Source organism: Arvicola amphibius, chromosome 6, assembly GCF_903992535.2.
Source record: "Arvicola amphibius chromosome 6, mArvAmp1.2, whole genome shotgun sequence".
Classification (NCBI taxonomy): domain Eukaryota; kingdom Metazoa; phylum Chordata; class Mammalia; order Rodentia; family Cricetidae; genus Arvicola; species Arvicola amphibius.
In genome coordinates this window covers 22,303,378-22,371,307 of record NC_052052.2, presented here as the reverse complement: position 1 = coordinate 22,371,307, position 67,930 = coordinate 22,303,378, and the positions used below count along the sequence as shown (strand labels likewise).

At 52.7% G+C, this 67,930-nt stretch overlaps 1 protein-coding gene across 1 annotated transcript; it reads left to right on the top strand.

Annotated features, from left to right (window-relative positions):
• The first annotated feature begins 8,929 nt into the window (after positions 1 to 8,929).
• On the top strand, positions 8,930 to 61,790 carry Col16a1 (collagen type XVI alpha 1 chain). Its single transcript, XM_038333206.1, has 72 exons — positions 8,930 to 9,076; positions 10,575 to 10,681; positions 12,662 to 12,736; positions 12,820 to 12,937; positions 13,905 to 14,028; positions 14,291 to 14,557; positions 15,087 to 15,167; positions 15,335 to 15,460; positions 16,161 to 16,214; positions 16,488 to 16,514; positions 17,055 to 17,090; positions 17,963 to 17,989; positions 18,929 to 18,991; positions 19,355 to 19,396; positions 19,476 to 19,520; positions 19,605 to 19,640; positions 20,020 to 20,082; positions 20,389 to 20,433; positions 20,509 to 20,604; positions 20,779 to 20,817; positions 21,247 to 21,291; positions 21,462 to 21,497; positions 21,928 to 22,038; positions 22,397 to 22,432; positions 22,634 to 22,669; positions 22,744 to 22,854; positions 23,102 to 23,146; positions 25,671 to 25,706; positions 25,850 to 25,894; positions 26,183 to 26,314; positions 26,859 to 26,894; positions 27,322 to 27,429; positions 27,723 to 27,845; positions 27,940 to 27,993; positions 28,177 to 28,218; positions 28,661 to 28,696; positions 28,781 to 28,834; positions 29,001 to 29,069; positions 34,051 to 34,104; positions 34,194 to 34,220; positions 34,862 to 34,921; positions 35,117 to 35,164; positions 35,281 to 35,334; positions 39,545 to 39,598; positions 39,778 to 39,810; positions 41,836 to 41,952; positions 42,136 to 42,177; positions 42,304 to 42,390; positions 43,324 to 43,368; positions 44,193 to 44,237; positions 45,917 to 45,970; positions 46,492 to 46,545; positions 47,064 to 47,117; positions 48,450 to 48,494; positions 48,610 to 48,663; positions 48,915 to 48,950; positions 49,233 to 49,295; positions 50,800 to 50,871; positions 51,104 to 51,157; positions 51,779 to 51,823; positions 51,996 to 52,040; positions 52,339 to 52,392; positions 52,771 to 52,824; positions 54,967 to 55,017; positions 55,321 to 55,410; positions 56,838 to 56,873; positions 57,830 to 57,874; positions 58,988 to 59,176; positions 59,509 to 59,575; positions 60,249 to 60,425; positions 60,617 to 60,694; positions 61,429 to 61,790. Exons 2-72 carry the CDS (start codon positions 10,609 to 10,611, stop codon positions 61,629 to 61,631), a joined length of 4,878 nt encoding a protein of 1,625 aa, XP_038189134.1. The 5' UTR covers positions 8,930 to 9,076; positions 10,575 to 10,608; the 3' UTR covers positions 61,632 to 61,790.
• The last annotated feature ends 6,140 nt before the right edge of the window (positions 61,791 to 67,930 follow it).

Here is a 67,930-nt window from a genome sequence, read left to right as displayed (position 1 = left end):
TCAGACCCTCTCTGATCTTTTATTTTCTATCTTGGTAGAGAAGCTGGACGCCGGCCTGCCTCACTGCGGCAGCTTGTCTTGCTAGCCAAGCTGTCAGACCTCCACAGCCTCCCCGTGGGCACCGTTGGGAGGAAGCAAAGGCCAGCATCAGTCAGAGCTTCTCCCTACCCAGAAGTTCCAGGATTCTACGAATTTGTGACGCTGTGAGTCCAAACGTCTGAGGTTATTGCATGTGAGCAAAGAATGTGGGAGGAGCCTCTGGCTACTCCCATCCTCCCATGCCTCACCAGGCACTGGCTCTGCTCCTCAGAAGGAGGTGGGGTGCCTCTGTCACACTTTTTTTTAATCAAGAGCAAAAAACCACTTAGGCTCTGCCACTGACTTTAGGGAAATGGTACTCAAACCAGGTCCTTCTAAGCCTGGTGCCCAGAAGGGCACTAGATGCTCTAACCAATCAGTGGCTGCTGCTTATTGGTTACCAAGCATCTCTCTCAGATCTCCTCTCTCCTCTGAGCATGTGCCCAAATGTACCCATCTGGGAGACTGGTCCCAACTGCCATCCCCACCCCCAAGAGGGAAGGAATGGAAAACAATCTAAAGCTAGAGGGAAGGGGGAAGGCTGCCAAGAGTATGTGTGTTCTGTGGTGCTGAGGTTGCATACACTCATTGTATGTCTGGAGTAGCTAATGTTTATTGGGTTCCAGGAACTATGCTCAGGACTTTACAGGCACCGTCTTAGCCACCCTCCTTGTGAGGTATGGACAATTCTATTTTGCCAACAAAAAGAGGACACCCACTTTCTGAGGGGGAGTAACTTGACAAAACTCCATACTAAATAGATGGTAGAAGCAAGAGTCAACCTCATGTATCCCAGGGACAATTCTTACTTGTTTTTATAGGTGAATAAACTTTTTTTTTTTTTTAGTCTCACTGTATAGCCCAAGCTAGCCTTGAACCTGTGACTCACTTCACCTCCTGAGTGTCTGGGAGTCCAGGCCCTTGCCACCAGGCCCAACCTTAGCACTTCCTTTAATTCTTTCAGTGACCAGATGAGGCAGGGCTTTGAGAGGAAGAGGTAAGTGATAGCCCCAAGTTACAGTCAGAAAAAGCCAGAGCAGGGTGTGAAGCCCAGGCTCAGACTCTGGTATGGTGCCTGCCCAGGTTTCTCAGTGGTTCTCTGGGTCCCGGGAACTTGATGGACTTAGAAGCCTGACACTGTATACCAAGCCCTTCCCAGGTGTCAACAGCCCCTACTTAACAGGGGCTGCCACAGCCTGACTGACAGAAGTCGCAAACAGAGCTGAGAGTTAAATCTCTGAATCCCTACTGTCCCAGGGCACCAGCAGCGGTAGTGCTATACTGCCTAGAACTGTCGCAGGGCTTAATGGCACAGCTCATTCCTTTTGACAGAGGAGTAAAAAGAAAAAGGAACTTGCTGGGACTCCTGTCAGGTGGGCTCTTTCTTGGATAGCGCTCTGTCCTGTGGACTTGTCCCCAAATGACTAGTTCAAATCTATGTTCCATCTGTGTCCTCCGAGAGACCTTGTGCTGATTATTCTCCTTCCCTCTGCCTGATTCCTTACCCTTAGAACAGAGCTGGTAATAGGCCTGGGGCCTCCCGTGGTGTGGTGAGACGAAATTGAGTTTGCCGTAGACAGTACCAGCCAGTGCTTGATATGGGCTCAATAAATGTTAGCAGAGGTTATTAAAGGCAGGAGTAGGGTCAAACTCTGGAGTCTTGGGTCTTCTAATGACTCCCATCCCTCGTCAGAGTTTAAAAGAGGTCATGGGATTCTGCAGAGCTGTACTGGCGCTGAGAGGCAGGGGAGATTTCTTAGCTTTCCACTCTTGACTTTGGGATCAGCTGCTTCTTTATTGGGAGGAATGTCCTGGACCCTGGAGGGTGTTTAGCAACATCTCTGGCCCCTATTCTAGATGCCAGTGGCACTTTTTTCTGTTAAGACAATGCCTTCATACATTGTCCATGTGTGTCTGGAGAGGCGGGGCAGAATCACTCCACTGCCAAGACTCACTGGGTTAGAGCAGTCAGGTAAAGTCCTTTTAGTTCCTGTAATGCCAGGCACAGTGGGTCAGGCTAGGGTTGACAGTTTAACCTTATGTTACAATGGAACTGAGGACTAGGGTTGCAGAATAAGCAGAGGTGAGATTTTTTTTTTTTTTTTTTTGCTGTTGTTGTTGTTTTGAGATAGGGTTTCTCTATGTAAGCCTAGCTATCCTGGAATTCACCCTGTAGACCAGGCTGGCCTTGAACTCACAGAGATCCCCCTGCCTCTGCCTCCCAAGTGTTGGGATTAAAGGCATGCGCCACCACCACTCAGCTACAGGTGAGGTTTTTGCACCTGACATTTTCTCCATGGTTCATTCCAAAGAAGTAGGAAGAGCCCAAAAAGCCAGCAGTGCTGAAGTTTGGGAAATCTCAAGGGTCTCCCTCTCCCAGCATCCATTTGGTCTGGCCATCAGCATGCCTACAGTTTAGCCTCCTGGGATCTGTGCTCACACTTCTAGAGCATCAAAGGCAGCCATATTGAGCAAAAGTCTGGTAACATGAACAACCTGAAGTAAAATGCCCTAGCCAGACCTGAGTGGCAGGTGACCACTGCCAGTCCTTAGTCTGCTGTGGCTCTGCAGGGCAGGTGGGCTTTAGCAGAGTGGAGCACGGGCCCTCCCAACAGGACCCTAGAGCTGACAGTCGGTGGTAAAAGACAGGCCTCCCTGCCACAGGAACGCAGGCAGCTGTGGGGATGTGGTGCTGTTGCTGATTTAGGGCAGGGAGGAGCGTGGAGAATGAAAGTCAGAAACAGTAAGATAGAAAGTCAGACTTAGAAACATGTGGCTGCACATGGTGGTAGGCAGACTGAGGCAGGAGGATCACGCGCTCAAGAATAGCCTTGACTGCAGAGTAGGACCTTGGTGAGGGAGGGAAGAAGGTTGTAGGCAGAGATATGGGAGCTAGAGAGAGGTGTATAGGGACAGAGACAGGAGGACGTGAGAGAGACCAAGAGGCAGAGACACCAGCTTGAAAGTCAGCGACAGGGACAGGAGGTGGGGACACAGACCCAGAGGGAACACAAGAAAAAGACAGAGAGAAAACGGGAAACATGAGAGAAATGCAGACTTAAGAGACTCAGATCTCAAGAGAAACATGGGAGGGTTCGAAACCGAGGTGACGGTGAAAGGGAGACAGGGACAAAGTCACAGTGAAGGAGGACAGAGACCAGAGACAAGGCAGGATGAAGAAGAGTCCTGTCTGGTTCACAGTGTCTTTTCCCAGATTCAGAAGCTGAGCTGTGTGTGTGTCTGCACGTGGGCACCTTCCCCGCTTGTGTGTGTGTGTGTGTGTGTATGTATGTGTCTGCACGTGGGCACCTTCCCTGCTTTTGTGTGTGTGTGTGTGTGTGTGTATGTGTCTGCACGTGGGCACCATCACCCCTTGTGTGTGTGTATGTGTGTGTGTCTGCATGTGGGCACCTTCCCCCCTTGTGTGTATGTATGTATGTGTCTGCACGTGGGCACCTTCCCCCCTTGTGTGTGTGTGTGTGTGTGTGTATGTATGTGTGTGTGTCTGCATGTGGGCACCTTCCCCCCTTGTGTGTGTGTGTGTGTGTGTGTATGTATCTGCACGTGGGCACCTTCCCTCTTTGTGTGTGTGTGTATGTGTGTGTGTCTGCACGTGGGCACCTTCCCCCCTTGTGTGTGTGTGTGTATGTGTCTGCATGTGGGCACCTTCCCTCCTGTGTGTGTGTGTCCCATAAAAGTACAGTTTCAGTCTATCTGGGTGCAGGGTGGACAGGATATAACCTACTGAGTTGCTACTGAATACCTGCAAGATGCCAGGTTCAACCACAATGTCCTAGGAATGGCCAACAGGGCCAGTCAGAAAGCTAACATGCAGACACACACCAAAGCCTTGCAGCGTTTCCCACTTCCATGTGATGAAGACCCAGTGGGACTCTTCCACACTGGGAAGTCAGGAAGGCACTCAGCAGAGACCTGGGTATCAAAGAGCCAGTCTGCAAAGACTAGGGGCAGGCCCCTCTGGAAAGAGAGGGGCATAGGTACAAAATCCCTGTGCCAAGCCAATAGCAGTTCATGGTTTAGACAGAGGGTGGGAGGAAGCTTGCTGGGTAAGGGTGAGGGCCAGCAATAGAGGTTAGTTAGATCGTGAAGGACATGGTTAGGCTGGAGGGAAACAAACTGGGGTTTTACTTTTTTAAAAACTATTTACTTTATCTGTGAGAGTGTTTTGTCTGCATGTATGTCTGTGTACCTGGTTCTCATGGAGGTGTGAAAAGGACATTTGATCCCCTGGAACTATAATTACTGATAGTCCCGAGCCACCATGTGGGTGCCAGGAATTAAACCCAGGTCCTCTGGGAGGGCAGCCAGTGCTCTTAACTGCTGAGCCATCTCTGCAGCCCTCTGTCCTGGGCTTTCACTCTAGGTGTAATGAGAGCTGAACAGCAGCAGACAGGTTGGGAAGCAGCCTCCTGTCTGCAGGGCTAGGGCCCAGGGTGGGGTTAGTGGGCTGTGAGAAGCAGGCAGCTCGCTCAAAAGCCTTTGCTGCGGTTCTGGTAAAAGGTGCTGTCAGCGTGGGCAAAGGTGGGAACCGTGGAAGTGGATGGATGCGGCCTGTACTGTGGGGCTAGAGGTGACAGGCATGGGGGTGGGGAAAAGGCAGGAGCAAAGTGTCATTTTCAGCCTGAGCATCAGGATGAATTATGGTGGCATTTACTGGGAGGAAGAAGCAGAAGCTGATCTCTGATGAGCAATCCATCAGGTGTGATATGTCTCAGGGTGGGTATGCATCTATGCCAAAACCTAGGTGTGCATGTGGGATCCAGGATCCCTGAGCAAACCTATGACATCTGGGTCACTTTTGCTTGGATATGTGCCCCCCCCCCCAGGTCTGTCCTGGGACCAGGTTCTATCTTGGTTCTTAATGCTCTCCCAGCCCCAAGGGTTGCCCCTGCCATGTGGGGAGTCCCAGTGGCAAGCTGGGGTAATAGAGAGGCCCTTGAGCTTTGCCAACATCTGTGCACATTACCCCAGGCCCAGGAGGCTTTGGTAGCCCCACCCAGCAGCGGCAAGCGGGCTCCAGGGCAGCTGGTGGCGATTAGCAGCGTTGATTACCTCGTGGCGATGCCATCTGGGGCGAGGGCACTGAGCCCAGTCCCATGGGATACCCTACTTGCTGATGTGTGGGGCTTTCTGGGACTGAATGCATATAAATGTGTCGGCGTAGCTGCATACACACCTGAGTGTAAGTGTGGTAGTGTGTGCATATCTGTGTGTGCCAAGATTCTGCAGGTATCTCTGCTTGCATAGTGGACTCATCTGAGTTTTTATGTGTATGTCTGTGTGCATACATGTACGCACATCTACGTGTATACATGCCTGTGTGAGCACACTCAAATCGATACGGGTTTCTTTTGTTTCATTTTTGTTTTAAGCCCTGGGGAGTGAGTCTAGTCTTGTGTATGAAACTGTTCTACCACTGGCCCAGCATTCCCAGTCCTTTAAAAACCTTTGCTTTGAGACCAGGTCTGGCCTTACACTTTACAGGTGTACACTACCCCCACTAGATGTCATATATATTCGGAGAAGATGTACCTGTCTGCGTCTGGATCGATCCAGGAATCTAGTTCCGTGTGGGGGTCACATCCGTCCCACAAAGAGGTGTGTTGTGTGTATGCTCCTGTCTGTAGGAACATGAGTGCCTACAGATGCATGCGGAGTGAGTACACACAGGGACTGTGTGTCTATGTGTCAGAGTGAAGCAGGGACTTGAGTACATCTCTTGACTGTGATGATGGACCCGGGCAGAGGGTGTTCCCTAGGTTTGGTGGGGAAGGTCTCAGGGCATCACCTTCTCAGGTTCCTTTATCTCCAACTCTGAGAGCTCTGGCGTGGGGGCACGAGTGAGTGAAGAGTGGATGTGACCAGAATGGCACAGGGTGTGATTGCTTCTGCTGTTTAGGCTTGCCGGCCATGGTCTCCACTCTGCCACCCACGTGTTTGTGATGCTAGGCAATGCGTGTTGTTGCTGTACTCTGGGTTTCCCTGCAGTAAGATGAGGTTAGGCGTAGAACACTGCCCTCTCCGTGGCTGTGGAGATTGCAAGAGTTAGCTTAGGTGGAGTTCTTGTGACAGAACCTGCTGACCTGCCTGTGTTCCTTCCTTTTCCTGCCTGCCCCAGAGCTGGGCAGAACTCCATTAGCAACCCGACTATGCCTGCCCACCCCTCCTGACAGAGCTTCCGAAAGCCCCACCTCCTGCACTTCCTGCCTGCTGAGCTCAGCGCTTCCCAGGCCCCACCACTGCCACCACACATCTGGGCCCAGGCTCAGTGGGGACCACAGTGGGGCGCCTCAGTGGCGTAACAGCGTAGTAGTTAGGGTTTCCACTGACTCAGCACTGCCAAGGGTGGAAGTGGGGAATCCCAAGGCTGTCATGGCTCTGCCTGGGTTAGATGGGGTCACAGATCTACAGCTATACCACGGACCCCAAAGGGAACTCCATCCTCATAGATTAAGAATCTTCCATTGTTTCCTTCCTAACACTAGCATCTACTATACTACTCACAGACCTCTTCAAACAATTTTTCCATGGTCCCCTGAATTAGTGCTAAGAAATTTGTTTGCTACCTCCGTGGAGAGACTGACCAGCCTCTTCCTCTTCTGAAGTGTCTATTGTTCACCCAACTTCAATTGTTTTTGCTTCTTTAGACTCTGGATAGAAAGCAAACCTCCCCATCACTTAATGCCCACCCCCACCCCCTGTTCACCCTGTCTTCAGCTAAGGATCCCAATAATGAAAATAGCAACAAGTATCTCTCCTCTTATGAGCCAGACTGCTGGCTAAGCATTCTCGCAGATGTTAATGAATTTCCTTTAGCAAAGCCACGCCAGGCAGATGCTGTCTCTTCTCACAGATGTGCAAATGGAATTAGAGATTAAAAAGTAGACTTGAACCAAGCCTGCTGTGCCCAGCTACTCAGGAGGCTGAGACAGGAGGGATGAAAGTTATGGACCTGGTTGGGTGTGGTGGAGCACTCTGTAAGCCAAGGCAAGGGGGATCTCTGTGAGTTCAAGGCCAGACTGGTCTACAAAGAGAGTTCTAGGACAGCCAGAGAGAACCTATCTAAAAGGAAGGGAGGAAGGATAGAAGGAAGGAAGGAAGGAAGAAAGGAAGGAAGGATACGAGGGATGAAGGAAGGAAGGAAGGAAGGAGGGAATGGAGGGAAGGAGAGAAGGGGAAGGAAGGAGGAAAGAAGGGAGGAAGAAAGGAAGGACGGACAGACGAATGGACTAGGTCTGCTTCTGCTGCAGAGCAGTTCAAGGCCAGCCTGAGAAACTTCACAAGCCCCTGTCTTAAAAAACAAGGCTGGTGGGGAAGGGAGGTGGCTCAGTCGGTAAAGTTCTTGCTCTACAAGTCTGAGGACCTGAATTTGAATCCCAGCTGTAACATCGGGGGTTCACTTGAAATTCCATTTTTGGGGAGGTGGAGACAGGAGGATCCCTACCATTTCTTGGCTAACTAATATAGCTGAATCAATGAATTCTGGGTTCAGTGGAAAAGCCTGTCTCAAAAAATAAGAGAGAGAGTCCTTGAGGAAGACACCTATGGTCTCCACACGCATGTGCATACACGTGTGCACACCTGCACACATTTATACAGAACACACACGTACACAGCAAAGGCTGGAGGTGTAGCTCAGTGGTAGCGCATTAGCTTAGGGTATGCAAACTCTAGGTTCAATCTCCAATAAAAAAAAAAAAAGTTCAGCCGGGCAGTGGTGGCGCACGCCTTTAATCCCAGCACTCGGGAGGCAGAGGCAGGCGGATCTCTGTGAGTTCGAGACCAGCCTGGTCTACAAGAGCTAGTTCCAGGACAGGCTCCAAAGCCACAGAGAAACCCTGTCTCGAAAAACCAAAAAAAAAAAAAAAAAAAAAAAAAAAAAAGTTCAAGGACCTTAGAGATAGCTCAGTCAGTAAAGGTGCTTGTCACCAAGCCCAGCCTGGCGATCTTAGTCTGAGCCCCAGAATCCACACAGTGGGAGGAAATAACTGATTCTACAAGCTGTCCTCTGACTTCCACACATGCAACATGGCATTTACAACTATGCCTGTGCCCATGTTCCCGCGCATACACATACAAGATTAATTAAGTTTTTACAAAGCTGGAGCAGGGAGCAGGGATCTGAGCCTTTCCAACCTCGCTGAGTCCAAGAGGAAAAAGAGGACTCACTGATTATACTTCTGAAGAAACGAGGGCAGAGCAGAAGGAGTTAATTTAGCACAGGGTTGGGGAGGGGGCATGTTGCTCTGTCCCTCCTCCCAGTGCAGACAGAGGCACTACAACCTAGGAATGCTAGGCCCAGGCACTGGAAAAAGCTGACCACTGAGGCTTGGTCAGCAGCCACGTCGCGAGTTCCATGGCTATGGAGGAGGGTCCTCAGACCTCTCCAGCTTTCTGGGGTCCCAGCCAAAAAAAGGAAAGGGGGGCACAAAGGAGGTTTCTTAAACCCCAGGCCTGGCTCTGGGAGCGCCTGACGTGGTCTCCCTCCCTCCAACCCGCCGCAGGCGCCCCTTCTAGGGCAGCTCTGGGCACGCAGGGTGCCGCCTCGCCCTGCTGGCCCGCGGGCTCACCTGGCTGGTGAAGCGGGACGGGTGCGCCCGGGCGCAGGGCCAGGCCAGGAGCGCGGCAGTGCAGCCCAACAGCTAGCGCCTCCGCGCCAAGCGCTCCCGGCCTCCCTCCTCCTCCAGCCTGGCGGGCTGGCTCAGCTGTGTTCCATTAGCCTCTTGGCAAGGTCCCAGCGCCCCTAGAACCGCCCTCTTTCCCCTCCAGGAGCGGCCTGCAGTCCAGGCAGGCGTGCGCTGCGCAGCACTCAGCCGAGAGAACTCGGGACGCAGAGAAGCTGGGGACAACGCAGACCAGCAGGGCAGGGAGAGATCGAGGATCCCCTTGCGGGCTGGTGGACCCCCGGGTCCTGCTTCCCACAGCTGGCGGCCTTGGGGCCGCCAGGATTGCTCAGTGAGGGGCTTCCGGGCTATTGGTAAGTGGAGCAGGACTGGGCTGCTTCTCGCTCTAGGCTGAAAGGGCATTTTCTGCTACTGACTGGCTATGTGACCTGGGACAAGTGGCATCCCCTCTCTGAGGTCTTCCGTGCTCCTCTCTGCCCCAGGGTGGCATGGAAACTCCATGCTGGTCCTGCTGTCACCTCAAATCTGTGCCTGTGTTGAAGGGGGCGGGGTCTCCTTGGAAGCATCTCTCTAGCTGTCTCTTCAGCCCTCCACTCAGACTGAGGCCTGAGAATGGATGCCAGAAGTGAACATGATGAGCACATCTATGTTCACGCCTCCACATGCGCCCACATGCTGCTCACAGCCGGCTAGCCTTTCATTGGCTGTCGGGAAGAAAAGGCCAGGGTAGGGTTTGAGAGTGGGAGATGCACACCCCTAGGATGGGAAATGACTAGGGTCGGGGACACAGTTCCATCCCAGGGAGAAGGGAGGAAGAGTCGAGCCTACATATATATTGGGGGAAGGGGTCCTTTCCGTTGTCATTCTGTATCCAGCCACCAGGCAGGTAAGTTAGGATTGCACTGGACGAAACTGGACTAAGAAAAGTACCAACAGGAAGACCCCAGGGAGGGGTGCTTACCGGCTGGCTCTGGACAGGAGTGTATACGTAAACTCTGGGCTTATCAGTTCTCAGGTCTGTTAGCATGCCTGCGTGCAGCTAGGTTTGACTGCATAGTCCTGGTACCTATGCGCCTGGGCACCTGTGTGTATTGTACTGACACACATGGCTTTGTGTGCTCATGATCTGCCTGTCCCGGAAGAGGCCAGATGATATATGACTCTGCTGGCCACTTGCTGAGCCTGCATTGATTTATCTGGGCCCATCCATCAGGGTTTAATAAAACCAAAAGACAAGCATCCATCAGCCTAGGAGGTTGGCAACAAGGTCTTGGGCCCTGGTGACCTGCTCTCCCGCCCCTTGTCCACACAAGGGGAAGCTTTCTTGGCCCACACACAGCCCTGTGATCTCTGCCAAGAGACTCAGTCCAGTTTTCACCCCCTGCCCTCATGGATGCCTGGCAGGGCGCTCTCCAGGTACCGGGCTACTGTGTGCCAGCACAGAACAGCTGTCAGAGATCTGGGATTCATCCAAACATTTTGATACATTGCCTCTGCTTAACACCCCTCCCCCCCAACTCTCCCAGCCTCTGTGGTCTTTTAAGGCCCTCTAGACCCCCTTCTCAATTCTGACAAAGCTAGAAGCTACCTGGGCCCCTGTTTCTAGGTGCCAGCCAGCCTTCTGCTCTGGCTGGTGGGTGTCTGGGCCATACCGGTGGTTAAATATTTGTATTATCACCTCTGCCCAGATTCTCACCTCAGGATTGTGTGGGGCTCCTGAGAGCAACGGATGCCAAGAGCTGACCACTACAGTCTTTGATGAATGGGCCTCAGAGACTGCTCCTACTTGTCCACACGTGCCATTGTCCTTTGGGCACCTTGAAGCCCACCTTCCTTGTTTTTGGTTGTCAGGTGCCAAGGCTGCAGCTGATCTCTCTGGACCAGCATGTTGGCATCCTGGGCTCCTGGCTTGTGGCTTCTTGGGCTCTGGGCCACCTTCAGCCATGGAGCAAATATAGGTGAGCTGACACAGACCTGCATCTGGCTCCCGGGTTTCTGGGGTCTTTGCACATATGTAATCATGTATATCTCAGTCATATGGGCATTTTTGGGTTCAGGTTAGCTTCTGAGATGTTTGCATACTTGAGCCTGTGTGAGTTAGCTCTCTCTCTCTCTCTCTCTCTCTCTCTCTCTCTCTCTCTCTGTGTGTGTGTCTGTGTGTCTGTGTGTGTGTGTGTGTGTGTGTGTGTGTCTGTCTGTCTGTTTGTGTCTGTGGATTTCTAGGTTTGCATCTTGAGACGCTCAGTACATTTGTATGTTCTCTTGGGTCTCTGTGGGGAGAACAGTCCCCCTCCCCCACAGCACATCCTTGCACTTCTTACTGGCTAACTGGATGGGAAGGAGTGGGCACCACACTCTCCTTACAAAGGCAACACTTCCAGAAAGCTGCCCAGCCCCTCTGTTCCTTCTCATGACACTGACCCCATCCTCCAGCCACAGGCTCCTCTTTTGTACCAGCTTGGATGTCTGATGACTGCCCACCCCATGGTCTAGGCTCTGGACAGGGAGAGGGTGCAGTTTTCCAGGGACCAAAGCCAAGGGAAGTTGACCAGGCAATCTGCCTGGCCTTGCTGGGTGCCCTCTGGGCCTGGTAGTTGCACCACCTAGCCAGGAAGGAACCGAACTCCTAGGCCCAAGTCCAGGCATCCAGGGTGGGTGGGACTGTGTGTGTGTGTGTGTGTGTGTGTGTGTGTGTACAGGCACATGTGTGTTTCTGCATGTGTATTGGAGAGTTTTGCTCTCCTCTCCCTCACCGGGTCCCCTAGAGGGGCTGGGGCAGAGGATTTCAACATCTGTAAGGAATCTGGGCCCATTGCCAAGGGTGAGTCACCCAGTTCTGCGGGATGCTGAAGACAGTGATGGTCTTTCCGGCCAGACTTGGGGGTGGAGATTGCAGTGGGTTACTGTGCCCGGGGACACAGGGCTCTGTCTTTCAACTAGGTTGGACAGGGAGTTGGCTATCTTCTGGGAGGTGACTTGACTGGCTTGGCCCAGCCTTTCCATCGGCTTTGCTGGGAAGGCCCATTGATTTTAGCCCCTGCCTCTTTGATGTAGCACCTGCCATCAACACTTCTGGTCTCAGGAGGGGAAGGAAGTGCAGCCCCCGGGGAGAAGGAGGCTTATAGCCACCAGCCCGTCCCTTTGGGACTTCAGAGACTTGTCTTTGTTCAGAATCTCATACCTCTTTAATGTGCCTTGTCTGGTCTGAGTCCCGGGATGGTACCCTTGAGCTTGTGGTCCCCTCGGCCTCTTGGTCTCTTTTATTGTTTCACTAGCTGGGTATGCAGCTGGAAAGCCGTTCTGGTGGCTCAGACTTGTGTCAGCCTTTTTCTTCTGGGAATATGGGAAACCGAATGCCACCCATGTATGCCAGTGCACGTGGCAGCCCTGGGGACATGGGTATGCAAAGCTCATGCATGTATAGTCATGTGCACGTAGTTGCACGCAACACCAAGTGTGCATGAAGATAACATATCCTCATCCCCGCTGTGTTCCTCTGCCCCCACCTAGGTGGAACACACGGAGGAACACGTACATAACATGTATATAACATGTACATAACGGGTACATAACACGTACATAACATGTACATGTCCACTGTCTGGACTCTGAACCACCCAGGGTTTCTTTCACCCCTGATTGGCCTAGCTCCAGCTGGGGGTATTAGAAGGCTGGGATCCCAGGCATCTGGTCCTATTCTGCTGTTAACTCATTCAGTGGCTTTGGAATGGGCCTCAGTCTTCCCAGCTGTGCGCTGGGCCCTTCTGGCACAGCCAGGGCAAGGCGAGAATGAGCACACCCTCAAGGCAGACTAGGTTAAAGGTCCAGAAGGAAGACTATGGACTTTGTCCCCTCCTGGGGTCCCCAGGATCCCACACACCCCGCCCCAGGCAGCTGACTTCCTGAGTTCCTAATGCTCCAGGCTGACTTTCTCCCAGGTGAGCAATGCCCATCTTCCCAGCAAGAAGGACTCAAGCTGGAACACAGTAGTGACCCATCAACCAACGTGACTGGTGAGTGCAGCCTCAACCATCCCCTGCCCACTTCCTAGGGTTGCCCTGTGCTTCTCACCTGCCCCTCCTCTGATGTCCTGAAGGCTTCAACCTAATCCGCCGACTGAATCTCATGAAGACATCTGCCATCAAGAAGATCCGCAACCCCAAAGGGCCGCTCATCTTGCGACTGGGAGCTGCTCCATTGACCCAACCCACACGGTAACTGACTCTGGGTGACTATTGGGAATCCATACTGACCTCAGCCACATGCTTGCAACTCTGGGTGTGAGTGGTCCATTCCAGGGCCTCTCTGGAGGCTGTTTTGGGCCTTCCCCAACCTAAAGTCTACTTACTGGCTAGCCCCTGGGCTTGAAGGGTAGATTTGTGTGCATGGTGACTGACAACCCCAGCCTGGCTCTCATTAGCAAGGGCAGGGCCAGGTTTATATCCCCTGGTTGCAATGAGAACCCTAGGCTGGTTTCAAGAGCCTGTGTCTATGTGAGTGTGGTCTTGTGTGAAGCCCACTCCCAGCAGCCCCTGGGCAGTCTGGCTCCTCCTGACCCGCATCTCCTTTCCTGGCTGCTGTGTTTATGCAGAAGCCCTTGGTCTCTTTCTCAGTATCTCTCCTTCCACTCCAGGTCCATAAGCCATGCTTGCTTCCTTGGGAGCCTCCTTTGCCAAAGTTGGGATGCAATGCTGAAATAGAAAAAAAATTAAATTATTTATTTATTGTGCATATGAGTGTTATGTCTACATGTATGTGTACCACATGCATGCATTGACTGCAGAGACCAGAAGGGGGCATTCGAGTCCCCCTGAGACTCCAGTTATAAATGGTTGTGAGATACTATATGGATGCTGGGAATCAAACCTTGGTCTTCTGATAGAGAAGCCAGTGCTCTTAACCACTGATCTATCTCTCCAGTCTGCTGAGATGGTTTCAAGGATTCTCTATTAATGTTCCTCTGTCCCATCAGGCCCCATGAGACTTCCTGGGACAAGAATTTCCCTATTTTCACCACTGGCTTTCCCAGTAGCTAGTCAACCCTTAGCAGCCGGAAGGTGCTCAGTGAGTGTGTCAGGATGACTGTGTGCATGGTTTGGAGCTGTGTGCTGTGCATGTCTCAGGCAGGCTCATCCCCTGAGTGCTACTGAGGCTCAGAGCAGCCTCTCTTCTCCCCTGCAGAAGAGTGTTCCCTCGGGGACTGCCAGAGGAGTTTGCCCTGGTCCTGACGATCCTGCTAAAGAAGCAAACCTTCCGGAACACGTGGTACTTGTTCCAAGTGACTGATGCAAATGGATACCCACAGGTGAGCCCACCCCTTCCCTCACCCACTCCTTGGGCAACTGGTCGCATGTATCCAGCTCAGCTTCTACCCACCCTTGTGTTTTCTGGGGCATCTCTGCTCCATCCCAATGCCCATCACATACTTTCAGGATGTTCTCTGTGACCCCAGTTAGCTTTCTCCCATCCTGAGAAATAAGTTTGAGGCCCTCAACTTTGCCGTACTATTCCTCTAGAACTCTGAATCACTGTCTTTTTTTTTATCCCCCCCCCCCAATTTGTCACAGATCTCCTTGGAAGTCAACAGCCAGGAGCGGAGTCTAGAGCTCCGGGCACAGGGCCAAGATGGTGACTTTGTATCCTGCATCTTCCCAGTGCCCCAGCTCTTTGATTTGCGTTGGCACAAGCTGATGCTGAGTGTGGCAGGTCGTGTGGCCTCTGTGCATGTGGACTGCATCTCAGCCTCCGCCCAGCCCCTGGGGCCCTGGCAACCCATTCGGCCTGGGGGCCATGTATTTCTGGGCTTGGATGCTGAGCAGGGCAAACCTGTTTCGGTGAGTGCTGGGTCCTGGTCTCTGTTTCCACCTCTGGGGGAAGCGTGAGCTCCTGAGAGTGTGTATCAGTGTTCAGATCCCCCTCTGGAGCCATTGCCTTCCATCTGCAGCCTAGCCACATTAACCTGACATTTCAGGCCCTCCACCATCTGGCTGCGTGTCCCCGGCATTTTCCTTATATCTCTCTATTGACTGCTGTCATCAATTCCCTCCTAGTCCTATGAATCACCTATGAAATTTGCATATGTATGCCTTTGCATATGCTTTTCCCTTTACCTGCAATGCTTTTCCTTAAATATTCACTTACAGGATGGGCCCAGCTCCTTCCTCCATCATCTCTCTCCCTATTCCTCCCTTTCCTCTTCCATCTCTGCTTTTAGCGACAGCTCTATTCTTGATGGCTTCCCTGACTAGCCTGGAGAGACCCTAAAGTCAAATCCTGGGGTGAAGACGTCTTTGAGCCTCTTTGGGGACCAAGGCAGAGCTATTTGATCATCTGAAATAAGATAAAGTTGTGTGTCCCCTGCAGTTTGACCTTCAGCAGGCGCACATCTACTGTGACCCAGAGCTGGTGCTGGAGGAGGGCTGCTGTGAGATCTTACCAGGAGGGGTGAGGAGCTGCTGGAGGGGGGGGGCTGGCCCCTCGCACACGTGTGCTGGAGAGGGTCTGGCTCCTAGCACATGCTGTGCTGCGGGGGCAGCCTGCATGGGGACGGCAGAGGTCTGAGGATGCATTTGCCCCTCTGCTAACCCTGACCTTTCCCCCACATTGAGCAGTGTCCCCCAGAGACCTCCAAGGCCCGTCGGGATACCCAGAGTAATGAGCTCATTGAGATCAATCCTCAGACGGAGGGCAAGGTCTACACCCGCTGCTTCTGCTTGGAAGAGCCCCAGAACAGTAAGGTGGGTGAGCCAGAGATGTACAAGGGAGACTGTTCCACCCCTGACCTTGCCGCCAGACTTAGCAGGTCATGTGCCTAAGTTGGGAAGACCCCTGAATGTGGGCTTAACTTACGTCTTATCTTACAGAACACAGGGAAGTAGAGAGAGAACCCATGGCGTTAACCCTGTGCCTGTTACTCATTGGCACTTTATGCCGCTCTAGCTTTGACTCTGGCCAGCCTCTCACTAATGCCATCTTGAGCCTCCTGGGGAGGGTAGGACCCAGTCTGCAGTTTCTCCTGCACAGGGATATGTGGGCCCGGATGCCAGGCTGCTCTGTTTTCCTCAAGGCTCTCTCACTCTCGCAGTACCATGGCCAGCTGTCCCATCCATTCCCAGGTTCTTTGGAGGTGGCAGGAAAGCCCCATCCTTCCCTCAGCCCCACCCTCTGGTTGGGCAGTGTCCCTGCCTACCCAGGCATCATGCCCAGTCTTTGACTGCAGAAACACAAGATCCCATTGATTCACTGTCTCCTTTCTACATCACATGGCGGAGTGGAGGGGAGAAGGGGCGCCCGTGGGGGCAGCCTCAGGGGTCTGAGCAAGCCCTTGATGCCTTGGGAGGTGCCAGATGCCAAACTGAGGGGTGCCTGGCATGCGTGTACTCTGCCTGGATACCTCTTTCCATCATGAACCCCAGAATTGTCCCTCTGTCTGCCCAGGTGGATGCACAGCTGATGGGAAGAAGCAGCCAGAAGACAGAAAGGGGGACAAAGGTAGTTGGTGGGTGGAGGGAGGAGCTCACGGTGCCCTCTGTCTGCCCTGCATGCCCTCTGTAAAGCCCTCGGAGAAGATGCCACACTCCCACTCTCTTCCTGCCCAGACAGAGCTTGGCTGTGTGGTGCCAGCTCTGAGAAGGGAAGACAGACTGGGTGGAACACAGTTTTGGGTGTTCTCTAAGAGCTGGCTCCTGTCTGCTCTTGTACAGGGGCTTGGGGCAATGCTTGATCCCAGGTTCCCTTCTCATCCCCATACCCCCTTCTTCCCAGGCCCATCAGGAGACTGAAGTCAGTGAGGTGAGCCTTTCTTTTTTTTAGGGGGGGTGTCAGCACTAACTCTTTGGATAAAGGTTTTGAGGCATAGAGCCTAGGTATGGGGGTGACGGGTGACTGTGAAGTACCCAACATTCCTGAAGGCCCAATAGGAGGCTCTGTCTGCCCTGGATTCTAGGGTGGAGGCCCTGGGAGCTGTTCCTACTGAGTCAGAAGCCAATGGCCATGAGCATATGGGGAAAGCCAAATCTTAGGCATGAAACCCTTCTTCAGTGGTATGCTGTGTGGCCTTAGGCTTATTACTGTTCCTCTCTGGGCTTTAGTTTTTTTTTCATTTGAGAAGATGACTGTAGGTCTGTGTTGGTGGGGGACAAGGAGCAAGGTTGGCCTTCTATGCTTTCTGCCTCTATGCGCATCTCAGGTCATGCTAAGGACATGTGAGGCTGTGTTTCTGTTGATAGCGAGAGAGACAGAGACACACAGAGAGAGAATGTTATGCACTCTCGTGTTAGGTAGGGCTAATCTTGGGGTTCAGAATTGACCTGCAGGCCTGTTCCCTTGTAGTGCCCACCCTGCGTCCACGGTGCCCGGGAGAGCAACGTAAGTGGATGGGGAGTCGTGGGTGGGGTGCCCACAGTCTGGGCGTGCTCGCTTCCTGGTTGAGGACAAGGGGACTTTGTTCACTTTCCCAGCATTCCCCTGCTTGATTCCCAGAGCTGTGCTTAGCCCCACCCCTGAGCCCATCAAGCCCTGAAATCTCGATGGGGCGTCATGATCCAGGGTGGTGGCCTCCTCGGGTGCTGATTCCAGTTGTGCGCTTGTCTCCAGATCTCAGATTTGCTCCACCTGTCACCTTGGAGGCCTAGGGGTGGGGGTGGGGGAGCAGCCGGGGAACACCTACCTCAGAGCCTGGGCATTCCCCTCTCCTAGCCTAGCCCAGCCTTCCCACTAAGATTCTGAAAGGACAGGACTCAGTGCGAGCCATTTGGTACCTACTGTGCCCCTTCTGCAGACTGCAAGAGTTACAGTGTTTTGAGCTGGTGGGCTATACTGATTCACAAAGGGCATGAATCCCCTAACTTTGGGGGAACTTAGAGGTGCTCCCCACCGCTGTCTGCCTCTCTTTCTATCCAGTCTCCCATCAAATCTGGAAAGGCCTTGGTTCCCAGAGGTGCTGGGGTTGCCATGGCAACCGAATGACCATGTTAGCCTAACAACTTGAGGTAGGCCTAGTCAAAGGCAGGCAGGTTGGAGACAGTAGATCAGACCTCTCTGTTGGCTTTACAGCCTTGGAAATAGACTCAGCATGCTGATTGGCCTGGAAGGCAGGATGGGGACCAGGACTCTTGTGGTTGGTTCTGCCGTCACGCGGTATGAGCCTCACTGATTTGCTTCCCCACTCTGGGCCCTTGGTTCCCTCTTGCTCCCTAAAGGTAAAGTTCAATGTCCTCTTCCCTCCTGTGTTCCATTAGGTCACACTTGGTCCCTCTGGCCCCAAGGTAAGACCCAGCAGAGAGCAGAATTCTCCCATCTTCTTTGGTGGCCTTGGTGCTTCCTATCTCATGTTGCCCTATGGTCATGAGTTTATGTCAGAACTACGTGGGTGTGTTTAAGTCTGTGTTGGAGTGAGTGGGTTGTGTATGCAGAGTCCAGAACTGACCTTTGCTGAGGCAAAGCTCCTCAAGTACCAAGTACCAAGCCCTGGGCCCTGGGTGCACATACCCTTCCTAGGAGATGAGTGCTTTCACCATTCCAGGCATAGGTCATGGGATGTGTCAGAACAATCACGTGTGGGTTCCTGTATATTCTGGAACACATATCTGCACCTATGTGGTCCACAGGCCGAGGGTTGAGCCTCTAGGGCTTAATGGGTTTCAAGTTTGTGAGCAATGGGGTGAGTGTGGCTCACGTGAGCGTGTGCTGTGCTTGCTGTGCTAGCTCGTGAGTGGGTGGGCTCTGCCTACCACGTCGCCCACAGCATCCCTGTCTTATTCACACAATGTCTGGAGACGGGTGCAACTGCATCATCCTATTTTATTGATGAAGAATCGGAGGCTGAGGGAGGAGACATGAGTTGCACAAGGCTCGAGCTCAGGAAACTTGACTATTAGCTGTCCTGGGTTTATGTTGTCCTGCGTATCTATGCAATGTGTTCACGTGCTGTGGATCTGTTGTGTGTTTGCTAATGTGCATGCCTGTGGATGTGGGGGATGGGATACTCTGTGTGAGACTGTAGGTTTGCCAAGCAGCCTTCTGGTGTATATGGAATTCATGTACTGTGGGTAATGTATGGTGTGTGTGTGTGTGTGTGTGTGTGTGTGTGTGTGTGTGTGTGTGTGCGTGCATTTGCATGATAGAGGGATGGAGGCAACCAGGGGCGGGGGATACTTCCTGGAGGCTCCCTTTAGGCATGACCATCATTCTGGTCTCACCCACAGGGAGGGAAAGGTGAGAGAGGCCTGACTGGACCATCAGGCCCCAAGGGAGAGAAGGGAGCTCGGGTAAGTGCCCAAACCAAGTCAACATCAGGACCTCTTCCACGGGAGAGGAGCTTGGTGGGATGTAAATTAACATCCCACCACCTCAGTGGGAAACCTGACTAAGTGGGCATTTGGCCAGAGTTCTACAGGGGTTAGCCTGGCCAAGTGGGCATTTGGTCAGGGTTCTACAGGGGTTAGCCTGGCCAAGTGGGCATTTGGTCAGAGTTCTACAGGGGTTAGCCTGGCCAGGTGGGCATTTGGTCAGGGTTCTACAGGGGTTAACATGTGGAAGCCTATTTTCTAGGGTACCTAGGCCTTTCCTGCAATAGGTTTTTGTGACTCCCCTGGGAGGCTCTAGCCTTGACCCCTGTTACTTACTCACAGGGTAGCGACTGTGTTCGAGCCTCCCCAGATGCCCCACTTCAGGTAAGACTGGGAGGTGAGGCCTGTTTCAGGGCCGAGACAGGAGCATTCTGCCCACTTAACCCCTCTTCTCCCTTGTCAGTGTGCAGAAGGCCCGAAAGGAGAGAAGGGAGAATCAGGAGACTTGGTAAGCCTGGGACCTACCGCAGGGCAGAGAGGATGGGTCCTGACCCAGCCTCACCCATTCATTTATGCTTCCCCCTCATCTTAGGGACCCTCAGGACTCCCAGGCTCAACAGGCCAGAAGGTAATAGGCTTATGTTTGGAGGGGTGGGTGCCCAGATGGACCACAGGCCCTATGTTCATGAGGACAGAAATATCTAAGGCCTTCCTAGAGGATCGTGACAGATTGGCAGAGTTGACTCTCCCCTCCCCATCCCTTCTAGTCCTCTGCCTAGTCCAAACACCCACCACATCTAGAAGGCAATACCACATGCTTGTGGAATGAGTAGTCTAGCTGGTTTGAAAGTTCTTCCTGTTGTCTGCCCTTCTGAGAAAGGCATTCATTTTCAGAAGAAGCAGAGTTGGGGAGGAGAGCTCTGGAAGGCCCTTGGCCCTCCCCTAATAGGAACTAACTGCCCTGCTTCTTTTCCTCAGTCCTGGTCACTTGTCTCTTCCTTCCCCAGGGCCAGAAAGGCGAGAAGGGTGATGGAGGCCTCAAAGGATTGCCAGGAAAGCCAGGCCGAGATGTATGTTGTTGGGGACCCTCTCCCTAGGCCTCAAAATGCTAGACTCTAACTCAGAGGTCCAGCCCCCTCCTGCTGGCCGAGGAGGTGAGGGGCTGTGTCTCAGGAGGCATAGCACGGCAGTATAGGTCCTGAATGCAGGTCTCTCGACTCTAAGCCCAGTCATATTTGATGACTGTAGGTAACCAGGTTGGGGTCTGGCATGGAAGAAGGACGATAAGGGTGACAGAGGTGTATATTTATTTTCTTGTCTCAGTGGGGCAGTTGCCAGTCCCCTGGCTGTCCCTACCTCGGCCCTTTTCCCAACAGGGTCGGCCAGGAGAGATCTGTGTCATTGGACCCAAAGGGCAGAAAGTGAGTTGCAGGCCCGGGTGTGGGAGCAGCGGTGGGGCTAAGGCGGTGGCCCTCTCATAACCACTTGTGTGCCAGGGTGACCCTGGCTTCGTGGGGCCTGAGGGACTGGCAGGAGAGCCTGGGCCCCCCGGCCTCCCTGGGCTACCTGGGCTAGGACTGCCTGGGACTCCTGTAAGTATCCCCACACCTCTCCCATTGTCCTCCCCCATTCCTGCCCCTCCCCCGGGTGGGGCTGAGTTGGGAATAAGACCAGGTCCCAGGGGTGCAGGTTGGAGGGTGACTTAAGACAAAACCCCTCATCATGCTGTAGAGAGGAAACTTGTACCACCCTGTTTCTGCCATCAGGGAGATCCAGGTGGCCCACCAGGCCCAAAGGGAGACAAGGTAAGCCCAGAAGGAGTGTGGGCACAGGCTGGGGAGGGGAGCGTGACCATGCAGTGTGCATGTCTTGAGGACGTAGTCAGGCTTTGGCCTGAAGAGGCTCAGTTTAGTCAGGGTGCTAAAGGGGGTGTCTGTACTCAAATACTAGCTGGGCTGGGGGCATTGGCTTTGGTGAACAGCAAACCCTGCAAATGTCTGTCTGTCTGTCTGTCACTCTTCCTCGATGGGGCGCTCAGAGTCCTAGTCAGAGTCCTAGTCATCTCCTATCCTTTTCCAGAGCTACACAGAGGACAGACAAGAGGAAGGGAGAATTTAGCCAGTCAGTGGACCAAATAAAGATGGGAGGTTCAGCTGAGAAGGCCGGATGAAGGGACAAAGGGGAAGAGGTCACATCAGGGGGAGCCTTGCCTTTAACCTTTCTTCTGGTTACAGGGCAGCTCTGGGACACCAGGAAAGGAAGGCCCTGGAGGGAAGCCTGTGAGTGATTGCTTGCAAGCAGGGGAGAGGGTTCCCTGCCCACCATGCCTGGGTCTACTTTTCCAGGGCCTCCAGGAGGAGGGGCTTGGGTCCTTGGCTCTTTCCTGGCATACTGATCCTTTTACCCTGGCATTAATGCCCCTGCTTCTCTCTGTCCTCCCTCCCAACAGGGCAAGCCAGGAGTGCCAGGGACTAAGGGAGAGAAGGTGAGCTCCAGGCCTGGCTGCCCTGGGTTGGGTTGGGAACAGGATCTGCTCTGAGCAGTAGGGGCACTCTGCCCACAGGCAGGGCCTGCCTCAGGTGGCCCTCTCTTTATTCCTATGGAAGGTATGTGATTAGCTCAGGAGCCTGCCTGGGGGGTTGGCCACACTCAGACCCTGCCTCTGGCACCTGCATGGTTTATGAGTGCTGTCAGCTGGACACAGGTGCCTCCCCTGGCTTCCTTCGAGAACATGGTATCAGGGAGTCCGAGACTCCTTTCCTGAATGAAGGCATCCCTTGGACATAAAGGCCCTACAATGTTCCTGTTGTTCACTTTGATGATGGGGACACCTTAAGCTGGTGTGACGGGAGGCTCCCATCTTTCCCAAGGTCTCAGCCTCACACTATCCTCCCGTGGTTGTTCCCTTCTGCTAGGGTGACCCCTGTGAAGTGTGTCCAACGCTGCCTGAAGGGTTCCAGAATTTTGTGGGACTCCCTGGAAAACCAGGTCCTAAAGGAGAGCCAGGTGATCCTGCTCCAGCCAAGGTGAGTGCCCAAGTGGCCACAGAGGAACATATACAGAACAGACCCTGAGGGACTGGGTATTTCTCAAAGCCACAGAGAGGTTAAGCAGAGTGTAGCCCAGAAGGGTTTGAACCATAGAGTTTAGGGCTGGCTAGAGTGTCATCCCAGGTTTCCATGGCAACCTCCCAGCAGTTTCCCCACACCCCCAATAAACTCTAGGATATCTTTTGGACAAGATAGGGTGGAGCCATCTCTTACTGTGAGTAGCCTGCCTCTGGGCTAGGGGATTGTTAAGAGAAGATACAAGAAAGTGGTCAGGGCCAGGGTTAAGGTCCTGGCCCTGCCTCCTCATCCCACTCCTTGGTACACTCTCTTTCAGGAGGGCCTAGGAACTGTTGGACTGAAAGGTGATCGGGTATGTAATGAACTTTCTGTGGGGACAGTTAGCTTATGCTTATTTCCCTTGTTTGTTATATGAGTTGTCGGGCACGGCCTCTGAACCACAGGACGGGGGCAATTCAAAGGGCATCCGTGTGCCCTGTCACACTGGTGTCCTTAAATATGGCTAGAGCATTTGGGGTGCTCTCAGCCCACAAACCATTCTATTTCCTTGCAGGGAGATCCAGGCATCCAAGGCATGAAGGGAGAGAAGGTAAGAAGCCTCTGCATCCTGCTCTTTGCCTTCTGTTCACTTAGGAGGTTTTGATTCTTCTCTTCCTTCCTTAGGGGGAACCCTGTTCATCCTGCAGTTCAGGTGTTGGGGCCCAGCATCTTAGGCCCTCTACAGGAGCCAGTGAAGAGCCAGGCTCCCCTGGCCATGGTTTACCTGGCCTTCCGGTGAGTGACCTGCCCTTGGCATACTAGTGGCTGTCCTAGCTCTTCAGGTCCCAAGCTTTGGGGCAGGGACCAGCAGGTGGACCCTGGCTTTTCTGTCTGTGCTAGGCTGCTGCTTGTAACATAGTAATTGTCTAGCAACCCCCCTTGCTCCTTTCTCTTGCTCGCTGGACACTAAGACACAGGAGCTTGGAGAGGTGTCGGCAGACCAGAGGCACTGTGACTCCATCTTGTTCTGTTTTGTTTTAAGGGTAAATCTGGAGTTCCTGGGCCAAGAGGTCTGAAAGGAGAGAAGGTGAGTCCAGGGCTGAGAGTCAGAGACGCAGGCAGCAGGGGAGACAGCCCTGAGAGGCAAGTGAGGCAGAGATCAGACTAGAATTTCACCGCAGAACTCATCCATCAGGGTTTTTTTGTTTGTTTGGTTTTTGGGTTTTTTTTTTTCTTTTTTTCTCTGAGCAGAGTCAAGGAATTTATTTCCAAGAAGCTCATGTTTTTCAAGAGAATTACTTAGTGCTGTATTTTTAATTTCACAATCATCTAGAACTATTAAACACGTCCAGACTACCTTTTAGCAAGATAATACTTGGTTTCCGTTCTCTGTTCATTATTGCCAGGCACAGCTCCAAGCCTTGTGCGTGTTATATTCTTGGTTTATTCCTCCCAGATCTGAGGGGGCACATTTCTTCTCCACTCTTCCCATTTTATGGATAAGGAAAATGAGACATAAAAAGGCAAGGAAATCTCCCAGGGCTCCGTGGGTGTTTGGATACAGAATTGTGATTTGAGCCCAGGAAGTCTGGCTCCACTATAGTCTATAATCGCCACTACTCGGCTGAGTTTCTAGAGTCGATGCCCATGTTAACACTTGTATTTATGATTGTGTTAGAGATAAATGTCTAACAGAGTGTTGCTCAAATGAGGGGTTCTGTGGGTGTGGACGCGCTCAAGCAGGGTGCACATTAGGATGTGCGTTTAGACTCACCTCTAGCAGGCGAATCACATGTGGCGTTTCTCAGATGGAGTTGTAGTACCCCTTCCTGGCCCTGCTCTCCTTCCATTAGTGTGTGTGTGTGTGTGTGTGTGTGTGTGTGTGTGTGTGTGTGTGTGGTGCCACTGAGATTGAACCAGAGTCTACCACGTGCTTTGCCAGCCCTCTACCACTGAGTTACATCCCCTGCCCCACAGACACCTGAAGAACCCTTCTTTCACTCTTTATTTTGAAATAGGGTCTCACTAAGTTGCCCATGCTGGCTTTGAACTCACAGTGTAACCTCAGGCAGACCTTGCCTTTGCGATTCTTCCTACCCTTCTTTAGTGCTGTATTAGAGGCTAACAAGTGTGACCAGCCTTTTCCAGCACAGCGAATAGCATATCCCGAAATCCCCAAAGCCCAGAGCTGACATCACCCTTGACCCCCTCTTTCCCCCACACGTTCTCCCTTCCATCCATCTCAGCCGCAGGTCCTGATAGTTCAGCCCCAAACTCCCTCAGCTCTCCCTGCTGCTCTCCATTAGTGCCACTGGGTCTCCATGGCCTCCCTCCTGATGGCAGCGGCCCCTCCTGTGGCCCGCAGGTGTCCTTCGCAGCCCTTCGACGGCCCATTTATCACTGAGCAGTTTATGTGGCTTTATAGAAAGAACTCCAGTGACTACAGGCCTTTGGGGACTTGGCTTTGTGTCACGTCTTGCTGGACCTCATGCTGGGTGACCTTCCTTCTAGAGTCCCCTCCTCTTTCTGCCTTCCTTTACTTCAGCCGTCTGACCCTCGTCCCTTCTGGAGCGTGTGGAGACTGTTCCCCCTCCAGACTTCATACAGGCAACTCCCGCAGGAACACAGAAGCTCCCACTTCTTTCGCTGGCGGGCCTTATTTGCACCCTTCTGATGACTGTGGTGCCCCATCTCTGACCACCCTGTATAAACGGGACCTCCTCTGGTCTGGGTCATTGCCTTGCTCCCTTCACGGCACTCATTGTCACTGACAAGGTTACTAGTTTAAAAGCTCCGCTCATAAAGAGCTGGCCTCGCAAGCTTGAGGACCCGAATTCGAATTCCTAGCATCCATATAAAAAGCCAGAAGCCTGAGCACTGTAATCCCAGCACTGCAGTGAGAAGCAGGTGAAAATCTGGAGCTCACTGACCTGCTAGCCAAGCAGAACTGATGAGCGCCGGGGTCAGTGAGAGAGACCCAATCTCAAAGTATTATGTGGAGGATGTTTGCGGAAGATGCCTGATGTCAACCTATGGCCTCTACCCTCATGCATATGAATGTACACCACACAAATACACACACACACACACACACACACACACACACACACAAGTTGGGAGGAAAGATGAGAATACAGTTTAATTGGTAAGGTGCTTGCCCACCATACACAAAGCCCTGCGTTTGATCCCCAACACTATAGAAACTGGGCAGGGTGATGCCCACCCAAGGCAGGAGGATCAGAAGCTCAAGGTGATCTTTGACTACATAGCATAGGGTTACTTTTTTTTTTTTTTAAAGCCCTTCAGTGTGCAGGGTCCACGGGGCATTTTTGTCTATGCTGTTCACGTATGCAGTACCTAGCCCGGTGCTTGGGGCCAAAAGGCAGTCGATGAACAGCTGTTGAAGAAATGACTTCATGATCTCTGCCTGGCGAGAGGTGCAGCGGGCTGGGCTCAGCTTCAAGGCTGTAGCTGGTCAGGGATTCCCTGAGGAATTTGGGGGAATCCTAGCCTCCCTCTCTTTTGCCAGTAGACATCCCAAGAGCCTGCTCCTGCATCTGGCACCTCTACCCTGTTTCTCCTTAACTATATGCTCTCTGTTTGGCCCTCAGGGTAATTTTGGCGATGCAGGGCCGGCTGGAGTTCCAGTAAGTATACTTCAGATGGCAGTGGCTTAGGGAAGGGCAAGGTGGGCGGTGCTGCCCTCCACAGGAGAACTGACAGGCGTGGGCTGGGCCTCTGCCTAGTCTTGGCTTCTACTGGGCAGCCTCTCATATGGCTTCTCATGCAGGGGCCACCAGGACCAGTGGGACCAGCAGGCACCAAAGGGGCAAAGGTGAGTCTGGGGCTCCTGGCATGGCACAGGGCACATCCCTGAAGAAGATACCCTTGTTCTAGTCTGTTCTACTCCAGATCCTGGATTCTCTGCAGTCTGTGGGGTGAATTCTGGCTCTTAGTGACATAGTCTCGCTTCCATCTTCACTTCTCCTCGTGCTCCCCGTCTCTGCTGTGCTCCTAGTCTCTTGAGACATCCCCCACTCAGCAGAGCTGGCAACCTCCTGCAGCTCCAGATCCCAAGACCTAGAACCCAGGAACCCCTTAACCCAGTATCTTTGCTCTGCAGGGGGAGCCTTGTGAGCCCTGTGCAGCCTTGTCCAGGCTTCCAGATGGGGACAGCCGTGTGGTTCACTTGCCGGGCCCAGCTGGAGAGAAGGGAGAGCCCGGTCCCCCAGGCTTTGGATTGCCTGGGAAGCAGGTGAGTTCTGGGATCTCTGGAGATGGATGTGGGCAAGATGCAAGGAAGAACATATCTGGAGTGGCAGAGCTAGGTTCCAATTCTGGCTCCAATTTTGATAAGATCTTTGGCTTGAGCAAGTCACTCTTGTTCTCTGTCCCTCTGGGTCCCGTCCTTAGAGTTGTGGTGAAGCTCATGAGCAAAGCACTAGACAGCGCACAAGGGCTGCTGGAGAAATGGCAGTTATGACTGTAGGTTGGTGGCTGCCGCTTTAACAGTGACAGTAAACACTGACCCAGCAGAACGATCTCACAGGAACCCTTTGGTGCAGAAGCCTACACTATGTCATCCTCCCCATTTGACAAATGAGGAAAGGCAGCCTAGATAAGGCTCCTTGCCTAGGTGATACAGGCAGAAAACTCTCCAATGTCAGACCGGTCCCCTAGCATGAGAACGTAGGTCATCATGTCTCGTATTCTGCCACATCCCCTGGGTCTCACACAGTGCTGGGTACCCAGGGGCATTGACTCTGAGTGAATGGGTGCTGGGACCGTTTTCTCCTCAGGGCAGAGCTGGAGAGCGTGGACTCAAGGGCCAGAAGGTAAGAGTATGTGGATGGGCGTGGAGGTGGGTGGGTACCTGGTTGTCTTGGGGGCTACTCTGTCCCTCTTTCTTTCTTTCTTTCTTTCTTTCTTTCTTTCTTTCTTTCTTTCTTCCTTCCTTCCTTCCTTCCTTCCTCCCTTTTTTTCTTTCTTCCTTTCTTTCTTAATTGAAATTATATTTCTTATGGAATGTATTCTCAGCACAGTTTCCAGCTCCTTCCAGATCTTCCCAACCTCCTCACCCATCCAATTCCACCCCCCTTTTCAGAAACAATCTACCCCCCACTTTCTTGATTACTTGTACCAATCTCCATTCCCTTCTCAGCACCCAGCCCGGGGAAGAGACTGCTATTGCCCACAGCTCTCAAGAGGCAACCTTCCCCCAGCTGGGTGACTCCAGTCTTCCTTAAACCCTATTTCTTTCAGGGTGATGCTGGAAATCCGGGAGACCCCGGAACGCCAGGCACCACTGGGCAGCCTGGAATGTCTGGAGAGCCTGGAGTTCGGGGTCCTGCTGGGCCAAAAGGAGAAAAGGTAAGTGGACCAGGCTTGGAGGAATTTGTTGCATGCATGGGCAAATAGAAATCAAGGTGTCAGTAATGAGGGGTGGGACCACAGGGAGCCTCAAGGGAGCCCGGCGGCACCAGATTTCTCGGGACTCCTTACTACAGCAGCTTGGAGTATCAGGGATCTGTTTTTTCTCAGCTGAGGAGAGGCGGAAGAGGGGTGGGGCTCTCAGAGGATGGAGGCCCCTTTGAGAGGCCCCCTGGCCTGGCTACCAGTTCTGGCTCACAAGCTCCCCCTGACTATACCTGTGTCTTCACCAGGGCGATGGCTGCACTGCCTGCTCTAGCCTGCAGGGGGTGTTGACCGATGTATCAGGCCTGCCTGGAAAGCCAGGTCCCAAGGGAGAGCCAGGTCCTGAAGGTGTGGGTCGGCCTGGGAAACCAGTAAGTTTGAGTGGCTCATCCTCTCATCCTTCCCTGCCTGGGTGTTGCCTTCTCTATCCTCCCAACACACCAAGGATTCCCTTGTGCCTTTTAGGGTCAGCCTGGTCTACCAGGAGTTCAAGGGCCCCCAGGACTGAAGGGTACTCAGGTATGTGCGGGAATGGTAGCCCTGGGCAGCAACTCGTGGGACCGTGGGACTGAAGGCTTGGAATGGGGGACTGAGTCACAGAGTGGCAGAAGGTGGGGGTAGATAAGTCTTCATAGGGGCGCGGGAGACGCTGGGGGATGAGCTGAGAATTTCCACCCAGGGGTTGTCGGTTTTCCTCTTCAGGGAGAGCCTGGACCTCCAGGCACCGGTGCTGAGGGACCCCAGGTGAGTATCTCATTTCACCTTTGCCTTCCTGCTCTCTTCTAACACTGCCATAGCTGCCCGTTCACCAATCCCGGGCTCTGCAGGTCTAGGGGTCACAGCAGTCTTGGCCCGATGTCACCCTGTATAGGATTTGGCTTTTTTTTTTTTTTTTTCTGAGACAGGGTCTCTCTCTCTACATAGCCCTAGCTGTTCTGGAACTCACTATGTAGATCAGGCTGTCTTTGAACTCACAGAGATCTACCTGCCTCTGCCTCCTGAATGCTGGGATTAAGGCATGTGCCACCCACAATGCCCTGCCAGAATTTGGCTTTGTTCCTCTCCACCCATTACTCTAACCCTTGAGTTGGGGCTGGCAGACACCCTCCAGATCTGCCAGTGACACTGGTCCAAGGGACAGGTGGCTTTGGCCGCTATACCACAGACTGTCCATTCTGATTTGCAGGGCGAGCCTGGAGCCCAAGGTTTACCTGGCATTCAGGTAGGTTTCCTATGACCTGGAGGTGGCTGACAGGGAAGGAGCCATTTTATGGTAAGAGATAACCAACTGGGCTTCCATCTGCAGGGACTTCCGGGACCTCGGGGACCACCTGGCTCAGCTGGAGAAAGAGGTGCCCAGGTGAGCCCCTCCCTCTGTGGTTGTTGGGGCTGCAGGCATGGAGACCTGGGTCTAAGTGACACCAGCAGAGGCATTGTCCGGGATCCGATCACCCATCATCATCTCACTGCTGGATGGTCGTGGCTTCAAATCATTCCTCGGCGACCTATTTGTCCTCTCCCCACAGGGACCTCCAGGACCCAAAGGAGCCACAGGACCCATGGGACCTCCTGGTGCTAGTGTCTCCGGGCCTCCGGTAAGAGCCTTTCCTACAAGACTAGAGCTGTGATTGGGCCCCTGACACTGCTGCTCCAGGGAGGGCACAGACTTGACCCTGCCTGTCTCAGCAGCCTGGGGGGTGGGGGGAGATAAACCTCCTGGGCCATTGTCAGGGAAGGAAGACACACGGGAACTGCCTTTAAGTGATAAATACCGCCATGTGTTTCTCTCCCCCCCCCCTTCTCGGTGTGTGTTTATGTATGTGTGTGCATGTGCCCCACATGAGCTCATGTGTCATTGGATGCTGGAACTAAACTCTAGTCCTCTAGAAGAGCAGCACATGCTCTTCACTGCTGAGTCATCTCCCCAGTCTGCCTCTGTTATCTTTTTTAAAAAGATTTATTTTTATTTTATGTGCATTGGTGTTTTATCTGCATGTATATCTGTGTGAGGGTGTCAGATTCCCAGGAACAGGAGTTACAGACAGCTGTGAGCTGCCATGTGGGTGCTGGGAATTTAACCCAGGTCCTCTGGAAGAGCAGCCAGTGCTCTTAGTCACCGAGCCATCTCTCCAGCCCCCTCTATTATTTTTTTTTTGTTTTTTTAAAAGATTTATTTATTTATTTATTTATTATTTATTTATTTATTTATTATACAATATTCTTTCTGCATGTATGCCTGAAGGCCAGAAGAGGGCACCAGACCTCATTACAGATGGTTGTGAGCCACCATGTGGTTGCTGGGAATTGAACTCAGGACCTTTGGAAGAGCAGGCAATGCTCTTAACCGCTGAGCCATCTCTCCAGCCCCCCCCCCCCCATTATTTTTAAAGATATATTTTCAATCTCGGTTATTCTGACAGATGTAAGATGGTATCTCAACGTTGTTTTGATTTGCTTTTCTCTGATAACTAAGAATGTTGAGTATTAAGTATCTTTCAGCCATTTGAGCTTCCTCTGTTGAGAGTTCTGTTTAGATCTGTGCCCCATTTTTTATTTGATTATTTGGTCTTTTGATATCTAGTTTCTTGAGTTCTTTGTATACTTTGGAGATCAGTCCTCTGTCTGATGTGGGGTTGGTGAAGAGTGAAGATCTTTTCCCATTCTGTAGGCTACCAGTTTGTCTTGTTGACTGTTCCTTTGCTTTACAGAAGCTTCTCAGTTTCAGGAGGTCCCATTTAGTAATTGTTGCTCTCAGTGTCTGTGCTACTAGGGTTATATTTAGGGAGTGGTCTCCTGTGCCAATGCATGCAAGGCTACTTCCCACTTTCTCTTCTATGAGGTTTAGTATAGTTGGTTTTATGTTGAGGTCTTTTATCCATTTGGACTTGAGTTTTTTTTTGTTTTTTTTTTTTGTTTTTTTTTTTTTTTTGGACTTGAGTTTTTATTAAAAAAAAAAACCTCTGATGACAGCTTACGCTGGACAGGGTGTGGAGTAAGGGGAACACTCCTCCATTGCTGGTAGGAATGTAAACTTGTACAGCTGCTTTGGAAATAAGTATGGCAGTTTCTCAGAAAATTGGGACTCAATCTACCTGAAAACCCAGCAATACCACTTTGGAGCATATACCCAAAGGATGCTCAATCGTGTCACAAGGACATTTGCTCAACTGTGTTCATAGCAGCATTGTTTGTAATAGCTTGAACTTGGAAACAACCTAGATGCCCCTCAACCAAATAATGGATAAAGAAAATGTGGTACATTCACACAATGGAATGCTACTCAGCAGTAAAAAGCAGTGACACCTTGAAATCTTCAGGCAAATGGATGGAACTAAAAACAACCATCTGGAGTGAGGCAACCCAAACCCAGAAAGACAGATAAGATATGTACTCACTCATAAGTAGATAATAGACATAAAGCAAAGGACAGCCAGCCACAACCCCAGAGAACCAAGGTAACAAAGAAGACCCTAAGAGACATACATGGATCTACCTAGGAAGGGGAAAAAAGACAAGATCTCCTGAGAAAATGGGAGCATGAAGGGCAGTGGGGAGGGTGGAAGGGGAGAGGGGAGGAGGGAAGAAGAGTGGGGGGAAATGTATAGCACATTCCTATCCAAACAATTAAATGAGAATATATATATGTTATATATATATGTTTTATATATATATATATATATATATATATATATTCAGGGACTAGGAAGATGCTCAGTGGGTAAAGTATTTGCTGCATGAGACCCTGAGTTTGATTCTCTGATCCCCCATATCCATGTAGAAAGTCAGATGTGGCCAGGCATGGAGGTGCATGCCTTTAATCCCAGCATTCAGAAGGCAGGGACAGCTGGATCTCTTCAAGTTCAAGACTAGCTTGGTCTACTTAGCCTGTTTCAGTTCAGCCAGGGTAGAGAAACCCTGTCTCAAAATCAACTTGGGAGGCAGAGGCAGGTGGATCAAGGCAGGTGGAGTTCAAGGCTAGCATGCTTCTGGACAGGCAGGGTGACACAGAGAAACCCTGTCTCGAAAAAGCACTCCCACCACCACTAATAACAACAAACAAAAGGCAGATGTGATCGCATGTAGCCGTAACCCCAGTAGCGTAAGCCTAGGGCTCACTGGCCAGTCAGTGTAGACTAACTGGAAAGTCCCGGGTACCCATGAGAGACTGTGTCTTAAACAAACACAACCAAGGTAGATGGTTCCTGAGGAATGACAGCTTGAATTGACTTCTGATCACTTCACACATGCAAGCACGCATACACATGTACACACACACCCAAGAAGTCTTTTCCTTTAGAACTTCAATTTTTTATGTATATGAATGTTTTGTTTGCATGTGTAAGCCTGGTGTCTGCAGAGGTCAGAAGAGGGCACCAGAACCCCGGGGTCTGTAGTTGCAGATGGTTGTGAGCTACCACGTAGGTGCTGGACCTCTAACCTGCGTGCTTTGCACGAGCAAGAAGTGCTTTTAACTGCTGAGCCAGCTCTCTAGCCCAGTATTTTGCTTTTTCAAATCAGAGTATAGTTAACTGTCCATATTTACAAAGCACATTCATGTAGGGTATTCTGAACAAATCAGGGTGATTAGCATTTCATTTTCTGATCGTTTCTTTGTGTCCAGAACCCTCAGCCACTCCACTGTTTGTAAAACAGGGTCACCTTCCTGTTTTGTAGAGGACTAGAAATTGTTTATCCAAACTAATAGCAATTTGGTTGCCATTATCCAGCCCCTTTGGTTTTTTCCTCCCCTCAGTCACTACCTTACTTCCCTGTTTGGAGATCTACATTTTTAGCTTCTGAAGGGAGAGGAACACGGTCATCCCCATTTTTGGAGCAGTGCCTGCTGAGGCTCTGTGCTCAGTCAGCTCTGGACATGTAGAAATGAGCTTCCTCCTCAAGACAGCCCTGTAGAGGCCGGGCAGTGGTGGGGCATGCCTTCAATCTCAGCACTTGGGAAACAAAGGCAGGTAGATCTCTGTGAGTTCGAGGCCAGCCTGGTCTACAAATACAAAGCAAGTTCCAGGAAAGCCAGGTCTACACAGAGAAACCCTGTCTTAAAACACAGCCCTGTAGAGGAAGTGCTATGATTTTATTGGTGTGTTTCAGAGGCAAGGTCTAACACTCTAAGCCAGACAACCTGGAACTTGGCTGTGTAGCCCGGGTTTGTACTGATAATTTGTCACGCCTCCTCTCTCAGCTTCCTAAGTGTTGGGATTGCAGGTATGAGCCACCACAATGGGCTAGGAGCTGCTGTCATTTTCCAGTTCCACACAAGACGAGCAAAGACCAGAGAGTAGGGGGTGGAGCTGGGAACTTGAAGCTTACCCCGTATCCCAGCCCTGGAGCCCCTGGGGACCTTCCACTGAGCATCTATGGGGATAGAAAGGTTCTATTCTGTGTTGCCCAAGACAATGACGCCCACACTTAAAAGACCTGTCTATTGAGCAAATTGCATAGATTAAGTAATAATAAGTGCATTTTCTCATTTTAGTCATCAAAGACCTGTCTAATAGTCAGCTTCTACTCCATGTGAACCCACTAGAATTTTACAAGATGATAATTTTAGCCTGAATCAAAGAAATGCCACCTTTCAGCCAGCCTATGCCATGCTGGGCTGTGGGCAAATGTATAATTTTTCTTGAGTTTTTGGTAATGTTGAAAATAGCCCAGTGAGCCTTATCCTTTCCCTGTCTTTTGTAGATTCCCTAGAGAAATTGTTGTTTGAGTTCGGAGAACATTGATAAATTCTTTCTGGTGGTGTGCCAAAGCCTAGAGGGACAGGGATTTGCCTGAGCCCATATGGCTTTGCCCAGCAGACCTAGACAGTCGGAATCCCTGCCTGTCTCAAAGCAGGGTAAAGGTGGAACTGGAGATTTGTCCCAGGACAACTTTGAACCTGGTTCCAAAGGTGGAGCATCCCCAGGAAGGCAGTCATGGGGATGTCTGCTATGCTCAGCACGTCTGTGTGTTTGCTCATGATATACTCCTTGTCAGAAGCACTGACAGACCTTTCCTGTCCCCAGTCCCACAGTGTGTGTGTGGGGCTTCCAGGTGTGCCCCACACTCTCTGGCTGCTTGTCACACTCACTACTTGTGTGACTTTAGGTAAGTGATAGCGTCTCAGAGTTGATATAACAAGGTCTGAAATTCCATTCTCTCAGCTCAGTCAACAGAGCAACTTAAACAGCGAGGATGTGTGCAAAGAGAAAAAGAAGGAAGGGGGAGGTCTTTGGGCCCACAGATCCCTGGCCAGGCTTGTGTGCTTGATCCTATGGCTCTGAAATCTCAAGCCTCAGTTTCCTCATTTGCAAAGCAGAACTCTTTCCTGCAGGAGGCAGGTGTGGAGGCCCCATTCACTGTTTTCTGATGGGTGCTGGGTGCAGTGCCCAGTGCTGGGAGCCACACCCTCTCTTTTCCTCCCTCCTGCCTTCTCCTTGCACGCTGACCACAATCCCCCTCTGGAACAGGGGCACCAGGGGGCCTGGCACTGCTTCCGTGTGTGCTGATGTTTTTCTCTAGCCAAAATGACTGGCTGCCATCCAACCTTACCTACTAACTCTGCCCCTTTCCTTTCAGGGCCAAGATGGGCAGAAAGGACAGATTGGACTTCCAGGAGCTCAAGGGACACCAGTGAGTATGGTGGCCCAGGCAGCAGGAGTCTGTGGCTAGACCTGCCTCCCCCTCATACTTACTCACTTTCTGGTGTTTTATCTCTGCAGGGTGAAAAGGGATCTCCAGGAGAGAAGGTAAGTCTCCAGGGCCTGGGGCTACCGCTCTTTGGGACTGGGCTCCTAGAGTCCCATTCCTCATACTCAGACTGGAAGATGGGTCGGGTCACCTTACTGTTCACAGGCTTCCTGGTTCCAAGAGCTGTGGGTACCACACTCACTTCATGCAGGGGATGATAGCTCAGAATCCAGCCATGATCTCAGGGGGACTAGAGAACTCCAGGACCCCTTTAGTGGACAGCTGCACTTCCACATGGAAGCTGGGTCAGAGGATGAGGCAAGAAGAGAGGAAGGCAGAGGGATGAGGGACCAGGATAAAAGGGCACAGAACCAGGCAGAGCCTTGGGGAGTGGGGCTGCTCAAGACGAAGCCATGACTGCTATGGTGAGATTATGCAGTGCATAGCGAGGGAGCTGACAGGGACGCCAAGAAGGACAGGACTGGATTATTCTCCTGGTTCTCAGTTGATGGCCACTACACACTGCATACAGCCCATCCCCTGGTGGGTGAGGAGGCTGAGGCCTGTGGGTTGCCTGAAGACATGGCATAGGAAGTTGATCAGGACCTTTCCAGCTCTAGAGCCCATGCCACCTCCCAGGTGAGGTTTCCAGAGGACCCTCTGTCTTTGCCACTTCAAACCAAGGCTCTTGTCCTTCCAGGGTGAACCGGGAGAGTGCTCCTGTACTTCTCGGGGAGAGGCCATCTTCTCTGGCATGCCGGTGAGTGGGCAGAGCTGCTTTCCCGCCTTCCCCACTGGGGGAGAGGTCTGGATCCTTGCCTCACCTGGTGCCAGAGGGCGAGAGCCCTTGCCAGGCTTCGTGTTCCAGCCAGCCCCCTTCCCGTGCAGCTCTGCGCTTGGTGTAGGCGTTGTCTGTAACCTCTTCCCTTCTTTTGCGACCCCCACTCCCACCCAGGGTGCTCCGGGACTGTGGATGGGCAGCTCCTCGCAGCCGGGCCCGCAGGTGTGTGTGGCTTGTCTCCTTTGTCTTGCCTCCTGTCGCGGCTTTCCCTGACACTACTGCCATCCACTGTGGCAGGGAGCTTTCTTCCCCTACTGATTTTGTCTTCTCTCCCACAGGGTCCCCCAGGTGTCCCTGGACCACCAGGTCCCCCCGGAATGCCTGGACTGCAGGTAAAAGGGTAAAGAGAGAGTCTGGAGTTTGGGGGTTAGGGCCCAAGCAGGCATGGGACCTCCTCCATCCTGGCCCTGAGTACTGTTTCTCTACTTACACATCTGTCATGGGTTCTCTTTGCTCTTGCCTCCTGGCATGGCATGGCCGGCTCACAGAGCCCTGGGCTTGTGGACTCCTAGCCTTATTTTGAGGAATGTTCTGTTGTGTTTTAGCCAAGCAAGCCCAGGCCTGGCAGGAACCCAGGCTCTGCTGGTACAGAGTGCACTGTTGGAGCAGCAGTCAGCATTTGTTGGTGTGCCATGCGTTTCTGCTCGTGTGATCTTTTCCAGGCACCATTTTAGATACCGGGATGTAGCAGTGGACCAAACATTAGAATCCCTGCAAGAGGGATGGGTAACAAGCAAGAAAGAGAAACTCTAGTACATTAGAGCATGGTCCGTGCAAAGGAGGGAGATAAAGCTGACTATGGGGACAGACAGTGGGAGGAGAACTGGGAAGTCCTCTGTGAAAAATACTGAAGAAAAAGGTGACATCTGGAGCTGGGAAGGTGGCCTAGTTGGTAAAGTGCTGGTGCTCACTGTACAAGCATAGGGACCTGAGATCAGAGCCAGACATGGTAGCCTGTGCCTGTAACTCCAGTGCCTGGGGGCGGAAAGAGGCAGGAGGGTCCCGCTAGTCTAACTGGTGAGCTTCAGTTTCAGTGAGAGACCCCGTCTCAGAAATTATGGTGAGAGCCAGTGAGACAGTTCCGCCAGGAAAGGCGCTCGCGTGCAGGCCTGCTGACCTGACTTCCGTCCCCAGGTCCCACAAAGTGGACTGAGGGAATTAAATCCTCAGCTGTCCTCTGAGCTCCACAACCTTGCTGTGACATTTGTGTACTTGTGTGTGTGTGTGCATGAGCATGTGCACACACATATACACACACTGACTCACACACATTGACACACACGTACACATGCATGCATACATTAAGTTAAAAATATGAGGAAGAGGGTCTGGAGAGATGGCTTAGCAGCTAAGAGCACTGGCTTCTCTTCCAAAGAACCTGGGTTCAATTCCCAGCAACCATATGGCAGTTCACAACTGTCTCACAACTGTCTGTAACTTCAGTTCCAGGGGATCGGACATCCTCACCCAGAGTATATACAGGCAAAACATCAGTGCACATTAAATAAATAGATAAATAAATAAATAAATAAATAAATCTTAGAACAACTGGGGAAGACATCCAGTGTTAAGATCTGGCTTTAACATGCGCACACACACGTACACATGAACCTACATACATACATGCACATCACATAAACATACATACATACAAATAAAATAAAAGGTGACATTTGAATCAAAATATAAAGGAAATACAAGTGAATCTGTTGGGGAGAGAACACTCCTAGGGAGGGGCACCCCTGAGGAGGAACACCCCTGGGAAGGAGCATTCTTGAGGAGGAGCACCCCTGGAGAGGAGGATCCTTGAGGAGGAGCACCCCTGGGGAAGAGTACCCTTGGAGAGGAGCACCCCTGGGGAGGAGGACCCCTGGGAAGGAGCATCTCTGGGGAGGAGCACCCCTGGGGAGGTACCCTTCTATCAGGGAAGGCAGCAGATACAAAGGCCTAGAGGTGAGAGTGTCCATGATGTCCTTGGAAATAGCGCAGAGGCCAGAGACAGTAAGGCGAGACTATTAGGAGGAGCCGAGATCCATGTCACACTTCAGTTCCCAGAGCCAGGGCAGCCTCAGTCTGAAGCTCATCTCTGCCATGTGCTCTGGGATACTGGGCAAGTTTCTTAGTCTCGTGGTATCTCCATGATTTTATCTATTAAATATAGATCATGAAAGCACCTGCCTCAGTGGGCTTCTTGTAGGTATTAAATAAGCTTGTGTGTGCAACGCGTGTGAAATCTTTCCTGGCACACAGTGAATGCCCTGGGGGCGTTAGCTATTGCCATAGCATTTCCTGCTGTTAGTTTACACTCCTTCTCTCATTCCTTTGAGCCTTATGTCAGCTCCAACCCCAGAAGGAAGGTGGTGTTACCCCTAAGTCACACCACCGGGGCCAGCTTAAGCCCCAAGAAGTGAGCCAGCGTGGCCAAGGCCTCACAGTTGGGTATTAAAGAGCCACTTCTGAGCTTTCCCAAGTGAAGCCTTTCTCAACCCTTCCTCCACCTTTCGGGACAGCTCCCAGGGGTCTGCTCACCAGGAACCAGAACCTACACTGCACATTTGGCAGTCTTTGCGTTTGATGAAAGTGTCCGAGCTTTCTGTCCAGTGCCAGCATTCTGTGATCCATCAGCCGGGGACATGGAGTTGCTTGTGGAGGCTGAGTCATTCCAAAGTGACCCATTAACCAGGCAAAGCTAGCGTAGTGCAAACCGTGCCAAGCCACACCAGAGGAACAAGGGCAGGAGAAAGTGCTGAGTACAACCCCAGGACCCAGAGTCATTATCTGATGCCCTTGTCCATGACCAACCTGAGGCTGCTGCAAAGGGCACCTGCCCCTCGCCAGGCTTCTCTGTGCAGAAATGGGCTAAGAGGTGGATGACATTTATTCGCCCAAGGCTGTGTCCCAACGCCTACAGATGGCGTTTTATCCGGACCCATTTTCCAGCTGAGGAGCCCGAGGTACAGAGGCTAAGAAATTAACCCAAGGTTTTTAGAACTGGAAGGTAGCGGTCAGACTCAGGCTGCATCCCCTACTTCTAGAGGAGAACACACATGTGTAATCCTATCAGGGTAAGAGAGACTCATGCGCTCAGACTTGAACTAGCACAGCAGCCCTGGAGTAGAGCCATGGGTGAGTTATAGTAACAGGGCTGGGGCATGGCTCAGTTAGTAGCCTGTTTGCCTAGCATTCAAGAAGCCCTGTGGATCCCCAACACCCAGTACACTGGGTGAGGTGGCACATGATTGCAATCTCAGTCCTTAGGTGGTAGAGGCAGTGGGACCAGAGTTCAAGACTATTCTCAGCTACATAGTGAGTTTGAGGCTAGTCTGAGCTGCACGAAACCCTGTTTCTAAACAAAAACATTCAAAGCAATCACCCATGCTCCAGGCACTGTTCTAGACCCTGGGGACACAGTGGGTGGTGACCCAGGAGTGGGAGAGCCTGCTCTGGACAGGAAGGAATCACTCAGGGGAAGCTGGGTCACGAAGGGAGACAGGATCTCAGAGCAGGCCCAGGAAATCCTGCACCAGGAGGAACAGGCTGTGTAGCGATGCGTTCATTCAACACACATTTAATGTGCACCTCCTCCTTGTGGGGTGTTGGAGATTCAAACTGGAACATCCTCCCTTCCTCGGCAGAGTATTTAATATGCAAATGTGCATTGTGAATATGCAAGAAAGCCAGAGGCTGGATGGCACACTCTGAACAGGAGTACTCTGGTCCATCCTACATCTGGACTCTATGCTGAGTCCCCCACAGCTTCACCTCCTCGAAGCCGCTCAACAATGACCGTTTTACAGAGAGGGAAACTGAGGCACAGAGCTTTGCTTAGACTCTTCCAGAAGTTACTCATGCTCAGATGGTCGGATTGGCAAGCTTCTGACATCAGCTCTAGGGATGTCTTTTGAGGGATGAGATGCAATCAGTGGCTAGAGGGTGGGGCCGGTGGCCCTCACCCAGAGTCTCATCTCTGTCTTGTTCAACCTGTGACCTTTGGCAAATGTTCTTCTCTGAGTTCCTTTGTTTTTAAGATGGTGGTAAAATGCTTGTTGCCGCTAGGAGCCTATGATGATAATTAATGAGAAAATACAGGAAAAATGACTTAGGATAGACTGCAGCAGTTACTCTATAGAAGGCCCTCTGCCTGCAGGGCATTGTGACTCTTGCCTTCAGTGCCAGCACTTGGGAGGCAGAGGCAGAGGCAGGTGGATCTCTGTGAGCTTGAGGCCAGCCTGGTCTACAAAGGGAGTTCCAAGACAGCCAGAGCTGTTATACAGAGAAACCATATCTTAAAAAAAAAAAAAAAAAAGACCCACGGTTCAACTTCTGACCTGCGAAGCAAGGAAATGCACCCAGTAGAGCTGCTTTTGAGGACCACCCTTCTGTGCCCCTAGCCCCCAACTGTGTGATGAGACCTTCAATCTAAGAGTGAAGCGAGCTCTCACCCATGCAGGAGGGGTTGACAGGTGGCAGGGCTGTGAGCTGGAAAAGCAAGCGCAAGGCTGGGAGAGGGGTCTGATCTCTTGTGTTTCTCTTCTGCTTCAGGGAGTGCCAGGACACAATGGTTTGCCAGGACAGCCTGGGCTCACTGCCGAGCTGGTGGGTATCAGCCAGGACACACTGACCATCGTCATTCCTGTCCTTCTGGGGGCCGAACTGAGCATGCAACCCCTTCAGCTCTGGTTGGGGATCCGCCTTCGCTCTTAAGGCTGGATGCTCATCTAGGCTGTATAAGCCTCCCCTCCCTGACCAGCTAGAACCAAATCTGTCTCTTGCAGGGATCCTTACCCATCGAGCAGCGCCTCCTTGAGGTAAGAGGGCACCGGGAGGCACTGGCACTGGCAGGTGTCGCCAAAGGGGATTCTCACAGCAGATGTTCAGTTGCCTGCCGGCTAACAGATAGCAGCAGATTGAACCTGCTGGTTCCCTGGGGAACCTTCCTGGAGTGGGGGAGGGCATGCTAAGCATCTGCCTGAAAGGGTCTGGCTGGGTGCTGGCTTGTAACAACCCTCTAGGCAACATTTGCTGAAAGCGTTCTTAAAGGAATGTTGGGAAGGTCCCCACCTGGTATGTGCCTGGTGACAGAACCAGGCCTGACATCAGCTCGCGTCGGCTGGCACCATCGCTTCTCTGGGTCATGCCAAGGCAGGGCCCAACAGCTCCCAAAGTGCAGGGGGTGACAACGCAGTGGCAAGGGACCAGGTGGGTCAGGTTGGAGACAGGCCTGGTGGATGTCAGCTTGAAAAGACTTCGGTAGGCGGAGCAATTGTGGAGGGGGTTGGCCTGCAGTTCTACCGAAGGGCTGTGGCCTGGTCTGACTGACCAAGCTCTCGGGGTCCTCTGGAAACCAAGGTCCCTATGCCCCCCTTCCCCTTGCTCAGTCACCTCCTGAAGTGACAGTCCAGCCAGGCCATTCCTGCAGGCTGACTTGGAGCTCCTGGACCTCTCTCTAGGAGCTGGCATCCTCAGGGCACCTTTCCCCATCTCTGCTCCTTTAGCCACTCTCTCTTCGGCTCTGGCTAGTCAGTGCCATGGTGGACATTATGCCACCCCAGGGAGCTTCAGTCAGGGCACAGTATGAGAGCTGCCTGCCCTGCCCCGTCTTTGAACCACAGATGTTTCTAGAAGCAGCTGGAGGTGGTTGAGTTAACCAGGCAGCACCCATGAGTCAGATCACAGTGAGGTTGTGGCAGTGAGACCCCCAGCTCTCCTAGTCTTGGTGGAGCCTGCGTCCCCTCAGTCTTGCCCTCCAGGCCGTGATGGTGTGACGTCAGAACGGTTCACAAGGTGGCTTTGTAATCAAGTGCACCACAAAAGGTTCTACCCTGGAACTGAATCAGCCTGTAATAGAGGTCAAATGGCAGCCAGGGAGGCTGCTGGGAGGCCCGGCAGTCACTGTGTCCACCGCTGAGAGGAAGCGCTGACTCCACACAGACAGGCAGTGACCAATCCAGGTTTACCTGGACAAATCACACCACCCCTCTTGAATAATAGCTTCCTCCACAATGCTCAGAACATAATCGACCTCACTGTGCCCTGGGGACCAAATGTGATACGTGCCAAGGCCATTACAATCTGTGGCCTTGCGGGTGCTGAGGAAATGATGGCCATTATCTTTGGGTGTCTCTGGGAATGGTGAAGGTGAGCATGAGGCTTCTGTCTGGGTCCCAGCTTCCACGCTTGGTGACAGGGGGATTCCAGGCTCCTAAGACTCCTGGAACGAGAGCCCTAGTTTCGCTAGTTTGGATGGAGAGGACCCACAGCTTCCACAAGTCACAGAGTCTGTGACCAAAAAGGTCAAAGCCTGAGTCAGAGGAAGCCTTTTTTGTCAGAACAGTTCAGACCCAGGGACCTGTAGAGCCGGTGACAGTTGGTGAGCTTCAGGCCCGCCCTGGGAGTGTCCACAAAGGACCTGCTCCTCTGGCAGCCCTTTCCTGGCATCCCCAGGCAGAGGTGCTGGCACTGGGAAACCAGGCTTTTCATCCTGGATCCTTGGGGCTTGTCCTCGCCACGGGTGCAGGTTGCAGGAACAGCCGGGACAGATGGTCCCTCTGCAGGTCCCTCCGCCTCCTCCCACACAGCCTGTCTGGAAAGCACTCTGGCTTGGCCCTACCTGAGCCTCTTCCTGGAGGAAACTCCGAGCCAATTGCTGGGATTGGGTCCCCTGAGGGCAGAGCAAAGCTGCTGCAGGGATGTGGCTGGGGAGGGAGGGTGTGAGGGTGGAGGACTGCTGGGCAGAGTGCCCAGGCCCTGGATTCTGAGAGGGCATTCCCCAGTAGACTCTTCCTGCGCATCTCTGACCCAGGTCCCTCTGTCCTTCCCCTTTGTCCCATCAGAGCATCTGTGGAAACTGTGCCCAGGGCCAGACGGCCCATCCGGCCTTCCTCCTGGAGAAGGGAGAAAAGGGAGACCAGGGCATCCCTGGCGTGCCAGGCTTTGACAACTGTGCCAGGGTAGGAACTGGGCAGAGGCAGGCTGGTATGGTAGGTTTCCCTGGTGTAGGAGGGCTCCCTGGTGCTGGTCTCTATCTGGCAGAGACTGGGCCGGGGTAGCTGGCAGTCCTGGTGTGGTGTCATGTGCCAACCAGAGGCCTCCTGACCAGCCTTACCTAACAGAGCCTCTCTTGTCTACCACAGTGCTTTATGGGAAGGGAGCGCCCCAGAGCAGAGGAAGCCAGGGTGAGCAAGTCCTTGTCTTCTCTTCGTCCATCCCTCTTGCCCTCTCCTCCTTCCTCCCTCCCTCTGTCCCTCCCTTCCTTCCTCCTTCATACTCACTTCTGCTCTTATCTCTGCCCCCCACCCCAGGGAGACAACAGTGAGGGAGAACCCGGCTGTCCTGGGAACCCCGGCCTGCCTGGTCCTCCAGGGCTTCCGGGTCAAAGAGGAGAAGAGGTAAGACCAAGGCCCAGGCCCTCATCCAGGTAGGGCCTCGAAGACAAAGGGTTCACATCTGCCTTGAGCACTCTCCTCCTCTGGTTCCCATGGCCTGGAGCACCTCACCACTAAGCCTCCTCAGCTTCCTGGCACCCTAGCAGGCTGGCTCCTAGCTGCTTCCTCTCCTGGTACCCCTCTTCTCCAGGCCTATTTTCCCCTCAGCAATCAGGTCACATCGTTCCTTCTCAGTGAGGCCTTCCTGAATCACCCGTTCTAAAATGGAAGTTCCCTCCACAATAACTCCTCAAGCTCCCCCCCCCACATCCCCTCCTCAAGCTCCTCTCACCCAACCTTCTCAAGCTACACACACACACACACACCCTCCCCAAGCTCCCACACACACCCTCCCCAAGCTATACACACACACACACACACACACATATACACACATATCCCCTCCCCAAGCTCCCACACACACCCTCCCCAAGCTACACACACACACACACACACACACACACACACACACACCCTCCCAAAGCTCTTTTGCCTTCGTTAGACTCACACCATCCAACATTCTGGGCATCTACTTCCTTCTAGAACATTGCACAGGTATGGACTTGCGCAGCAGCTGTGTGCCAGCTGTGTTCTGTTTGTTACTGTTCACCTTGCCTCTAGGACATAAGCACTTCATAGTGGAGATTTTAATGTTTTGTTTATGGCTATGTTCCCAGCCCCTGGGCCTGTGCCCGGCACATAATAGCTGCTCAATAAATGTCTGTTGGATGACTGAATGAACTGAATGAAAGGCCATTTTAACATCAGCTAAATGGCTCTGCTCTGACATCAGACAGCCCTCTCAGGTCTGCAGCAGGGGGCTGGAGGCAGGTACCATAACACGGGTTTCTGCGTGGCCTCAGGCTCTCCATCTTGTTCCTTTGGTTTCTTCTGCAGGGACCACCTGGCATGAGAGGCTCCCCAGGTCCTCCAGGCCCTATTGTAAGTATCTCAGGCATTCTGGTCTGTTTGAACCAATCTCAGAAAGTTCTAACCCACACGCCGTTCTGCTGCCTTGTCCCCAAGAAGCCAGGCGAGACACCGACTACGCTTATCTTTCCCTCAGAAGAACATCTTTTGGAACAGTGCTCTCTGGCCAGGGATGCCCTGCTCTGTCCCCACTGACTGTGAACCCACTTAGGGAAGGCCCTCAGGGGCACACATCTGGGCCCCTCCTCTTCCCTGAAGGATTTAGTAGCACACTAGGGGCCCAGGTCGCCCCACAGACAGCAAGGTGTATGCTTGCCCAGTCAGATCTTGCCACTCAACTTAACACGGTCCCTACAAGGGCCCTCTATTATTCTGTGGAGCCGTCTCTAGGGAAGTCTACAAAGCCCATGCCAGGGGTCTCCACCCAGAATCCTCAGGGATGTTGGTGAAGCAGGAAAGACGTGACTTGACGAACAGGAAGTGCTGGCAGTGTGTTCTTTGTCAAAAACAAAATGGCTGGTGGAGGCCTTGGAACTATTCTCCTGAGGGATGTTGGTGATCAGGAGAGGGGAGGCAGGACTGAAAGGAACAGGCTTTTTACTCCACTGAAGGCAGACTTGGAGCGCCCTGGCAAGGGTTTTCAGACTAGGGGGGCTGCTGGTATCTGCCGATGAATGAGCACAGTGGCTATCTTCTGATAAGACCTCTTTCCAGCAACCTTGAAAAACTCCCAGGACCACCTCCCCACAAAGCTCCCAACTGCGGATGGTGCCTCCAGGCTCCCCCAGGGTGATTGTTCTTGTGAGATGTGACCACGTGCCTGTTTCTCCCACCAGGGCCCCCCAGGTTTTCCTGGTACTGTTGGCTCCCCCGGACTGCCTGTAAGAACCTAGCGCCACTCTGCCTCCCTTCCTGCCAGCCAGGTCTCTGTGGCTTTGCTTGTCCTACCCTCCCGTGGTGCCCTCACCTCTCCCCCTCTGTGTTCTGGTGTTCTGTTCATTGTTTGTCCCCTGCAGGCATGGTAGCTAACGACACAGGTTCCCTTAAGTCCCGAAGGCTTGGAGACCATCCCAGTCTTGACTTCCTTCGAGCGCCCCCAGCCTCTCCTCCAGGGTTCCTCCTCCCATCTTCACACCTTCACTGCCCTCTTTCCCTTTCCCTCCAAGCCCACACATCACTCCGCTGTGCCCCCCAGGTCTCTTTTACCTTCATGCTGGAAGCTGGGGCCTCTATGAAGGAGCCCCTGTATCTCTCCAGTCTCCCTCTTGCCTCCTGCTTCCCACCACTGCCGTGTGGACTGAAGATTTGCTGAAAGTAGTTCTTGGGACCCTGCCAGGCACCTGGCTCTGTGCCCGGCAGAGATGCCAAGGCTTTAGGGCTTCACACTGCAGGCTGGCACGGGTTGGCTGCCCTGCTGCCTGGTAGGACTGTCCAGAGGCACCCTGGGGATTTACAGACAGCCCTGCGTGCACCCTTCCCCGCGGCTAGAGGAAACCCATGGCCTCCTCTTCTTTCTCTTCCCTGGCTCTAGGCCCAGTCTGCTGCAAGGCTGGGCATGTGATACCAGCCAGTTGGGTTTCTGGTGTTAGGGCCCTGCCCCTCTGTGCCCAGGGTCTTGGGCTGATCCTTCTGCCAGGTGTCGTTAATTGCTCTGCTTGTCGTCGTCGCTGTCACAGGTGTGTTTAAGTCCCAACCCCCACCCCATCCTCAGTGTTGCTCTCTCCTGGGTCATGGAAGCTAAACCTCTTGTTTGTTGGATTCGTGTTTCCGGGGCTGGCGCCTGCTGTCCCAAGCCTGGTGGTGGAGACTCATGGACGAGGCTCCTTGTCGTAGTCCCATCTGTCCCCATGTCTTCATCCCTGGCCGGGCCATGTCTGTTTCTGCTTGCTTGGGTGAAGGGGCCATCTGTCTGTCTAGCCATCTGTCTTGTGTCATGGAAAGGTTTGGGTGCCATTTCTAGAGGGCACAAGGGATAAGGGGGCAAAAGAGATGTTTCTGATGGTGCCCTGGAGCTGAGGAGATCAGGGTGAGGAATGGTGGGCTTTGATTGTCACTGACGTCCCTCTCCATGTTACTGAGTGACATGGGATTGCTCTGGAGAGAGCCCTCTTGTGCCTGTCCCTGGTATCACTAAAGGTGATTTGGGGCTTGGGTGGAAACTGAGACAGGTAAGTGCTGGAGACTTGGTGACACTTTGTGGGAGCATCTTCCCTGACAGCCTCCCCCCAGAAGGAGCACACATCTCCTACGGTGCATCCCTACAGCCTCCACAGTAGGATAGGGTGGTGACAGTCACCTGGAAGGAGCCCTGTCAGGGCTCACTTGAAGGGGTGTCTCTGCTGCTGCCTGTCTAGAAGCTGCACTCACAAAAGGCACCCACACATCTGGATTTACACATTCGCCCTTCCAGAACACACCCACGATAGTCACTTTACCAGGGACACTGGGCTGCTGCTCATGACATTTGTCCAGAGTGCAAAGAGGCAGGCATGGGGCAGGAAGAGTCTGCTCTAGGTAGGATTATCCTCCTCTGCCATTTCTCATGGTTTCTCTCTCTAAGGGCCTGCAAGGAGAGCGAGGCCTCACAGGCCTGACTGGAGACAAGGGAGAGCCGGTAAGAAAGGGGCCCGGGAGTCCTGCAGCGATGGCTGAGGGGTGGCCACTGAGTGGGAGATGGAGAGAGGCTTTCTTCTGAACTCCTCAGTCACGCAGCCCTGATCCAGAAGGGCTGGGAGCTTCAAAAGAAAGGGCTTCACACCCCTCAGATGAACGGAGCTGGGTGTGCATGTGGCCCATACATCCTGGGAGCTGTGTGTGTTCTGGATCTTAGCTACCATTGCGGGGGTGGGGTTCCTCTCCTTCCCTCATCCTCCGCACTTGTGTGCCTACCTGCTCCTCCCCACCTCATTCCGGGCCTCCTTTCCCGCTCTGCTCCCAGGGTTCTGGGGCTGGTCACCTGGGCTTGGGAAGTGGCCCAGAATAGTAACTGTACCTGGGGTGTGGGTGGTTTAGGTGGCGGATGGGCACCTACTGGATAGCAGATCCAGGTTTTTAGGTTTGGGTCACTCTCACACAGGGAAAGGGTAACAGAAAGATTGAGGGCTGGTCCATCACCATACCTGCCTTGCTTTGCAGGGTCCTCCAGGACAACCCGGCTACCCAGGTGCCATGGGCCCCCCAGGATTGCCTGTGAGTAAGAGGACTCTGACTCTAGGGGTACTGGGGGGTACAGTCCAATGGTGAGAACAGGGCCAGAAAGGGTGTCCCTCAACCATGTTCCCCTTTTCCCAACATTCAGTCTCTACCATGCCATCCATGTATGACCCCCACACAAACACATTTCATTTTGGTTCCCCTGGTAATGTGGCTTGCCCCCACCATTGCAATGGAGGGAAGAAAGGGGACACTCTCAGAACCCCCATAAGTCCCAGACTCAGAAGGAACTGAGATGTGCTGCCCGAAGGGTTTTGAGGGAGTGAGGGAGACACCCGAGAGATGCCGCTCCTTGCCAAGGCGCCCCCAGGCCTCTCCATTGTGGGCTGCAGTGCGGCTGGGTGGCCACACTGGCTACTGTTTCCCCCCTCTAGTCCCCTACTTTGGTCCCCTCGGCCTTCAAGTGTCCGTCTGGGCGCCAGCTGCAACCCTGGCCTCTTGCATTAGCACCGCCATAGGCAGGCCACAGAGCTAATTCTGCTGTCGCTTGTCAGGGCATCAAGGGAGAGCGAGGATACACTGGCCCTGCAGGAGAGAAGGGCGAGTCGGTAAGCTACAGCATGGGTATGGATGGAGGGCAGGGGAGAGCCCCCTCCCCGCATCCTCTTCATCAACCTGTGACCCCTGCTGCCCCTGCCCCAGAGTCACTCCAGCTGTGTCTCTGCACCAGCTGGTGGCTGCGGAGGCGGAGGCTGTGAGGAGATCCCAGCAGGCTTCTTGCAGAGATGACACTGAGGAGGGGAAGGGCCCAGTCAGCCGGCAGAACTCCCCCTCCTGCCAGATCAGGGCCAGGAGCCCTTTTCTCTATGGAGGCCACCTTCATGGGGGTCCTACACCGAACAAAGGAGCTGGGACCGCTAGCACATGAAGTCACAGGCTCCTGAGGGACATGACTCACCCAGTGTCCTGCAGCCAGCTAGGAAGTTAGTGGTGAGGAGCCTGGCCCGGAGCCCAAGTCTATCTGATGAGGAACCCCAACCCTCATATCTGGGACCCGCCAAGCTAGGAAGGGAGCCTTACTTCTCCCCCTCGTGAATGTCAGCGAGACCTCATGGGACTCTGCCAACAACTGTCACACTTTTAATCTGCAACAAGATTGTCTCCTAGGCATGCTGGGTATTCTGAGCCCTTCTGAGGGTTCTGCACTGAGCAAAGCAGGCCCTGCATGCCTTGCCCTGCAGCAGGAAGCAGATAAAACACGAATAGATAGAAATAGCTATGAAGAGAGCTGAGACCCCTGAGCGTGCAGGGTGGGGGTGGGGCCTGGGGCTGGAGTAGACGAGAGAGAGGGAGGACTCTCAGGGCTGAGTTCCGAATGGGTGTGGAAGGAGATATATGGTGTCTGTCCACAGAGAGCAGAGGTCGCTTGTGGGTCCTGGCAGGAACAGCTTGGAGCTATGCCCCGGTTCCCTAAGGGCTCAGGAACACGGAAGGGCGACCAGTGGTGGGCATTCCAGATAGAGGGGACAGCAACGCTCAGGCCTGGTGGTGACAGCAGTCTGAACAAAACACAACAGAGGGAGCAGGGAGAGGGACAGGAAGCAGGAAAGGGTGGTTGGTGATGGGTTACAGGATGCCTGGGAAGCCAGCAGGAAAGCATAGGCTCATTCATTAGACAGAGGGGAGCCATGCAAGGCTCTGAGCAGGAGAATGACATAGTCGGAGCCGTGCCTAAGAAAGAGAGATCAGCTGCTGTTTGCTGGCAGCTTCGGAGTGGGACAGGAGGTAGCAGGATTAATTAGCAGACTGGTTCCAGGGAACTGAGGGGCCTGGGGTGAGAGTCTTATCAGCTCAGGACACGCCCACTGTGTACCCTACCCATCCCCAGGCCTCACTCCTCCTGTTTCTGAATGACTGATCCTGTTCCTTTGAGTCCCCAGGGCCCACCAGGATCTGAAGGCCTTCCAGGTCCCCAAGGTCCAGCGGTGAGTGAGTGGGCAGGCCATGGAGCTGTGGAGAGGGAGGGAGCCTCCTGACCCCTCCCTGTGGCTTGGGGACTAGAAGGGTGGGTTTCAGTTACATTCTTCTCTGTGGCAACAGGGTCCTCGAGGAGAGCGAGGCCCCCAGGGGAGCTCTGGTGAGAAGGGTGACCAGGTGAGTGTCGGCTGAAGGGGCTGGGGGCTGGGTTGAAGAGGCTGGGGGCGTGGTTGAAGGGGCTGGGGGCGGGGTTGAAGAGGCTGGCCACTAGTTCTGGTTCTCCTATCCAGTCTCCCACCTCCTAGCCAGAGCCTCCCCTACTGGCCATCTTGGGTAGATGAGGACAAAGCTTGCAGGCTTGCTCTACCTGTTCCCCTTTCCACCCAAGTGGCCAGGTGGAGGGGTGACCTCCTCACTTCTTCCCCTAGGGATTTCAAGGCCAGCCAGGCTTTCCAGGCCCACCGGTGAGTAAAGACACAAAAGTTCCCTGTAATGTGGTCCCAATGAGAAGAGCAGGTCTGGCCAGTCCCCGCTGGATGAAAATGAACCTGGGGAGGGAGTCAAGAGATGGAAGGACCGAGTAGGTGGCCGGACCGTGTAGGAGGCCACGATAGAGTCTAGGAACCAGATGTAAAGAGCAGACCTTATGGGTGGCCACAGAGGACCAGACAGACAGAAGAAACACACAGAGAAAGAAGGGAGATGGAGCCCCACTTTTATTCCTGCCTGCTTCTTTGTCAATCCAGGGTCCCCCAGGATTCCCAGGCAAAGCTGGAGCCCCTGGCCCTCCTGGTCCCCAAGCAGAGAAGGTGAGCAGAAACCCACATCTGAGCCAGGAAGCTCTCATGACTCTGTTCAGGCCTTCAAGGAATCCACAGGCCTCTTTCCTCTGAAGCCACACATTAACCTCTCACTGTGAGAAAAACAAGTGAGAAAAATAAACAGTGGGGGGAACCCAAAAGGTAGAGAGCCATCAGAGCTGAGGACCCCACTGGAAGAGAGGACAAGTCCCCCCCACTGTTTCCCCAAGCCAGGACCCATCAGCCATAGGCAGATCTCTGATGGCTGACAGCTCCCTCTCATCCCTTCTCTGTGGAGTCCTCCTTAGGCTGATCATTGCAGAGAACCCCAAACTGCTGGCCCGAGGTGCTACATCACAACGCTCAGTGAAGCCAACATATGCTAGAACTGTTCTGACCCCTCCTGGTGGACGGTGGTATTGCAACATCCCTGGTTTTCTCCCCTGTAGTTCTTTCCCTTTCTGCAGCCCCCTCCACAGATGCTGCTGATCCAGGGCCGTGCCTCTCTCTCCTGCCCAGGGGAGGTAGCAGCCTTTCCTTAAGCTTCTTACCTCCCAGTCCGCATGCCTGTTCTCACTGCTGCCCTGCTTTGGGCCTTAAGGGGCTACCTGGGAACTGTGGCTGTGTTTGCAGGCCGTTTTACAGTCCCTGAGCCTTTTATTAGACAAAAGTTCATGTAAAATCTCAAATAATACAGACACAAGGGAAGATGCTCTGGGTAAAACCTGGAAGAAGGTTCTGGAGTCCTATCCTCTGGGCCAGAAACCTACTTTATGCTCCCAGCTTCAGGGCTCCCCCACCCCACCCCCCAACAACCCCTTGGACCCTGAGATGTGATTTGAAAGGCACTGGGTCTGCTTGACAAAGTGCAGCTTGTTATTCAGCGCGCTTCCCAGTCAGGTGACCACCGGCCCAGCCTCCTCTCCCAGCCCATCCGCCATAAGGGCCCTGACACCCAGGTCAAGCAAACCTTTCTGTCCTAGGTCCCCTCTAGCTTCCTCCTGCCCCATCCCAGGCATTCTTCAGAGTGCGCCACCTGGTGACACTTCTGTGACATTTTCCCTGAGCCCCGGCCACCACGGGTCTCCCACCCCTACCCTTGGGCTCTGCAGCCCCATCTTTGCAAAGCAGATATGGGGTGTTGCACTGCCATCGCCTCCAGCAGGTCCGTGGTACTCGAGGGGTCACGCTACCCTGGAGTGCAGGAATCTCCCCATCTTTTTCGCCTTGAGGTGTTAGAGCCCACATACACAGCATGTAATTAATGTGATATAGATTAAACACATCCACCCATCCATGTGCCAGTCCCAGGGACAACCCTGAGAAGAGGTTGGTCTGAGCAAGTTCTGTCTCTCTCCAAAAAGCAGTGAGGAAAATGGGGAGGAGGGGACTTGGCAGAGGAGGACACATGCTCATCGGGTCAAGACGGAACTAGGGCTGGGAGCCAAATGCCCAGACTTCTAGGGGTCCGTGGTCCCCTTTGCCACGATTTCACTGGGTGTTCTGGTTTCAGGGCAGTGAAGGGATTCGAGGTCCATCGGGCTTGCCTGGTTCCCCTGGGCCACCAGGCCCTCCTGGGATTCAGGTGAGTGTGTACCCTCAGGGCCTGGCAGGTATGAGGGATGGAGTGAGAGCCTGTGTGAGTGACACATGTGTGGCAGGGATGTGAGCTGGGTAAAAGGTAGAGAGAGCCGTGGGGCTGGGGTAAAAGGTAGAGAGAGCCGTGGGGCTGGGGTAAAAGGTAGAGAGAGCCGTGGGGCTGGGGCAGCCTTCCAGAGATAGTACAGCATCCAGAAATGCCTTTCCCCTGTCTGCAGGGCCCTGCTGGGCTGGACGGTCTGGACGGGAAGGACGGCAAGCCCGGCCTGAGGGTAAGATGGGAATGTGTTTGGGGGTGTCTGTAGGCAGGAGCCTTATCCTTCTCCTGATAAAGTGTGCTGAGAAGTCACTAGTTCATCAGGGTGCCCAACTCTCCTCCTAGGCTGCTCCTTCTCCCAGGTGGCATCAGACTGCCCGGGCTTCTCACTCCTTCTAATAGATTTAGCCAGATTCAGTGGATTGGTCTCAGTGAAGACAGAATGGTGACAGAGATGCCATTTATATTCCAAAACTTGGGCAGCTAGAGAAAGGAAGCTAGGTTCTGGGGAGAACCAAGCTGTAGCCATGACAGGCCTGAGCAGGCCCTGGCTCCTTAGTTGAGTTTTGTTTTTTCTTTTTCTGGAGAATCTGTGAGAGATGGAAACATGGCATACGGAGAACATCGAGGTCAACGCCTATCCTTAACCAAAGAAAAAAAATCAGGGCCTACAGAGGGGCTGGGACCCATTCACAGTCCTCAGCCGGTCAGAGGCTGAGCCAGGCTGAGTTCCCTCCGCCCCACATGATGGCTCCACCAAATCCTGAGATGGAAGACTCGGACAAGCAGAGGCAGTGGGGAAAGAGTTGGGTGGAGGCCAAACCAAACTTCCTCAATGTTCCTTCTCTTTCCCTAGGGGGACCCAGGTCCCGCTGGCCCTCCTGGACTCATGGGACCCCCGGTAAGTTGAGAGCGGGAAGGAGCCAAAAGCTCCGAGACTCCTCCCAGCTATCCTCAGCTTCCCATTCCTCACGTTATGACTGTGATAGATTCCATTGATTTGGCCTGAGCAGGAGGGTGTGGGGAGTACCTCAGAGGAGGTAAGCGGAACATCTCCCTGCTTTTTCTTCCAGGGTTTCAAGGGGAAAACAGGGCATCCTGGCCTTCCTGGGCCTAAGGTAAGGGGGACTTTTGGACAATGGGCATCCCTAATCTCTTCAGGCCCAATGCCAGGCAGACATGGCAATCCAGCCTGGGTTTAAGATGTCACCTGGTCCCAGAATGAGATGTTACTCCAGCACCCTAGCTTCCTGAGGCCACTAGGGCCTGCCGAACTGGGTCAGGACTCTGCCACCTACCAGCCGAAGGGTGCCAGAGACCCTCTGGTCAAAGCCAGGGCAAGGTGGCAGAGTTCACTTGATCCAGGCTCAACAGAGGGTGGAAATACTAAGCTCCACTGTCCCCTCTCTCTTTTAGGGTGACTGCGGAAAACCAGGTCCCCCTGGCAGCAGTGGCCGGCCAGGTGCAGAGGTAAGGACTGGGTTTCTGTGCACACTGCTGTCACACAGCCTTGGGCTCTGCTATGTCCCAAGATGAAGCCTCTTCCTTCCTCACAGTGGCAAAGTGGCTGCCTTCTCTCCTTGGCTTTCTGCTGTGAAATTTCACCCCACATTGCACATCTTGACCCTTCTCCAACTTGAGAGCTGTAACTGGTCCCCTCCCTAGAAGGACAATTGGACAAGCCTGACCTTCTTAAGCCATAGAAAGCTAGGGTCTAAATTCAGAGCTCTGTCCAGCCCTCTGGCCATTGCTGCAGGCCGCTTCCCTCAGCCCGCTCCTACCGAGTAGCCACATATATGCAGGTCAGTTGGTTTCTGTGTCACCTCTTCCTTTCTCTGACTCCTGCAGGGTGAGCCTGGTGCCATGGGACCCCAGGGACGACCAGGACCCCCAGGTCATCTTGTGAGTTAAACGGGTTTTGTCTCTGCTTCTATGAATTAGGATGCCCCTGGGGGATGGGGTAAGCTGGTTATGCCACAGTAGCTGCCTTAGCCATGCAGAGGTATGAGGGGCTTTAGACTAATCTGACTCAGTGGTTTTTGCTTTTCGCCACTTTTGGGGTTCACTGTGCACACTCACATTTGCTTACCAGACACAAGTCATCCAGTTAGTCAGGAAGTAGTTATTGACGATCTGCTGCAGATCAGAGCCACAGCACAGAGTCAGACAGACAAGGGCCCTTACCCCACAGGGCTTCCCAGCAGGCACAGGAAACAGGCATCTGAAAGGTTCAAGTGATGAGGGGATGTTGCAGGGAAGACCTGGGATGTGGGGACAGCAGTCCCCAACCTGTGGGTTGAGATATCAGATACTGGTGTATCAGATTCATTATGATTCATAACAGTAGCAAAATGCCAGTGACAAAGTAGCACTGAAATGATTTTATGGTTGGGGGTCCCCACAGCATGAGGTATTAAAGGTTGAGAACCACTGCTTTAGGGGAACCCTTGCTGGAGGAGGGACATGGATACACAGAACCAAAAGCAGCCGGGAATTGATGTGTCTGAGGGACCTGAAGACTGTCACATTGGGGTAGCTTGATACATGTGTGACCAGAAAAGCTGAACTTTGAAAACGATACCTCTGGGGTGGGTGCAGGCAGGCATGCTCAGGAAAGGGCTGGTAAGTGGCAGGTGGGTGGCTGGGTGGCGGGAAGGGAGAGGGAACAGAGGGCTCAGGGGATCTGGGGTGCACTCAGAGGTGAGGAGCTCACTCTGAAGCAAGGGCAAGCTGAACGGTGGAAAGAGAGGGACCAAGAAGTTCTGCTGAGCGCCTGGGTGGGCAGGTGGTGGTTTTGCCATTAGGGGGAATTGGAGAGCATGTTTATTTAGTGGTGCTGTATTTTTCCATCCACTTTTCTCATCAGTGACACAAACGGCTGCCGATTGTGGCCTTTGATCAGTGTGACGGCACCAAGCCGACAGGGCTCCCAAGAAAGCAAATCCACTGGCGTGCTAGTCTAGCATGGCTGTATAATTTTCAGGAGGCGTTTGGGAACATTAAAAATAGCTCATGACGAAAAAATAGGAACTCTCAGGTCCCCGTTTTGTGTATCTCAAGGAGTACAGAGGCTCTGTTCTGGGGACCCCAGGTTTCCCCCTAGTCGTGTTCACATTAAGTATGAAGGAGTCATACACTGGACGGTGGGCCTGGTAGAGATTCCGTAGGATGGGGAGCTATGGATGAAGACCTGCTGGGCTCCCCCATCATTCCTCTCTTCAGCCCTATTCCCTGCTATGTGCTGGTCCCGGTGAGCATCCCCACTCTAGGAGTCTTACATGAGTAGTATAGGTGCCATGGTGCCAGAATGTTCTGGAAGGGGTGTGGAGGGATGTGCTCTGGGGAGGAGCTGAGCACTCTTGGGTTCAGAGAAGCTATTGCTCTGCTGAGGGATGTGACCTTTGGACTGTAGGCATCTCAGATACAGCTCCAGCAGTGTCAGAAGGGAACAACCCCAGGGGTTAGAGTGTCATTGCTTCCCAGAGTGTGGGGCTACAGAGCTTTCCCATGTGGATGCTGGGGTCAGCCTTTCTGTTCTGCCCTCAAAGATCTCCCCCTTCCTGATATGGAAAAGGGCTTTGGAGACAGCTGGCTTCCCTTCTGTGGCTGTAGGGGATGGGGACATGGTCTCTGGTACATGTTGTCCCTGCCCTTCAGCTCTGCTGTACAAAACCTGGCTGCTGGTTTTACCTCCTTCACAAAACAACAGGAGTCTGGGCTGCCTTTAGGAAGCACAGGGTCTCAGGAGAGGTCCCGGCTAGTGGTTTGTTCTCCCCTGCCTTTGGCCTCTGCACCTCACAACCTAGGTGCACCCGTCAGCGAGCACTGGGCACAAGGGTCCTGTCTATTCAGCCCCTCCCACCTCTGCTCTGGAACCAGAGCTCCTGGTAGAAGTTCAAGTGTAAGATTGGAAGGAAGGGGAGATTTCGGGGGGAGAGCAGAGCTAATGCAGTGTAGGGGTGTTCCTGCTTCCGCCTACACCCCCCCCCCCAGCCTGGGCTTTAGGTCAAAGCCCTTACCATGCCTTGACTCCCCTGTCCCTAGGGGCCACAGGGGCCTCCAGGCCAGCCGGGTCCACCTGGGATCTCCACTATGGTGAGTGACTTTCTTCCAAGTATTTCCTCAAGGAACATTGAACATTGCCTTTTCTGCTGTGGGCTCTTTCCAAAGCCAACGGATGGAGAATGTTTTTGTCCTCCCTCCTTCTCAGCAGCAGCCTCTCACTTGTCCTAAAAATCTCCCTTCTGGGATGAGGCAAAGGGTGGTTCAAGGCCATCCTAGGGCCGTCTGCCCCTTTGGGGTCTGGCCCCTGGAACATGGTGGTGAGGGTTGGGTTCTGCCTCTGGACTTGTGGGTTCTGCTTCTCCTTTCCCCGCTGACTTTCATCCTATTTTCCAGGGCCTGAAAGGAGATCGGGGAGCCCCTGGAGAAAGGGGTTTGGCAGGCCTCCCAGGCCAACCTGGCACACCTGGACACCCTGGCCCTCCGGTAAGACCCCACATCTTACAGCCCAGCCCAGGGAGAGGACTTGGCTTTGTCCAACACACCTGGGATCTCCAGGAAAGGAGAGGGTGTTAGCATGGCAGGGTGGCAGCATGGGCCTGTGTCTAGGGATTGGATTGTATCCTGAAAGACCAGCCCTGCAAGCCAGCACTGAGCCAGCTGCACGCAAGGGTACTGCCTCTGAGGACATATCATCAACCTAATGCACCCTTGTCAAGGTGCCAGGAAGAGAAGACTTGGTCCATGTGTTGGCCTTGCCCCTGCCCCAGTGGAGCTTGTCAGTAACCACAAAAAGTCTTTGAAAATGTCAGGAACCAGAAATACTGTGCTATTACTGTAACTTTGAGAGCGCTGCAGAAGCCAGACTTGATCTCAGCCCGTTTAGCATTCAGAGTGATGCTATATTGGTCACTGACTGTGCCGAAGTGAGCCTTAGCTTATGTTGGATGTGTGTTTTTTCTTAATGTGTTCTGCAACACTATTTGGAGGTCCAATTGTCCCTGGGGTTTCAGATGAGGAAATGAGGGTTCAGTGTGATTGAGCTGATGGCTCTGAGTTACACAGCTAGTAAATGGGAGAGCTGAGACTTGATCCCCAGCCTGCTCTACTGCAAATTCTGCACCCCTTCGCCATTGCAAATTTTGCGTCCCTTCACCAACCTGCGCAGCTTTCCCTCTATAGAGGTCCAGACAGGCAAACCACATGAGTGCAGCTGATTGCTGGTCTCGGGGATGTAAAGGTTCTGAGAAGCCAGAGAAGGGGGCCCAGGTCTCTATGACGGGGGCTTTCCCACCAAGCAGACTTTCCTCCAGAGCACAGTAGCAAACCAGAGCTGGTCGATAGTCCCTGGTGAGATGGACGAGGACATGCCATGTGGGCATGGTCACTGGACCTATTTCCCAGAGGGCTAGCGATCAGCACTCCCGCTCACTGTGAACTCCACCCCTGGGGATGTCATCCCTTCCAGGCTCCCTCCCTCCCTGCAGACTCAGGAGCTGCCAGGGCCCTGGAAGCATCTATTTCTTGACCTGCAATCACAGATTTTCCTTCTTCAGCGACCACCAGAAAGGCCTGGGCAATTCAGGGGGTCAGGGGCTGGACAACCCTGAGCTGTTGTGGTGTCATGGGGGGAAGGAAAGAGGTCAGCTTGTCCTGGCCAGTCTCTGTCTCGCTGAGGACAGAGGCTCACCGTTCATGTGGCCCTTCAGCAAGCATTTAGTGCACACTGAGAGCCAGGGAATGCATACAGTTCTCAAGGAAAAAAGACACCTCTGCCCTAGCTCCAGCAGGTTGGAGTGGGGGTGGGGGGAGCTGCAGGATCAGGGTTCCTTGATAGAACAAGAGAGGTGTGAGGGAGGTAGGGTGGGGTTGACAGACTGCTCATTCTATTTCTAATGATCTCTACTCCCCAGGGTGAACCTGGGTCAGATGGTGCGGCTGGCAAAGAGGTACGATTACGTTGCTCTCTCTTCCCCTTGGGGACATTTCTTCTTGGTCCTCATCTTGATTCTATCCCTTATTCAGTAAGCAAATGCCATGGGCACAGACTATCTCCTATAGAAACTATACCCATAGTTTCCACATCCAGAAACTCAACCAATCTCAGGTTGATTGAAAACATTCAGGGAAAAATCGCATGTGTACTGAACATGTACAGACTTTTTTTTTTTTTGAGACTATGTACCCAGACTGGCCTGGAACTTTAGAGCCCAAACTGGCCTCAAACTTATGATCCTCCTGCTCCAGCCTCCCTAGTGCTTATAGGTGTGCACACCACCACTCCTGCTCACTTTTTCCCTGACCACGATTCCCTAAACGGCAGCATTTACACTGGTCGCTATTGTTAAGCAGGTCAGAGGTGATGTAGAGCACACAGACAGGTACACACAGGTTATAGCCAAGTGTCACACCACTTTACAAATGGGACTCGAGACAGACATGGGGATACAGTCCCCTACAGATATCCAGTGCCAACTACATGCAAGAAGCTGGTAACTCTTATCCTAATGGAATAAGAGGACCCTGTTTCTGGTCAGAAAGAGATAGCAATGATTAACAGTCTCCAAACAAATGTTCCCTGGGCCCCCGCCCCCGCCTGGCCCTCTGCTCTTTCAGACTGGCCTTCCTACTCCGACTTCTTGTCACATCAATTCATCTGTGATGAGGGATCAGCCAATGCTATCAAACAAGGCCATGCCACTGGGGACGTCATCCTCCCTCCCAGCTGTCAGCCCCCTCTGGTCGGAAGGGAAGCTGTCATCTCTTCTCACACAGCCCAGCTGGACATAACCAGGGTCCTAGGGTGGAAAAAGGTGGTCCTTCCCACTGCATGTCCCCTGCTCCCACCCCAGGGAGCCTCAGTGATGCTGCCCAGACTTGACCCCAGACTTCTGCTTTCTTATAGGGACCTCCCGGAAAGCAGGGGCTCTATGGACCTCCTGGCCCAAAGGTGAGCGACCTCTCGCTGGGTCTGAAAAGAGGTACTCAGGTGCGGCGAACCCCCCTGGCCAGCAGGGAAGAACGACCACCGAGTCGAGGATTCTTCTCAAATCACGCTTTATTGGAGCCTCTTGGTTGAAGGGAGAGCAGGAAGCGAAGGGCCCAGAGCACTAAGCGGCAGCCGCTTATATAGGGAGAGCAGACAGGGGTCGTGCCTGGATTGGCTATTCGCTCGTCTTTCGATGCCCCCGGCCACGGGATTGGTCAAGATTACTGCGCACTACTGCGCATGCGAGAGGTTCCGTCTACAGCCTTGCCTAATATGGAGTTGTTTACTCGGTGGTGCAGGGGCTCGGCGCCATCTTGTAATGGCAGCCAGCAAATCGGCTCCCTGCACTCAGGAACTCCAAGATGCCATTGTAGCCACAGAGGAAGCCTAGGATGGCCAATAGGCAGAAAAGGGAGATGCGACCTCACCTGGAACTGTCCCATCTATATCTTGGGGAATGGAAGTCTCACTAATCCCCTAATCATGGCCCACTCTGGCTCACTCCAGGGCCTCTGGATTGGTCTAGGGGTAAAAAGAAGTCCCTGGACAGACACTCCCTTCGTCTAGTCACACTGACACTAGAGTGTGGAAGCAGCGCTGCGGGACCCCAGGAAGGACTCCTAACTCTAACTGGCCCTGAGGGAGGAAGGCTGCAGGAAGGGCAGGAACATTCCAGCAGAGAAGAGCAGAGGGGTAATCATCAGGGTGCTGAGGCTGGGGAGACTTCCAGACAGCAGATTCAAGAAATATGGTAGAATCAGAGAGTGACAGGCAGCTAGATCTAGCAAGGACACAAGGCTGGGGAAGATGTGAGGATGACGTTATGGTCTTGCCTGAGCCAGGAAAGGGACCTTCCTACTGAGGGTATGTGGGAGCCATAAGCATTTCCAGCAAAGAGGGATGTGAGCATTGCCTTCCAGAAGCACTGCTCTGGGAGGTGGTGAGGCAGAAGAGCCTGTATCGTCATGGCTGCAGCTCAGCGGGAGATGCTGGGCACCTGGGGAAGGGGCTGACACACTGTGACAGACTTGGAAACAGCCAGTAATGCTGTACTGTGACTTGCTGTCTTTGTAGGGTGATCCAGGACCTGCAGGACAGAAGGGCCAAGCAGGAGAGAAGGGAAGATCTGGCATGCCAGGGGGACCTGGCAAGAGCGGTTCCATGGGACCTGTTGGGCCACCAGGTCCTGCAGGAGAAAGAGGCCACCCTGGGTCCCCAGGGCCTGCAGGGAACCCTGGATTGCCTGGTTTGCCAGGCTCTATGGTAAGGGGAGGCCAGCAGCCACGGGCTGGCACATGGTTACTTTAGCAACTCCTGCTGACATTCTACAGGAAAGAGCTCAACTCCAGGTGGCTTCTAGTTTTTCATGGGAAAGTGTGGGAGCTTCAGGTGCCCCTCCCATCCCAAACAGCATTTTAGCACAAAATGTATTGTACTATTTCAGGGTGGGTAGCACTTTGGATTAAGCCTCCGTGGGAGGCTCCCAGGACCTTTACCCTCTGCTCCATCTTTTATTTCTGGAAACCAAGTCTGTTCACTGGGAAAGTGCCAAGCTTGGACGTATAATTGAGGCCAGGTTTCTTCTCTTTCATCAGGGAGACATGGTGAATTATGATGACATCAAGAGGTTCATCAGACAAGAGATCATTAAAATGTTTGATGGTAATTGGCAGCCGGCTGGGTGGCAGTGGTTAATGTTTGCCCTTACCAGTCATTTCTTCACCCGGTCCTGCCTTCCTTTTCCTTAAAGCTCAGTGTCCTCCCCTTCCCACCCTCGCACATTTACAGACAGCAGGTGACAGGCATATGCTCACCTATCCATCAGACCTCCCTTGTCACCTGCTCTGTTCAGAGATGAATCGGTTCTCTTCTGCCCTCCCGATCCCCCACTCGAGCAAAGGAGGTTAAGAAAGCCAATTTCAAACGAGCCTGTGTGGAGGCACTTCTGAGGAGAGGGGCGAGCAGACAGAAGGTGCTGCTAGGGTTGGTTTGAAGCCCTTTTTCCTGCCTGTGTGCTGTGGACTCAGGGGAACATGGATGCTGGGCATCCTGCTTAGGAAAGAGACCTCTCTGGACCACATTCTGAAGCCAGTGGTGTACCAGGGGTGATGGTTACAGGAAAGAGATGCCCAAATCAGATCCATGCTTCTGAAAGGTCTGAATGGGAGGGCACATGGGGGCCACAGCACACGACCTCCCTCAGGAGGGCAGCCCGTGCTCCCCAGCCTGATACTTCTCTGCATTTGGAGGCTGTCCCGTGCTGGTGGCATGTCTACAGCATCTGCAGCCACTCTGAGTACCTGGTCGCCCAGTGACCTGGCCTTTGTCTTTACAGAGAGGATGGCTTACTATACCTCCAGGATGCAGTTCCCCATGGAGGTGGCAGCAGCTCCAGGCCGGCCAGGGCCCCCTGGAAAGGATGGTGCTCCAGGCCGGCCAGGTGCTCCAGGGTCACCTGGGCTCCCTGGTCAGATAGGCCGAGAAGGACGCCAGGGTTTGCCAGGAATGAGAGGTAGCTCTACTTTCTGAATCTCTGGGGTATAGGGTATCTGCAGCTGTGTGTGGGCTGGCTGTTGTGACTCTGTGTGTGTGTGTGTGTGTGTGTGTGTGTGTGTGTGTGTGTGTGTGTGTGTGTGTAGCAATTCACATGGCTATCATTTTTCTGCTTAGAGATAGAACTTAACTTCATTTCTGTTGTTGCAGGATTACCTGGCACCAAAGGTGAAAAGGGAGATATTGGTGTTGGCATCGCAGGAGAAAATGGTCTTCCTGGTCCCCCAGGTAGGAGAACCCAGTCAATTCAGAACACAACACAAATTCAGAACAACAGAACCCACCCTCTCATCACCCCCGCCCCGCTTCTTTACAACATAATCATTAGAACAGCAAATAATGCCAGGCTAATTACCACTTACAGAAATGCTCCCAGCTCAAGATACAGTGCTAAGGCCTGAAGGGGAGGAGTGGAGAGAGAGACTGTCTGCCTCTTTCCTAAGCTAGGCTCGCATGATGCAGTGTGTGTGTTGGGGAACTGCATGTAGTAGGGGCCAGAAATCCAAGTCTCAGATCTGTTTGGCATTTACTGGTCCTGTGATGCTGATGAAGTCACTTAAGCCCTCAGAGTCGTTCTCCAAGATAAATGGTCAGAAAGTTGAGAGTGGTTAAAACCTGGTGACCAAGCTCTGAAGCTCAGCTTCGCTACTTACCCCATGGGTATTACCTACATGTGACTTTTCTGAGTCCTGTCATTCTCCCCAGGAGCTATTTTGTGGATGCAGTGATGTATTACAGGCTCATGATCCTTTTTTCCTGATACACAGACCCTTCCAATAAAACCAGCCAGAAGTGTGGCTGTCCTTTTGAAATCAATATGAGGAGCAGGCAGGTCTAAAAAAAAAAAAAAAGCATGCTTCAACCTGGCAAATATGCATGAAATGAAGGTGTCACTGGTCACAGCCATTCTCTCTTGTCATCTGGGTCTCCTGATTTCCCTTCTGTGGCTCTTCTCTCCGTAGGTCCTCAGGGACCTCCCGGTTACGGCAAGATGGGTGCAACAGGGCCAATGGGCCAGCAAGGCATTCCAGGCATCCCCGGCCCCCCAGGTCCTATGGGTCAGCCAGGGAAGGCTGGCCACTGCAACCCCTCAGACTGCTTTGGGGCCATGCCAATGGAGCAACAGTACCCCCCCATGAAAAGCATGAAGGGGCCTTTTGGCTGAAACCACCACCTGCACGGAGATGAAGGACTCCAAGAGGAATTAGTGGGCAAAGCTTACAGACTCTGATGGGTTGTGAATGTTTGTGCTATTCTTTCGTTTGTTGTTGTTGCTGTTAATATTTTTTTTAACAATAAAGAAACAAAACTATTTGTAACCCCACTTCCATGGGGTTCTCCTGGTGCTGCAGCCGCGTCTTCTCTGTCATTTGGTCCTAGGGTTATGAGAGGATGTGTCCCTATGGTCTACGGCCAGCCTGTAGGTTTGTGTTGTGCTAGGCACAGGCTGTCCACTTGCCCTGCTCTCTCTCTCTAGGCACCGCCAGGGCACACTTGCCTTGGTAGGGAAGAGGTACTGCTCAGTCCCCGGAGTGAGTCAAAAGCAGGTTCAGAGACCGCTGAGACACGCTCAGAAAGGTTGCTCCCTGTCTTCTTTCTGAATGAACCCAGTATTTGGTAGCCCATTCTCCTTTGTGTGACCTGAAGCTGAGCCAGCTTGTCCCTGGGAGATGTCACCCAGTGCTGAGGAGAGCTCATCCACCCGGACAGCCCTCCATGCATGCAGGCACTTCTCATGCCTAGAAAACCTGTGCAGACAGGAGGAAAGACAGCCTCGTCCCCCCCCCCCCCCCCCCTCCCCGTCCAGGCAGCGGGGGGGGGGGGGGGGGGGTGTTTCTCTGGGAAATGAGATGGAACCTCCTACCTGTGCCTAAGCTGGGCTCTGTCACCAGCCTTCCAGCTTCAGGCAGACTTTTTAGACTGCAAACAGTGCCTTTTGTTATTCAAATGTTCCTAATGTACGTCTCAGGCTGGGCCTTCAGAAATAGCTGGGGTTAGGTCGTTGAGAAGGGGTCCCAGGCAAGCCATGATTAGATCTAAGCTTGTGGTCCACCAATTCCACCAGGGGATTTCTATCTGCTGTGCCCTCCATATGTAAAAAGGACAGGAAGAAAAGAAGAAGACAATGCACTGAATATTATAGGAGCGCTCTGTCTCAGGCGTTTTTCTTCTTTGCTCCTCAGATCGCTGGTCCTGATGGGCCGGCTGCCCTGGGAGGAAGCAACAGGGCACATCCAGGGGGACTTCCAAAGAAAGCCTATTTCACTGGCCCTGGCTTTCTGGAGGGCTTATTCAAGTTGGATAAACTTCAAAGGGATCACAGAGCAGGCTCAGAAATGTACTCAAAGTCTAGATGTTTATCCAAACTGCCTGAAGCCTTCAAGCTGGCTGTCACATCTCTCCAGAGCTGCCATTTCAATACATTTTTGAACATTCCCTTCTCTGGTTGGGTACCAGCCTATGGGTGGCTCTTCAGAACCTTTGCCCTATTTTTTTTTTTTCTGGCCTGACACAGAGGTATGCCCGTGGCCAAACAATGCTAACAGGCAGGCTCCTGAGTCTGCCAAGTGCCTCCCCGTTCTGCTTTTAGAGCCAGGAGAGTCCATTCTCTTTTCATCTCTCACCAGTAATTCTCAGTTAACTCTGGTTCTAACAGAAAACATTAAAAAGCAAATACATCATCATTGCATTGAAGTCGTAGCCAGGTTTTGGACGGTGGGTGAGGACAGATGTTAAAGCGCTCCCATTGGAAGGCCCCAAAGCAAACTGGGGATGGGTCCTGTGACCAGAAGCCTGCTGGCACAAGTAGAAAGAAAGAGAAGCGAGGACCAGCTGTTGAACCGCGCAGCTTGGCTCTGAAGGCCAGGGGGGTAACTGACACGGGAGACATCAAACGTGTACCCTTTGAGGGCCCCCGGGGAATCGATCCTAAGAAACGGTGCTTCCTTACTTTCCTTCCTGAGGCAAATCCATGCCGCTCTTGGGGATTCTACGACAGGCTAGGGTTTGGACTTTTGTGATCTGAGTGGTTGTCTCCCTGGAGTTTGAAATTGCTGTCTTATCTTGGACCATGAAGAACCAGATGGAAGCTGAATTTTATAGTCTCTTCTTCTGCGGTCAGCAGAATAAAAAATCTGTGCATCTTGCTCATCAGCTCAGGAGCCGTGGGCTGCCGGGAAAACAGGGAGGGGTGCCTTCTGCTCTCCTCGGCAATGCTTCCACTTCCCACTCTGCTCCTCCATCTCCACTTCCCAGTCTGTTCCAGACTTTCAAGGTAACGCAGAGATCATTCAAATTGATGAAGTCTAACTTGAAGAGCTGGTTTCCTTTTCCTGGTTTGTGCCAGGAACTGTACTAGGCTCTGGGGAATCCTGAAAGAAACTAGACAGATATGGACTCAGCCCCCACCATGACGACAGAGACAGCAGTTCATTAAATGATTACAACAACAAGGGTTGGTGGGACGGTACCCCATGGCTGGGAGGTGCATCGCTGTGGGACCTCACTGTCTAGACAGAAGTTGATCCAGGCACAGGGAACAGCATGTGCCAAGGTCCAGAGATGACTGAGCGCAGCAGGCAGGTGGGGAGGCCACCGGCAGTAAGGCTGCAGTCCTTAGCACAAGCAATGGTCACACAGTGGGTAACCGCTGGTGAGTTTTAAACAAAGGTTTGCCTAATGAGGAGTTTGTGGGTTGCAGCGTGAAGAATGGACTGGAGAGCCCTTAATTTAAGAAGTCCAAGGCTATTGCATATTTATTCTGCAGAGAAAAAAAGAATCCTGTGTTGGAAGCCTTGGGAGCTGAAATCCTCTCTTTTGTCAAAATATTTTCCTTCCACCACACTTCAACACAATTCAGTAGCATTCTTGTTTCACACGGGGTCTGTTAACCCCTTACAAGACCAGCTCTTGGGCTGGAGAGATGGCTCAGCGGTGAAGAGCATTGCCTGCTCTTCCAAAGATCCTGAGTTCAACTCCCAGCAACCAGATGGTGGCTCACAACCATCTGTAATGGGGTCTGGTGCCCTCTTCTGGCCTGCAGGCATACACACAGACAAAATATTGTATACATAATAAATAAATAAACAAATAAATAAATAAATAATTTTAAAAAAAGAACAGCTCTTTTTTTCTTTCCTACTATTCCCATGGTGCCATGATTTAAGGGGCCAGGGGCCAGACACCTGCATGCGTTGGTCTCATTTTACAATGGGCTCTATGGTAAGCAGGAAAACCTCCTTCCAGTCCACAAAATCCAGAAGGAATCCAAACTTCAAACTTGGATCTAGTTGGAATCAAAGAGAATTCCATAATGATGTGGGTGTTGGTGTTCCTTCCCAGCATGCCACATGGGGAGCTTGGCACCCAGCCAGGTGGCACTGGGGAGGAAAGATTTTCCAGTGTGAGGCCTTCCATTACCAAGCTCTGCTTCTCTGATGGTCAAGCACATGCCTTCTGTGATCTCCGGAAAACTCTCGCTTCCCCGAGAAAGGCAGCCAGCCAAGCTTTCTCTCTCCTTCCGCCAGAGCTGAAACAATAACAGGAAGACCCCACCCACCGCTGTCTGCTTCAGGTGGTGAAGGTTTGGAAATGAGAGCTGCTTGTTTTTCTGTCTCTTTCATCTGCCCCTCCAAAATAAACACACCTGCGCCCCCGCTGGCTTTGGTTGGTGTCTGGCTGCTGGAGAGGCTCCTAGGAAGCTCTTCGACCCTCAAGTAATGCAGACCTCCGGCCACGAGTTCTCCTAAGCCTTTTTACTGGGGTATAAGAATGCAAAGAACTTTCCTGAGGTGGGCGAGATGGCTCAGTGGTGACTGGCAACGCTGGTGACTTGTTCCCATCCCTGGGACCCACATGGTGGGAGGACAGAACTGACTCCCTCAAGCTGTCCTAAGACCTCCGCACACTGGCTTAGGCAGGCAAATGCATGCACAGGTGTGACTCCTGCGCTCCTGAGGAACTCAGACTGCGGTGTCTGTGGAATCAGGTGAGTCACATGACCTCACTTCGAAGGCTCGGTGTAATTCTTTGACCTTCAGCCCCTTACCTCAGAACTGCTTATTTTTTGAGATTTCACAGTTCAGTCCCACCCACAGTTTCTGGAACACACTATCAGATGAGAGGCTGTGTTTGCTGAAAGCATCCTCTTCACTGGGGCCTGCTGGCTGACTAAAGGCAGAATCAAAGCGTGATGTCTCCACTTTTATTTTACGTGTCTCCTTTTGCTACTTCAGACTTTGGGTCTGGGTCCTGGATGGCTCAGCAAGGAAACACACCTACTGCCAAGCCTGATGACCTGGGTTTGATCTTCCCGGCCCCACGTGGTGGAAGGAAAGACACGATTCCACAAAGGTGTCCTCTGACCTCTACATACACACATGGGTATGTGACACACGGGTGAGTGAACTCATCCACAGCACAAAATAAAATGTAATAAAAACCCTTGAGTCAAATTCCTGTTCATCTCTGCACGTCAGCGTGTTAATCATTTAAGGAATGTTCTGCAGGACTGGTGATTTTCCCCACTCAAGATGGAAGACAGCAAGATAAGAGGGACTAAGGCATCTTCAAGATTTGCAGAGATGCCATAATGATTGCTGGAGAATGCAAGGCGTTAGGGGATTGCGTGAGGAGTCACGTACTCCAGTAGACAGCTTCAAACCATCAAATGAGGGAATTTCAGCCAGCAATCTTCTGCTTGTAATGCTTAAAAATGAACCATAAGAGTACCTGGAACTTTAATCTGGCCACGGCGAACATTTCAGTCAGCTGTCCCTTCCTAGCCTGACTAACGGCAGCGAGGAGGTGAACTCCCGGTCACACATGCAGTCAACTGTTGCCTCGCAAACACCCCTCCCAGTTTTAGGCCACATGGAACTGTGAACAGTGGCGTTAACTGACTGCAAAGTTTAAGTAATGGTAATATAAAGTGGCCCTTTCTCCCTTGGTTGGCCAGAAAAGTTAGGGCACACGTTTTGAATCGAAAACTCATCTTATCCTGGGACACTCACATTTGGACAAGGACTTGAAGTGACCAGTTCCCTCCCCAGTTTGTCTGTTTTGCTCTGCCCCCACTCCCAAGCTCATTTTTTACTTTATGCCTATGGGTGTTTTGACAGCATGCCTGTGCACCGCACGGATGCAGTGCCTGCGGAGGCTAGAAGGGGGCAAAGTGGAGTCATAGACAGTTGTGAGCTCTGCATGGGTGTCGGGACGGAGCCCAGCTCCTCTGGAAGAGCAGCAAGTGCTCTAACCGCTGAGCCACCTTGTGCCTTCCCCTTCATATACTGCCCTTCCCTTGTGCTCTGGTTTCACTCCACGCTCCGTAACCTGCTGGCCTCTGAGTCTTTGTCGAGAAAGGCACTCTAGGGAAAATGTCCCTAACCTGAGGCTAACTTATCCAAGGACTGGGGCAGATTTCCAGTTTTCCAGTAGACTGCCAACTGCCAGACTTTTGGTTTTTGTTTTTAGACAGTCTCCTATGCAGCCTAGGAATGGCTTCAAACTGGGGATCTTCCTAGAGCAGAGTGTTCACACCTTCAGCACTTGGAAAGTGGAGGCAGGAGAATCAGGGATTCAAGGTCAGTCTTGACTACTGCAGCAAGTTCTATGGGGGCAGGGTGTGGATCAAATCATCGTTTTACCTCAATTTCCCAACAGCTGAAGGATGGAGCTGTTTGTTTATTATTTGTTTGTTTTCGAGACAGGGTTTCTTGGTGTAGCCCTGGTTGTCCTAGAACTCACTCTGTAGACCAAACTGGCCTCCAGCTCAGAGATCCGCCTGTCTTTTCCTCCCAAGTGCTGAGATTAAAGGTGTGTGCCACACACCTGGTTGGCATCTGGCCCTTACAATGTGCTGTTCCAGACCACAAGAGCAGCGCCTAGAAATCTCTAATCATTGCCTTAAGCTGGAAGGGACCAACTACTGATCTGACTCCACCTTGTCTTCCTGACTTGTCCTGAGTCATGCACTCTTGCAGTTGCCCTGGATTCCAGGAATTACAGGTCTGACTGATAAACACTGCGGCCTGAGGAGCAGCAGCAACTTTGATACTACCCTGAAGGTTCTGAACCCACCCTGAGGTAATGATTACCCAACCACGGCCGGAGCAAGACTGCTTGGTCATGCACCAGCCACCAGACTGCTTGGCCATGCGTTTCTTGCCACCAGCCTTTTGTCTGTTCTTACATAAACTCAGAACTCTTGCTAGCGCCTCGAAGACAGGACGGAGGATGCTGGTTCCTGTCCGTTGGCATGATGGCTGTTCGAAATCAACTTCTTTCCCTTGTTTACCACTTTTTCTGTTTTGTCTTTTGGAGTGAGTGGCTGGGCATGGTTTATTGAGTCTACCACACCCAAGCCAGACTCTTGGCCTAGAATTCAACATGATATATTAATAATAGCACTGAGTTGTTAAAATATTCTGAACTTGGCCTGAAATCCTGGCTTCTTCATTAAGTTTT

Excerpts from the sequence above, each read along its gene's own strand:
- Col16a1 (XM_038333206.1), top strand. The coding sequence starts at position 10,609 with ATGTTGGCATCCTGGGCTCCTGGCTTGTGGCTTCTTGGGCTCTGGGCC. Across the intron at positions 23,147-25,670 it reads GAGGTCTGAAAGGAGAGAAG|GGTAATTTTGGCGATGCAGG; the intron begins GTGAGTCCAGGG and ends TTTGGCCCTCAG. Across the intron at positions 39,599-39,777 it reads CTGGGCTCACTGCCGAGCTG|GGATCCTTACCCATCGAGCA; the intron begins GTGGGTATCAGC and ends TGTCTCTTGCAG.